Here is a 71,298-nt window from a genome sequence, read left to right as displayed (position 1 = left end):
CAAAGCTTTCAGACTGCCAGAGGACCGCAGCTGTGGTAAGCCCGCTTGCTCATTTGACGTTAGATGTCACCAGCAAGAACTTCACCCGCATCTGGTTTATGCTGCTACCTGTTGTTAGGCGACAACAAGGACACATGTAGCGATATGCTTTTTCCTGACTCATTTTCCTAGGCCACGCTCTTCTGTGGCTCTTTAGTGCTTGCCAAACTCCTATGTGAGTGCTGCTGCTTCCATCTGACAAGGAGCACAGCCTTCTGACAGCAGCTTTCAACTTGTCTAAGAAAGAGCTTGGCCCTTTAGATGTGATGCAAATCTGTGTGTGTCTACGGTGCAGGTGAAAGCTCCTGACAAAGGTGTTCTCCAGGTTCAGTTTCTCCTTGCCAGACACATTGGAAATGTTTTCCTCTATCATTCGCACCAAGAGCCGCAGATTACTTAACTCAGGAGCTCTGAGAATGGAACGGCAAGAGGTGTTCCGCTTACGTCATAAACAGTGCTCCAGAGCGCTTAGCAACGGGCACAACGAAACGTGTGTGTGGGATAGTGAGCATTCCCGCCTAGTGCTGGCAATGCACGAGCACTGCCAAAAGGCAAAGGAAGGCGCTTAGCATCCGGCTTGTGTGCAAAGCTTTCAGACTGCCAGAGAACCGCAGCTGTGGTAAGCCCGCTTGCTCATTTGACGTTAGATGTCGCCTGCAAGAACTTCACCCGCATCTGGTTTATGCTGCTACCTGTTGTTAGGCGACAACAAGGACACATGTAGCGATATGCTTTTTCCTGACTCATTTTCCTAGGCCACGCTCTTCTGTGGCTCTTTAGTTCTTGTCAAACTCTTATGTTCATGCTGCTGCTTCCATCTGACAAGGAGCACAGCCTTCTGACAGCAGCTTTCAACTTGTCTAAGAAAGAGCTTGGCCATTTAGATGTGATGCAAATCTGTGTGTGTGTAAGGTGCAGGTGCAAGCTCCTGACAAAGGTGTTCTCCAGGTTCAGTTTCTATATGCCAGACACATTGGAAATGTTTTCCTCTGGCATTCGCACCAAGAGTCGCAGATTACGTAACTCAGGAGCTCTGAGAATGGAACGGCAAGAGGTGTTCCGCTTACATCATAAACAGTGCTCCAGAGCGCTTAGCAACGGGCACAACGAAACGTGTCTGTGGGATAGTGACCATTCCCGCCTAGTGCTGGCAATGCACGAGCACTGCCAAAAGGCAAAGGAAGGCGCTTAGCATGCGGCTTGTGCGCAAAGCTTTCAGACTGCCAGAGGACTGTAGCTGTGGTAAGCCTGCTTGCTCATTTGACGTTAGATGTCGCCAGCAAGAACTTCACCCGCATCTGGTTTATGCTGCTACCTGTTGTTAGGCGACAACAAGGACACATGTAGCGATATGCTTTTTCCTGCCTCATTTTCCTAGGCCACGCTCTTCTGTGGCTCTTTAGTGCTTGCCAAACTCCTATGTGAGTGCTGCTGCTTCCATCTGACAAGGAGCACAACCTTCTGACAGCAGCTTTCAACTTGTCTAAGAAAGAGCTTGGCCATTTAGATGTGATGCAAATCTGTGTGTGTCTACGGTGCAGGTGAAAGCTCCTGACAAAGGTGTTCTCCAGGTTCAGTTTCTATATGCCAGACACATTGGAAATGTTTTCCTCTGGCATTCGCACCAAGAGTCGCTGATTATGTAACTCAGGAGCTCTGAGAATGGAATGGCAAGAGGTGTTCCGCTTACGTCATAAACAGTGCTCCAGAGCGCTTAGCGACGGGCACAACGAAACGTGTGTGTGGGATAGTGACCATTCCCGCCTAGTGCTGGCAATGCACGAGCACTGCCAAAAGGCAAAGGAAGGCGCTTAGCATGCAGCTTGTGCGCAAAGCTTTCAGACTGCCAGAGGACCGCAGCTGTGGTAAGCTTGCTTGCTCATTTGACGTTAGATGTCGCCTGCAAGAACTTCACCCGCATCTGGTTTATGCTGCTACCTGTTGTTAGGCGACAACAAGGACACATGTAGCGATATGCTTTTTCCTGACTCATTTTCCTAGGCCACGCTCTTCTGTGGCTCTTTAGTGCTTGCCAAACTCCTATGTGAGTGCTGATGCTTCCATTTGACAAGGAGCACAACCTTCTGATAGCAGCTTTCAACTTGTCTAAGAAAGAGCTTGGCCATTTAGATGTGATGCAAATCTGTGTGTGTGTAAGGTGCAGGTGCAAGCTCCTGACAAAGGTGTTCTCCAGGTTCAGTTTCTCCTTGCCAGACACATTGGAAATGTTTTCCTCTGGCATTCGCACCAAGAGTCGCTGATTACGTAACTCAGGAGCTCTGAGAATGGAATGGCAAGAGGTGTTCCGCTTACGTCATAAACAGTGCTCCAGAGCGCTTAGCAACGGGCACAACGAAACGTGTGTGCGGGATAGTGACCATTCCCGCCTAGTGCTGGCAATGCACGAGCACTGCCAAAAGGCAAAGGAAGGAGCTTAGCATGCGGCTTGTGCGCAAAGCTTTCAGACTGCCAGAGGACCGCAGCTGTGGTAAGCCCGTTTGCTCATTTGACGTTAGATGTCGCCAGCAAGAACTTCACCCGCATCTGGTTTATGCTGCTACCTGTTGTTAGGCGACAACAAGGACACATGTAGCGATATGCTTTTTCCTGACTCATTTTCCTAGGCCACGCTCTTCTGTGGCTCTTTAGTTCTTGTCAAACTCTTATGTTCATGCTGCTGCTTCCATCTGACAAGGAGAACAGCCTTCTGACAGCAGCTTTCAACTTGTCTAAGAAAGAGCTTGGCCATTTAGATGTGATGCAAATCTGTGTGTGTCTACGGTGCAGGTGAAAGCTCCTGACAAAGGTGTTCTCCAGGTTCAGTTTCTATATGCCAGACACATTGGAAATGTTTTCCTCTGGCATTCGCACCAAGAGTCTCAGTTTGATTAACTCAGGAGCTCTGAGAATGGAACGGCAAGATGTGTTCCGCTTACATCATAAACAGTGATCCAGAGCGCTTAGCAACGGGCACAACGAAACGTGTTTGCGGGATAGTGACCATTCCCGCCTAGTGCTGGCAATGCACGAGCACTGCCAAAAGGCAAAGGAAGGCGCCTTGCATGCGGCTTGTGCGCAAAGCTTTCAGACTGCCAGAGGACCGCAGCTGTGGTAAGCCCGTTTGCTCATTTGACGTTAGATGTCGCCTGCAAGAACTTCACCCGCATCTGGTTTATGCTGCTACCTGTTGTTAGGCGACAACAAGGACACATGTAGCGATATGCTTTTTCCTGCCTCATTTTTCAAGGCCACGCTCTTCTGTGGCTCTTTAGTGCTTGTCAAACTCCTATGTTCATGCTGCTGCTTCCATCTGACAAGGAGCACAACCTTCTGACAGCAGCTTTCAACTTGTCTAAGAAAGAGCTTGGCCATTTAGATGTGATGCAAATCTGTGTGTGTCTACGGTGCAGGTGAAAGCTCCTGACAAAGGTGTTCTCCAGGTTCAGTTTCTATATGCCAGACACATTGGAAATGTTTTCCTCTGGCATTCGCACCAAGAGTCTCAGTTTGATTAACTCAGGAGCTCTGAGAATGGAACGGCAAGAGGTGTTCCGCTTACGTCATAAACAGTGCTCCAGAGCGCTTAGCAACGGGCACAACGAAACGTGTGTGCGGGATAGTGACCATTCCCGCCTAGTGCTGGCAATGCACGAGCACTGCCAAAAGGCAAAGGAAGGCGCTTAGCATGCGGCTTGTGCGCAAAGCTTTCAGACTGCCAGAGGACCGCAGCTGTGGTAAGCCCGCTTGCTCATTTGACGTTAGATGTCGCCTGCAAGAACTTCACCCGCATCTGGTTTATGCTGCTACCTGTTGTTAGGCGACAACAAGGACACATGTAGCGATATGCTTTTTCCTGCCTCATTTTCCTAGGCCACGCTCTTCTGTGGCTCTTTAGTGCTTGCCAAACTCCTATGTTCATGCTGCTGCTTCCATCTGACAAGGAGCACAGCCTTCTGACAGCAGCTTTCAACTTGTCTAAGAAAGAGCTTGGCCATTTAGATGTGATGCAAATCTGTGTGTGTGTAAGGTGCAGGTGAAAGCTCCTGACAAAGGTGTTCTCCAGGTTCAGTTTCTATATGCCAGACACATTGGAAATGTTTTCCTCTGGCATTCGCACCAAGAGTCTCAGTTTGATTAACTCAGGAGCTCTGAGAATGGAACGGCAAGAGGTGTTCCGCTTACGTCATAAACAGTGCTCCAGAGCGCTTAGCAACGGGCACAACGAAACGTGTGTGCGGGATAGTGACCATTCCCGCCTAGTGCTGGCAATGCACGAGCACTGCCAAAAGGCAAAGGAAGGCGCTTAGCATGCGGCTTGTGCGCAAAGCTTTCAGACTGCCAGAGGACCGCAGCTGTGGTAAGCCCGTTTGCTCATTTGACGTTAGATGTCGCCAGCAAGAACTTCACCCGCATCTGGTTTATGCTGCTACCTGTTGTTAGGCGACAACAAGGACACATGTAGCGATATGCTTTTTCCTGCCTCATTTTCCTAGGCCACGCTCTTCTGTGCCTCTTTAGTGCTTGCCAAACTCCTATGTGAGTGCTGATGCTTCCATCTAACAAGGAGCACAGCCTTCTGACAGCAGCTTTCAACTTGTCTAAGAAAGAGCTTGGCCATTTAGATGTGATGCAAATCTGTGTGTGTCTACGGTGCAGGTGAAAGCTCCTGACAAAGGTGTTCTCCAGGTTCAGTTTCTATATGCCAGACACATTGGAAATGTTTTCCTCTATCATTCGCACCAAGAATCGCAGATTACTTAACTGAGGAGCTCTGAGAATGGAACGGCAAGAGGTGTTCCGCTTACGTCATAAACAGTGCTCCAGAGCGCTTAGCAACGGGCACAACGAAACGTGTGTGCGGGATAGTGACCATTCCCGCCTTGTGCTGGCAATGCACGAGCACTGCCAAAAGGCAAAGGAAGGCGCTTAGCATCCGGCTTGTGCGCAAAGCTTTCAGACTGCCAGAGGACCGCAGCTGTGGTAAGCCCGTTTGCTCATTTGACGTTAGATGTCGCCAGCAAGAACTTCACCCGCATCTGGTTTATGCTGCTACCTGTTGTTAGGCGACAACAAGGACACATGTAGCGATATGCTTTTTCCTCACTCATTTTCCTAGGCCACGCTCTTCTGTGGCTCTTTAGTTCTTGTCAAACTCCTATGTGAGTGCTGCTGCTTCCATCTGACAAGGAGCACAGCCTTCTGACAGCAGCTTTCAACTTGTCTAAGAAAGAGCTTGGCCATTTAGATGTGATGCAAATCTGTGTGTGTGTAAGGTGCAGGTGCAAGCTCCTGACAAAGGTGTTCTCCAGGTTCAGTTTCTCCTTGCCAGACACATTGGAAATGTTTTCCTCTGGCATTCGCACCAAGGGTCGCAGATTACGTAACTCAGGAGCTCTGAGAATGGAACGGCAAGAGGTGTTCCGCTTACGTCATAAACAGTGCTCCAGAGCGCTTAGCAACGGGCACAACGAAACGTGTGTGGGGATAGTGACCATTCCCGCCTAGTGCTGGCAATGCACGAGCACTGCCAAAAGGCAAAGGAAGGCGCTTAGCATCCGGCTTCTGCGCAAAGCTTTCAGACTGCCAGAGGACCGCAGCTGTGGTAAGCCCGTTTGCTCATTTGACGTTAGATGTCGCCTGCAAGAACTTCACCCGCATCTGGTTTATGCTGCTACCTGTTGTTAGGCGACAACAAGGACACATGTAGCGATATGCTTTTTCCTGACTCATTTTCCTAGGCCACGCTCTTCTGTGGCTCTTTAGTTCTTGTCAAACTCCTATGTGAGTGCTGCTGCTTCCATCTGACAAGGAGCACAGCCTTCTGACAGCAGCTTTCAACTTGTCTAAGAAAGAGCTTGGCCATTTAGATGTGATGCAAATCTGTGTGTGTCTACGGTGCAGGTGAAAGCTCCTGACAAAGGTGTTCTCCAGGTTCAGTTTCTATATGCCAGACACATTGGAAATGTTTTCCTCTGGCATTCGCACCAAGAGTCTCAGTTTGATTAACTCAGGAGCTCTGAGAATGGAACGGCAAGAGGTGTTCCGCTTACGTCATAAACAGTGCTCCAGAGCGCTTAGCAACGGGCACAACGAAACGTGTCTGTGGGATAGTGACCATTCCCGCCTAGTGCTGGCAATGCACGAGCACTGCCAAAAGGCAAAGGAAGGCGCTTAGCATCCGGCTTGTGCGCAAAGCTTTCAGACTGCCAGAGGACTGTAGCTGTGGTAAGCCCGCTTGCTCATTTGACGTTAGATGTCGCCTGCAAGAACTACACCCGCATCTGGTTTATGCTGCTACCTGTTGTTAGGCGACAACAAGGACACATGTAGCGATATGCTTTTTCCTGCCTCATTTTCCTAGGCCACGCTCTTCTGTGGCTCTTTAGTGCTTGCCAAACTCCTATGTTCATGCTGCAGCTTCCATTTGACAAGGAGCACAACCTTCTGACAGCAGCTTTCAACTTGTCTAAGAAAGAGCTTGGCTATTTAACTGTGATGCAAATCTGTGTGTGTGTAAGGTGCAGGTGAAAGCTCCTGACAAAGGTGTTCTCCAGGTTCAGTTTCTCCTTGCCAGACACATTGGAAATGTTTTCCTCTGGCATTCGCAACAAGAGTTGCTGATTACGTAACTCAGGAGCTCTGAGAATGGAATGGCAAGAGGTGTTCCGCTTACGTCATAAACAGTGCTCCAGAGCGCTTAGCAACGGGCACAACGAAACGTGTGTGCGGGATAGTGAGCATTCCCGCCTAGTGCTGGCAATGCACGAGCACTGCCAAAAGGCAAAGGAAGGCGCATAACATCCGGCTTGTGTGCAAAGCTTTCAGACTGCCAGAGGACCGCAGCTGTGGTAAGCCCGTTTGCTCATTTGACGTTAGATGTCGCCAGCAAGAACTTCACCCGCATCTGGTTTATGCTGCTACCTGTTGTTAGGCGACAACAAGGACACATGTAGCGATATGCTTTTTCCTCACTCATTTTCCTAGGCCACGCTCTTCTGTGGCTCTTTAGTGCTTGCCAAACTCCTATGTGAGTGCTGCTGCTTCCATCTGACAAGGAGCACAGCCTTCTGACAGCAGCTTTCAACTTGTCTAAGAAAGAGCTTGGCCATTTAGATGTGATGCAAATCTGTGTGTGTCTACGGTGCAGGTGAAAGCTCCTGACAAAGGTGTTCTCCAGGTTCAGTTTCTATATGCCAGACACATTGGAAATGTTTTCCACTGGCATTCGCACCAAGAGTCTCAGTTTGATTAACTCAGGAGCTCTGAGAATGGAACGGCAAGAGGTGTTCCGCTTACGTCATAAACAGTGCTCCAGAGCGCTTAGCAACGGGCACAACGAAACGTGTGTGCGGGATAGTGACCATTCCCGCCTAGTGCTGGCAATGCACGAGCACTGCCAAAAGGCAAAGGAAGGCGCTTAGCATCCGGCTTGTGCGCAAAGCTTTCAGACTGCCAGAGGACCGCAGCTGTGGTAAGCCCGTTTGCTCATTTGACGTTAGATGTCGCCAGCAAGAACTTCACCCGCATCTGGTTTATGCTGCTACCTGTTGTTAGGCGACAACAAGGACACATGTAGCGATATGCTTTTTCCTGACTCATTTTCCTAGGCCACGCTCTTCTGTGGCTCTTTAGTGCTTGCCAAACTCCTATGTGAGTGCTGATGCTTCCATCTGACAAGGAGCACAGCCTTCTGACAGCAGCTTTCAACTTGTTGGAGAAAGAGCTTGGCCATTTAGATGTGATGCAAATCTGTGTGTGTCTACGGTGCAGGTGAAAGCTCCTGACAAAGGTGTTCTCCAGGTTCAGTTTCTCCTTGCCAGACACATTGGAAATGTTTTCCTCTATCATTCGCACCAAGAGCCGCAGATTACTTAACTCAGGAGCTCTGAGAATGGAACGGCAAGAGGTGTTCCGCTTACGTCATAAACAGTGCTCCAGAGCGCTTAGCAACGGGCACAACGAAACGTGTGTGCGGGATAGTGACCATTCCCGCCTAGTGCTGGCAATGCACGAGCACTGCCAAAAGGCAAAGGAAGGCGCTTAGCATCCGGCTTCTGCGCAAAGCTTTCAGACTGCCAGAGGACCGCAGCTGTGGTAAGCCCGTTTGCTCATTTGACGTTAGATGTCGCCAGCAAGAACTTCACCCGCATCTGGTTTATGCTGCTACCTGTTGTTAGGCGACAACAAGGACACATGTAGCGATATGCTTTTTCCTGACTCATTTTCCTAGGCCACGCTCTTCTGTGGCTCTTTAGTGCTTGCCAAACTCCTATGTGAGTGCTGCTGCTTCCATCTGACAAGGAGCACAGCCTTCTGACAGCAGCTTTCAACTTGTCTAAGAAAGAGCTTGGCCATTTAGATGTGATGCAAATCTGTGTGTGTCTACGGTGCAGGTGAAAGCTCCTGACAAAGGTGTTCTCCAGGTTCAGTTTCTCCTTGCCAGACACATTGGAAATGTTTTCCTCTATCATTCGCACCAAGAGCCGCAGATTACTTAACTCAGGAGATCTGAGAATGGAACGGCAAGAGGTGTTCCGCTTACGTCATAAACAGTGCTCCAGAGCGCTTAGCAACGGGCACAACGAAACGTGTGTGCGGGATAGTGAGCATTCCCGCCTAGTGCTGGCAATGCACGAGCACTGCCAAAAGGCAAAGGAAGGCGCTTAGCATCCGGCTTGTGTGCAAAGCTTTCAGACTGCCAGAGGACCGCAGCTGTGGTAAGCCCGCTTCCTCATTTGACGTTAGATGTCGCCTGCAAGAACTTCACCCGCATCTGGTTTATGCTGCTACCTGTTGTTAGGCGACAACAAGGACACATGTAGCGATATGCTTTTTCCTCACTCATTTTCCTAGGCCACGCTCTTCTGTGGCTCTTTAGTTCTTGTCAAACTCCTATGTGAGTGCTGCTGCTTCCATCTGACAAGGAGCACAGCCTTCTGACAGCAGCTTTCAACTTGTCTAAGAAAGAGCTTGGCCATTTAGATGTGATGCAAATCTGTGTGTGTGTAAGGTGCAGGTGCAAGCTCCTGACAAAGGTGTTCTCCAGGTTCAGTTTCTCCTTGCCAGACACATTGGAAATGTTTTCCTCTGGCATTCGCACCAAGAGTCGCAGATTACGTAACTCAGGAGCTCTGAGAATGGAACGGCAAGAGGTGTTCCGCTTACATCATAAACAGTGCTCCAGAGCGCTTAGCAACGGGCACAACGAAACGTGTCTGTGGGATAGTGACCATTCCCGCCTAGTGCTGGCAATGCACGAGCACTGCCAAAAGGCAAAGGAAGGCGCTTAGCATCCGGCTTGTGTGCAAAGCTTTCAGACTGCCAGAGGACCGCAGCTGTGGTAAGCCCGCTTCCTCATTTGACGTTAGATGTCGCCTGCAAGAACTTCACCCGCATCTGGTTTATGCTGCTACCTGTTGTTAGGCGACAACAAGGACACATGTAGCGATATGCTTTTTCCTGACTCATTTTCCTAGGCCACGCTCTTCTGTGGCTCTTTAGTTCTTGTCAAACTCCTATGTGAGTGCTGCTGCTTCCATCTGACAAGGAGCACAGCCTTCTGACAGCAGCTTTCAACTTGTCTAAGAAAGAGCTTGGCCATTTAGATGTGATGCAAATCTGTGTGTGTGTAAGGTGCAGGTGCAAGCTCCTGACAAAGGTGTTCTCCAGGTTCAGTTTCTCCTTGCCAGACACATTGGAAATGTTTTCCTCTGGCATTCGCACCAAGAGTCGCAGATTACGTAACTCAGGAGCTCTGAGAATGGAACGGCAAGAGGTGTTCCGCTTACATCATAAACAGTGCTCCAGAGCGCTTAGCAACGGGCACAACGAAACGTGTCTGTGGGATAGTGACCATTCCCGCCTAGTGCTGGCAATGCACGAGCACTGCCAAAAGGCAAAGGAAGGCGCTTAGCATGCGGCTTGTGCGCAAAGCTTTCAGACTGCCAGAGGACCGTAGCTGTGGTAAGCCCGTTTGCTCATTTGACGTTAGATGTCGCCAGCAAGAACTTCACCCGCATCTGGTTTATGCTGCTACCTGTTGTTAGGCGACAACAAGGACACATGTAGCGATATGCTTTTTCCTCACTCATTTTCCTAGGCCACGCTCTTCTGTGGCTCTTTAGTGCTTGCCAAACTCCTATGTTCATGCTGCTGCTTCCATCTGACAAGGAGCACAGCCTTCTGACAGCAGCTTTCAACTTGTCTAAGAAAGAGCTTGGCCATTTAGATGTGATGCAAATCTGTGTGTGTGTAAGGTGCAGGTGAAAGCTCCTGACAAAGGTGTTCTCCAGGTTCAGTTTCTATATGCCAGACACATTGGAAATGTTTTCCTCTGGCATTCGCACCAAGAGTCTCAGTTTGATTAACTCAGGAGCTCTGAGAATGGAACGGCAAGAGGTGTTCCGCTTACGTCATAAACAGTGCTCCAGAGCGCTTAGCAACGGGCACAACGAAACGTGTGTGCGGGATAGTGACCATTCCCGCCTAGTGCTGGCAATGCACGAGCACTGCCAAAAGGCAAAGGAAGGCGCTTAGCATGCGGCTTGTGCGCAAAGCTTTCAGACTGCCAGAGGACCGCAGCTGTGGTAAGCCCGTTTGCTCATTTGACGTTAGATGTCGCCAGCAAGAACTTCACCCGCATCTGGTTTATGCTGCTACCTGTTGTTAGGCGACAACAAGGACACATGTAGCGATATGCTTTTTCCTGCCTCATTTTCCTAGGCCACGCTCTTCTGTGCCTCTTTAGTGCTTGCCAAACTCCTATGTGAGTGCTGATGCTTCCATCTAACAAGGAGCACAGCCTTCTGACAGCAGCTTTCAACTTGTCTAAGAAAGAGCTTGGCCATTTAGATGTGATGCAAATCTGTGTGTGTCTACGGTGCAGGTGAAAGCTCCTGACAAAGGTGTTCTCCAGGTTCAGTTTCTATATGCCAGACACATTGGAAATGTTTTCCTCTATCATTCGCACCAAGAATCGCAGATTACTTAACTGAGGAGCTCTGAGAATGGAACGGCAAGAGGTGTTCCGCTTACGTCATAAACAGTGCTCCAGAGCGCTTAGCAACGGGCACAACGAAACGTGTGTGCGGGATAGTGACCATTCCCGCCTTGTGCTGGCAATGCACGAGCACTGCCAAAAGGCAAAGGAAGGCGCTTAGCATCCGGCTTGTGCGCAAAGCTTTCAGACTGCCAGAGGACCGCAGCTGTGGTAAGCCCGTTTGCTCATTTGACGTTAGATGTCGCCAGCAAGAACTTCACCCGCATCTGGTTTATGCTGCTACCTGTTGTTAGGCGACAACAAGGACACATGTAGCGATATGCTTTTTCCTCACTCATTTTCCTAGGCCACGCTCTTCTGTGGCTCTTTAGTTCTTGTCAAACTCCTATGTGAGTGCTGCTGCTTCCATCTGACAAGGAGCACAGCCTTCTGACAGCAGCTTTCAACTTGTCTAAGAAAGAGCTTGGCCATTTAGATGTGATGCAAATCTGTGTGTGTGTAAGGTGCAGGTGCAAGCTCCTGACAAAGGTGTTCTCCAGGTTCAGTTTCTCCTTGCCAGACACATTGGAAATGTTTTCCTCTGGCATTCGCACCAAGGGTCGCAGATTACGTAACTCAGGAGCTCTGAGAATGGAACGGCAAGAGGTGTTCCGCTTACGTCATAAACAGTGCTCCAGAGCGCTTAGCAACGGGCACAACGAAACGTGTGTGGGGATAGTGACCATTCCCGCCTAGTGCTGGCAATGCACGAGCACTGCCAAAAGGCAAAGGAAGGCGCTTAGCATGCGGCTTGTGCGCAAAGCTTTCAGACTGCCAGAGGACCGCAGCTGTGGTAAGCCCGTTTGCTCATTTGACGTTAGATGTCGCCTGCAAGAACTTCACCCGCATCTGGTTTATGCTGCTACCTGTTGTTAGGCGACAACAAGGACACATGTAGCGATATGCTTTTTCCTGACTCATTTTCCTAGGCCACGCTCTTCTGTGGCTCTTTAGTTCTTGTCAAACTCCTATGTGAGTGCTGCTGCTTCCATCTGACAAGGAGCACAGCCTTCTGACAGCAGCTTTCAACTTGTCTAAGAAAGAGCTTGGCCATTTAGATGTGATGCAAATCTGTGTGTGTCTACGGTGCAGGTGAAAGCTCCTGACAAAGGTGTTCTCCAGGTTCAGTTTCTATATGCCAGACACATTGGAAATGTTTTCCTCTGGCATTCGCACCAAGAGTCTCAGTTTGATTAACTCAGGAGCTCTGAGAATGGAACGGCAAGAGGTGTTCCGCTTACGTCATAAACAGTGCTCCAGAGCGCTTAGCAACGGGCACAACGAAACGTGTCTGTGGGATAGTGACCATTCCCGCCTAGTGCTGGCAATGCACGAGCACTGCCAAAAGGCAAAGGAAGGCGCTTAGCATCCGGCTTGTGCGCAAAGCTTTCAGACTGCCAGAGGACTGTAGCTGTGGTAAGCCCGCTTGCTCATTTGACGTTAGATGTCGCCTGCAAGAACTACACCCGCATCTGGTTTATGCTGCTACCTGTTGTTAGGCGACAACAAGGACACATGTAGCGATATGCTTTTTCCTGCCTCATTTTCCTAGGCCACGCTCTTCTGTGGCTCTTTAGTGCTTGCCAAACTCCTATGTTCATGCTGCAGCTTCCATTTGACAAGGAGCACAACCTTCTGACAGCAGCTTTCAACTTGTCTAAGAAAGAGCTTGGCTATTTAACTGTGATGCAAATCTGTGTGTGTGTAAGGTGCAGGTGAAAGCTCCTGACAAAGGTGTTCTCCAGGTTCAGTTTCTCCTTGCCAGACACATTGGAAATGTTTTCCTCTGGCATTCGCACCAAGAGTTGCTGATTACGTAACTCAGGAGCTCTGAGAATGGAATGGCAAGAGGTGTTCCGCTTACGTCATAAACAGTGCTCCAGAGCGCTTAGCAACGGGCACAACGAAACGTGTGTGCGGGATAGTGAGCATTCCCGCCTAGTGCTGGCAATGCACGAGCACTGCCAAAAGGCAAAGGAAGGCGCATAACATCCGGCTTGTGTGCAAAGCTTTCAGACTGCCAGAGGACCGCAGCTGTGGTAAGCCCGTTTGCTCATTTGACGTTAGATGTCGCCAGCAAGAACTTCACCCGCATCTGGTTTATGCTGCTACCTGTTGTTAGGCGACAACAAGGACACATGTAGCGATATGCTTTTTCCTCACTCATTTTCCTAGGCCACGCTCTTCTGTGGCTCTTTAGTGCTTGCCAAACTCCTATGTGAGTGCTGCTGCTTCCATCTGACAAGGAGCACAGCCTTCTGACAGCAGCTTTCAACTTGTCTAAGAAAGAGCTTGGCCATTTAGATGTGATGCAAATCTGTGTGTGTCTACGGTGCAGGTGAAAGCTCCTGACAAAGGTGTTCTCCAGGTTCAGTTTCTATATGCCAGACACATTGGAAATGTTTTCCACTGGCATTCGCACCAAGAGTCTCAGTTTGATTAACTCAGGAGCTCTGAGAATGGAACGGCAAGAGGTGTTCCGCTTACGTCATAAACAGTGCTCCAGAGCGCTTAGCAACGGGCACAACGAAACGTGTGTGCGGGATAGTGACCATTCCCGCCTAGTGCTGGCAATGCACGAGCACTGCCAAAAGGCAAAGGAAGGCGCTTAGCATCCGGCTTGTGCGCAAAGCTTTCAGACTGCCAGAGGACCGCAGCTGTGGTAAGCCCGTTTGCTCATTTGACGTTAGATGTCGCCAGCAAGAACTTCACCCGCATCTGGTTTATGCTGCTACCTGTTGTTAGGCGACAACAAGGACACATGTAGCGATATGCTTTTTCCTGACTCATTTTCCTAGGCCACGCTCTTCTGTGGCTCTTTAGTGCTTGCCAAACTCCTATGTGAGTGCTGATGCTTCCATCTGACAAGGAGCACAGCCTTCTGACAGCAGCTTTCAACTTGTTGGAGAAAGAGCTTGGCCATTTAGATGTGATGCAAATCTGTGTGTGTCTACGGTGCAGGTGAAAGCTCCTGACAAAGGTGTTCTCCAGGTTCAGTTTCTCCTTGCCAGACACATTGGAAATGTTTTCCTCTATCATTCGCACCAAGAGCCGCAGATTACTTAACTCAGGAGCTCTGAGAATGGAACGGCAAGAGGTGTTCCGCTTACGTCATAAACAGTGCTCCAGAGCGCTTAGCAACGGGCACAACGAAACGTGTGTGCGGGATAGTGACCATTCCCGCCTAGTGCTGGCAATGCACGAGCACTGCCAAAAGGCAAAGGAAGGCGCTTAGCATCCGGCTTCTGCGCAAAGCTTTCAGACTGCCAGAGGACCGCAGCTGTGGTAAGCCCGTTTGCTCATTTGACGTTAGATGTCGCCAGCAAGAACTTCACCCGCATCTGGTTTATGCTGCTACCTGTTGTTAGGCGACAACAAGGACACATGTAGCGATATGCTTTTTCCTCACTCATTTTCCTAGGCCACGCTCTTCTGTGGCTCTTTAGTGCTTGCCAAACTCCTATGTGAGTGCTGCTGCTTCCATCTGACAAGGAGCACAGCCTTCTGACAGCAGCTTTCAACTTGTCTAAGAAAGAGCTTGGCCATTTAGATGTGATGCAAATCTGTGTGTGTCTACGGTGCAGGTGAAAGCTCCTGACAAAGGTGTTCTCCAGGTTCAGTTTCTCCTTGCCAGACACATTGGAAATGTTTTCCTCTATCATTCGCACCAAGAGCCGCAGATTACTTAACTCAGGAGATCTGAGAATGGAACGGCAAGAGGTGTTCCGCTTACGTCATAAACAGTGCTCCAGAGCGCTTAGCAACGGGCACAACGAAACGTGTGTGCGGGATAGTGACCATTCCCGCCTAGTGCTGGCAATGCACGAGCACTGCCAAAAGGCAAAGGAAGGCGCTTAGCATCCGGCTTGTGTGCAAAGCTTTCAGACTGCCAGAGGACCGCAGCTGTGGTAAGCCCGCTTCCTCATTTGACGTTAGATGTCGCCTGCAAGAACTTCACCCGCATCTGGTTTATGCTGCTACCTGTTGTTAGGCGACAACAAGGACACATGTAGCGATATGCTTTTTCCTCACTCATTTTCCTAGGCCACGCTCTTCTGTGGCTCTTTAGTTCTTGTCAAACTCCTATGTGAGTGCTGCTGCTTCCATCTGACAAGGAGCACAGCCTTCTGACAGCAGCTTTCAACTTGTCTAAGAAAGAGCTTGGCCATTTAGATGTGATGCAAATCTGTGTGTGTGTAAGGTGCAGGTGAAAGCTCCTGACAAAGGTGTTCTCCAGGTTCAGTTTCTCCTTGCCAGACACATTGGAAATGTTTTCCTCTGGCATTCGCACCAAGAGTCGCAGATTACGTAACTCAGGAGCTCTGAGAATGGAACGGCAAGAGGTGTTCCGCTTACATCATAAACAGTGCTCCAGAGCGCTTAGCAACGGGCACAACGAAACGTGTCTGTGGGATAGTGACCATTCCCGCCTAGTGCTGGCAATGCACGAGCACTGCCAAAAGGCAAAGGAAGGCGCTTAGCATCCGGCTTGTGTGCAAAGCTTTCAGACTGCCAGAGGACCGCAGCTGTGGTAAGCCCGCTTCCTCATTTGACGTTAGATGTCGCCTGCAAGAACTTCACCCGCATCTGGTTTATGCTGCTACCTGTTGTTAGGCGACAACAAGGACACATGTAGCGATATGCTTTTTCCTGACTCATTTTCCTAGGCCACGCTCTTCTGTGGCTCTTTAGTTCTTGTCAAACTCCTATGTGAGTGCTGCTGCTTCCATCTGACAAGGAGCACAGCCTTCTGACAGCAGCTTTCAACTTGTCTAAGAAAGAGCTTGGCCATTTAGATGTGATGCAAATCTGTGTGTGTGTAAGGTGCAGGTGCAAGCTCCTGACAAAGGTGTTCTCCAGGTTCAGTTTCTCCTTGCCAGACACATTGGAAATGTTTTCCTCTGGCATTCGCACCAAGAGTCGCAGATTACGTAACTCAGGAGCTCTGAGAATGGAACGGCAAGAGGTGTTCCGCTTACATCATAAACAGTGCTCCAGAGCGCTTAGCAACGGGCACAACGAAACGTGTCTGTGGGATAGTGACCATTCCCGCCTAGTGCTGGCAATGCACGAGCACTGCCAAAAGGCAAAGGAAGGCGCTTAGCATGCGGCTTGTGCGCAAAGCTTTCAGACTGCCAGAGGACTGTAGCTGTGGTAAGCCCGTTTGCTCATTTGACGTTAGATGTCGCCAGCAAGAACTTCACCCGCATCTGGTTTATGCTGCTACCTGTTGTTAGGCGACAACAAGGACACATGTAGCGATATGCTTTTTCCTCACTCATTTTCCTAGGCCACGCTCTTCTGTGGCTCTTTAGTGCTTGCCAAACTCCTATGTGAGTGCTGCTGCTTCCATCTGACAAGGAGCACAACCTTCTGACAGCAGCTTTCAACTTGTCTAAGAAAGAGCTTGGCCATTTAGATGTGATGCAAATCTGTGTGTGTCTACGGTGCAGGTGAAAGCTCCTGACAAAGGTGTTCTCCAGGTTCAGTTTCTATATGCCAGACACATTGGAAATGTTTTCCTCTGGCATTCGCACCAAGAGTCTCAGTTTGATTAACTCAGGAGCTCTGAGAATGGAATGGCAAGAGGTGTTCCGCTTACGTCATAAACAGTGCTCCAGAGCGCTTAGCAACGGGCACAACGAAACGTGTGTGCGGGATAGTGACCATTCCCGCCTAGTGCTGGCAATGCACGAGCACTGCCAAAAGGCAAAGGAAGGCGCCTTGCATGCGGCTTGTGCGCAAAGCTTTCAGACTGCCAGAGGACCGCAGCTGTGGTAAGCCCGTTTGCTCATTTGACGTTAGATGTCGCCAGCAAGAACTTCACCCGCATCTGGTTTATGCTGCTACCTGTTGTTAGGCGACAACAAGGACACATGTAGCGATATGCTTTTTCCTGACTCATTTTCCTAGGCCACGCTCTTCTGTGGCTCTTTAGTGCTTGCCAAACTCCTATGTGAGTGCTGCTGCTTCCATCTGACAAGGGGCACAGCCTTCTGACAGCAGCTTTCAACTTGTCTAAGAAAGAGCTTGGCCATTTAGATGTGATGCAAATCTGTGTGTGTCTACGGTGCAGGTGAAAGCTCCTGACAAAGGTGTTCTCCAGGTTCAGTTTCTCCTTGCCAGACACATTGGAAATGTTTTCCTCTGGCATTCGCACCAAGAGTCTCAGTTTGATTAACTCAGGAGCTCTGAGAATGGAATGGCAAGAGGTGTTCCGCTTACGTCATAAACAGTGCTCCAGAGCGCTTAGCAACGGGCACAACGAAACGTGTGTGCGGGATAGTGACCATTCCCGCCTAGTGCTGGCAATGCACGAGCACTGCCAAAAGGCAAAGGAAGGCGTTTTGCATGCGGCTTGTGCGCAAAGCTTTCAGACTGCCAGAGGACCGCAGCTGTGGTAAGCCCGTTTGCTCATTTGACGTTAGATGTCGCCAGCAAGAACTTCACCCGCATCTGGTTTATGCTGCTACCTGTTGTTAGGCGACAACAAGGACACATGTAGCGATATGCTTTTTCCTGACTCATTTTCCTAGGCCACGCTCTTCTGTGGCTCTTTAGTTCTTGTCAAACTCCTATGTGAGTGCTGCTGCTTCCATCTGACAAGGAGCACAGCCTTCTGACAGCAGCTTTCAACTTGTCTAAGAAAGAGCTTGGCCATTTAGATGTGATGCAAGTCTGTGTGTGTCTACGGTGCAGGTGAAAGCTCCTGACAAAGGTGTTCTCCAGGTTCAGTTTCTATATGCCAGACACATTGGAAATGTTTTCCTCTATCATTCGCACCAAGAATCGCAGATTACTTAACTGAGGAGCTCTGAGAATGGAACGGCAAGAGGTGTTCCGCTTACGTCATAAACAGTGCTCCAGAGCGCTTAGCAACGGGCACAACGAAACGTGTGTGCGGGATAGTGACCATTCCCGCCTAGTGCTGGCAATGCACGAGCACTGCCAAAAGGCAAAGGAAGGCGCTTAGCATCCGGCTTGTGCGCAAAGCTTTCAGACTGCCAGAGGACCGCAGCTGTGGTAAGCCCGTTTGCTCATTTGACGTTAGATGTCGCCAGCAAGAACTTCACCCGCATCTGGTTTATGCTGCTACCTGTTGTTAGGCGACAACAAGGACACATGTAGCGATATGCTTTTTCCTGACTCATTTTCCTAGGCCACGCTCTTCTGTGGCTCTTTAGTGCTTGCCAAACTCCTATGTGAGTGCTGCTGCTTCCATCTGACAAGGAGCACAGCCTTCTGACAGCAGCTTTCAACTTGTCTAAGAAAGAGCTTGGCCATTTAGATGTGATGCAAATCTGTGTGTGTCTACGGTGCAGGTGAAAGCTCCTGACAAAGGTGTTCTCCAGGTTCAGTTTCTATATGCCAGACACATTGGAAATGTTTTCCTCTGGCATTCGCACCAAGAGCCGCAGATTACTTAACTCAGGAGCTCTGAGAATGGAACGGCAAGAGGTGTTCCGCTTACGTCATAAACAGTGCTCCAGAGCGCTTAGCAACGGGCACAACGAAACGTGTGTGCGGGATAGTGACCATTCCCGCCTAGTGCTGGCAATGCACAAGCACTGCCAAAAGGCAAAGGAAGGCGCTTAGCATCCGGCTTGTGCGCAAAGCTTTCAGACTGCCAGAGGACCGCAGCTGTGGTAAGCCCGCTTGCTCATTTGACGTTAGATGTCGCCAGCAAGAACTTCACCCGCATCTGGTTTATGCTGCTACCTGTTGTTAGGCGACAACAAGGACACATGTAGCGATATGCTTTTTCCTGACTCATTTTCCTAGGCCACGCTCTTCTGTGGCTCTTTAGTTCTTGTCAAACTCCTATGTTCATGCTGCTGCTTCCATCTGACAAGGAGCACAGCCTTCTGACAGCAGCTTTCAACTTGTCTAAGAAAGAGCTTGGCCATTTAGATGTGATGCAAATCTGTATGCGTGTAAGGTGCAGGTGCAAGCTCCTGACAAAGGTGTTCTCCAGGTTCAGTTTCTATATGCCAGACACATTGGAAATGTTTTCCTCTGGCATTCGCACCAAGAGTCGCAGATTACGTAACTCAGGAGCTCTGAGAATGGAACGGCAAGAGGTGTTCCGCTTACGTCATAAACAGTGCTCCAGAGCGCTTAGCAACGGGCACAACGAAACGTGTCTGTGGGATAGTGACCATTCCCGCCTTGTGCTGGCAATGCACGAGCACTGCCAAAAGGCAAAGGAAGGCGCTTAGCATCCGGCTTGTGCGCAAAGCTTTCAGACTGCCAGAGGACCGCAGCTGTGGTAAGCCCGCTTGCTCATTTGACGTTAGATGTCGCCTGCAAGAACTTCACCCGCATCTGGTTTATGCTGCTACCTGTTGTTAGGCGACAACAAGGACACATGTAGCGATATGCTTTTTCCTGACTCATTTTCCTAGGCCACGCTCTTCTGTGGCTCTTTAGTGCTTGCCAAACTCCTATGTGAGTGCTGCTGCTTCCATCTGACAAGGAGCACAGCCTTCTGACAGCAGCTTTCAACTTGTCGAAGAAAGAGCTTGGCCCTTTAGATGTGATGCAAATCTGTGTGTGTCTACGGTGCAGGTGAAAGCTCCTGACAAAGGTGTTCTCCAGGTTCAGTTTCTCCTTGCCAGACACATTGGAAATGTTTTCCTCTGGCATTCGCACCAAGAGTCGCTGATTACGTAACTCAGGAGCTCTGAGAATGGAATGGCAAGACGTGTTCCGCTTACGTCATAAACAGTGCTCCAGAGCGCTTAGCAACGGGCACAACGAAACGTGTCTGTGGGATAGTGACCATTCCCGCCTAGTGCTGGCAATGCACGAGCACTGCCAAAAGGCAAAGGAAGGCGCTTAGCATCCGGCTTGTGCGCAAAGCTTTCAGACTGCCAGAGGACCGCAGCTGTGGTAAGCCCGTTTGCTCATTTGACGTTAGATGTCGCCTGCAAGAACTTCACCCGCATCTGGTTTATGCTGCTACCTGTTGTTAGGCGACAACAAGGACACATGTAGCGATATGCTTTTTCCTGACTCATTTTTCTAGGCCACGCTCTTCTGTGGCTCTTTAGTGCTTGCCAAACTCCTATGTGAGTGCTGCTGCTTCCATCTGACAAGGAGCACAGCCTTCTGACAGCAGCTTTCAACTTGTCTAAGAAAGAGCTTGGCCATTTAGATGTGATGCAAATCTGTGTGTGTCTACGGTGCAGGTGAAAGCTCCTGACAAAGGTGTTCTCCAGGTTCAGTTTCTATATGCCAGACACATTGGAAATGTTTTCCTCTGGCATTCGCACCAAGAGTCTCAGTTTGATTAACTCAGGAGCTCTGAGAATGGAACGGCAAGAGGTGTTCCGCTTACGTCATAAACAGTGCTCCAGAGCGCTTAGCAACGGGCACAACGAAACGTGTGTGCGGGATAGTGACCATTCCCGCCTAGTGCTGGCAATGCACGAGCACTGCCAAAAGGCAAAGGAAGGCGCTTAGCATCCGGCTTGTGCGCAAAGCTTTCAGACTGCCAGAGGACCGCAGCTGTGGTAAGCCCGTTTGCTCATTTGACGTTAGATGTCGCCTGCAAGAACTTCACCCGCATCTGGTTTATGCTGCTACCTGTTGTTAGGCGACAACAAGGACACATGTAGCGATATGCTTTTTCCTGCCTCATTTTCCTAGGCCACGCTCTTCTGTGGCTCTTTAGTTCTTGTCAAACTCTTATGTTCATGCTGCTGCTTCCATCTGACAAGGAGAACAGCCTTCTGACAGCAGCTTTCAACTTGTCTAAGAAAGAGCTTGGCCATTTAGATGTGATGCAAATCTGTGTGTGTCTACGGTGCAGGTGAAAGCTCCTGACAAAGGTGTTCTCCAGGTTCAGTTTCTATATGCCAGACACATTGGAAATGTTTTCCTCTGGCATTCGCACCAAGAGTCTCAGTTTGATTAACTCAGGAGCTCTGAGAATGGAACGGCAAGATATGTTCCGCTTACGTCATAAACAGTGCTCCAGAGCGCTTAGCAACGGGCACAACGAAACGTGTGTGCGGGATAGTGACCATTCCCGCCTAGTGCTGGCAATGCACGAGCACTGCCAAAAGGCAAAGGAAGGCGCTTAGCATGCGGCTTGTGCGCAAAGCTTTCAGACTGCCAGAGGACCGCAGCTGTGGTAAGCCCGTTTGCTCATTTGACGTTAGATGTCGCCAGCAAGAACTTCACCCGCATCTGGTTTATGCTGCTACCTGTTGTTAGGCGACAACAAGGACACATGTAGCGATATGCTTTTTCCTCACTCATTTTCCTAGGCCACGCTCTTCTGTGCCTCTTTAGTGCTTGCCAAACTCCTATGTGAGTGCTGATGCTTCCATCTAACAAGGAGCACAGCCTTCTGACAGCAGCTTTCAACTTGTCTAAGAAAGAGCTTGGCCATTTAGATGTGATGCAAATCTGTGTGTGTCTACGGTGCAGGTGAAAGCTCCTGACAAAGGTGTTCTCCAGGTTCAGTTTCTATATGCCAGACACATTGGAAATGTTTTCCTCTGGCATTCGCACCAAGAGTCTCAGTTTGATTAACTCAGGAGCTCTGAGAATGGAACGGCAAGATGTGTTATGCTTACGTCATAAACAGAACTCCAGAGCGCTTAGCAACGGGCACAACGAAACGTGTGTGCGGGATAGTGACCATTCCCGCCTAGTGCTGGCAATGCACGAGCACTGCCAAAAGGCAAAGGAAGGCGCTTAGCATCCGGCTTGTGCGCAAAGCTTTCAGACTGCCAGAGGACCGCAGCTGTGGTAAGCCCGTTTGCTCATTTGACGTTAGATGTCGCCTGCAAGAACTTCACCCGCATCTGGTTTATGCTGCTACCTGTTGTTAGGCGACAACAAGGACACATGTAGCGATATGCTTTTTCCTGACTCATTTTCCTAGGCCACGCTCTTCTGTGCCTCTTTAGTGCTTGCCAAACTCCTATGTGAGTGCTGCTGCTTCCATTTGACAAGGAGCACAACCTTCTGACAGCAGCTTTCAACTTGTCTAAGAAAGAGCTTGGCCATTTAGATGTGATGCAAATCTGTGTGTGTGTAAGGTGCAGGTGCAAGCTCCTGACAAAGGTGTTCTCCAGGTTCAGTTTCTCCTTGCCAGACACATTGGAAATGTTTTCCTCTGGCATTCGCACCAAGAGTCGCTGATTACGTAACTGAGGAGCTCTGAGAATGGAATGGCAAGAGGTGTTCCACTTACGTCATAAACAGTGCTCCAGAGCGCTTAGCAACGGGCACAACGAAACGTGTCTGTGGGATAGTGACCATTCCCGCCTTGTGCTGGCAATGCACGAGCACTGCCAAAAGGCAAAGGAAGGCGCTTAGCATCCGGCTTGTGCGCAAAGCTTTCAGACTGCCAGAGGACCGCAGCTGTGGTAAGCCCGTTTGCTCATTTGACGTTAGATGTCGCCTGCAAGAACTTCACCCGCATCTGGTTTATGCTGCTACCTGTTGTTAGGCGACAACAAGGACACATGTAGCGATATGCTTTTTCCTGACTCATTTTCCTAGGCCATGCTCTTCTGTGGCTCTTTAGTGCTTGCCAAACTCCAATGTGAGTGCTGCTGCTTCCATCTGACAAGGAGCACAACCTTCTGACAGCAGCTTTCAACTTGTCGAAGAAAGAGCTTGGCCCTTTAGATGTGATGCAAATCTGTGTGTGTCTACGGTGCAGGTGAAAGCTCCTGACAAAGGTGTTCTCCAGGTTCAGTTTCTATATGCCAGACACATTGGAAATGTTTTCCTCTGGCATTCGCACCAAGAGTCTCAGTTTGATTAACTCAGGAGCTCTGAGAATGGAACGGCAAGATGTGTTCCGCTTACGTCATAAACAGTGCTCCAGAGCGCTTAGCAACGGGCACAACGAAACGTGTGTGCGGGATAGTGACCATTCCCGCCTAGTGCTGGCAATGCACGAGCACTGCCAAAAGGCAAAGGGAGGCGCTTAGCATCCGGCTTGTGCGCAAAGCTTTCAGACTGCCAGAGGACCGCAGCTGTGGTAAGCCCGTTTGCTCATTTGACGTTAGATGTCGCCTGCAAGAACTTCACCCGCATCTGGTTTATGCTGCTACCTGTTGTTAGGCGACAACAAGGACACATGTAGCGATATGCTTTTTCCTGCCTCATTTTTCTAGGCCACGCTCTTCTGTGGCTCTTTAGTGCTTGTCAAACTCCTATGTTCATGCTGCTGCTTCCATCTGACAAGGAGCACAACCTTCTGACAGCAGCTTTCAACTTGTCTAAGAAAGAGCTTGGCCATTTAGATGTGATGCAAATCTGTGTGTGTCTACGGTGCAGGTGCAAGCTCCTGACAAAGGTGTTCTCCAGGTTCAGTTTCTCCTTGCCAGACACATTGGAAATGTTTTCCTCTGGCATTCGCACCAAGAGTCGCTGATTACGTAACTCAGGAGCTCTGAGAATGGAATGGCAAGACGTGTTCCGCTTACGTCATAAACAGTGCTCCAGAGCGCTTAGCAACGGGCACAACGAAACGTGTCTGTGGGATAGTGACCATTCCCGCCTAGTGCTGGAAATGCACGAGCACTGCCAAAAGGCAAAGGAAGGCGCTTAGCATCCGGCTTGTGCGCAAAGCTTTCAGACTGCCAGAGGACCGCAGCTGTGGTAAGCCCGTTTGCTCATTTGACGTTAGATGTCGCCTGCAAGAACTTCACCCGCATCTGGTTTATGCTGCTACCTGTTGTTAGGCGACAACAAGGACACATGTAGCGATATGCTTTTTCCTGACTCATTTTTCTAGGCCACGCTCTTCTGTGGCTCTTTAGTGCTTGCCAAACTCCTATGTGAGTGCTGCTGCTTCCATCTGACAAGGAGCACAGCCTTCTGACAGCAGCTTTCAACTTGTCTAAGAAAGAGCTTGGCCATTTAGATGTGATGCAAATCTGTGTGTGTCTACGGTGCAGGTGAAAGCTCCTGACAAAGGTGTTCTCCAGGTTCAGTTTCTATATGCCAGACACATTGGAAATGTTTTCCTCTGGCATTCGCACCAAGAGTCTCAGTTTGATTAACTCAGGAGCTCTGAGAATGGAACGGCAAGATATGTTCCGCTTACGTCATAAACAGTGCTCCAGAGCGCTTAGCAACGGGCACAACGAAACGTGTGTGCGGGATAGTGACCATTCCCGCCTAGTGCTGGCAATGCACGAGCACTGCCAAAAGGCAAAGGAAGGCGCTTAGCATCCGGCTTGTGCGCAAAGCTTTCAGACTGCCAGAGGACCGCAGCTGTGGTAAGCCCGTTTGCTCATTTGACGTTAGATGTCGCCTGCAAGAACTTCACCCGCATCTGGTTTATGCTGCTACCTGTTGTTAGGCGACAACAAGGACACATGTAGCGATATGCTTTTTCCTGCCTCATTTTCCTAGGCCACGCTCTTCTGTGGCTCTTTAGTTCTTGTCAAACTCTTATGTTCATGCTGCTGCTTCCATCTGACAAGGAGAACAGCCTTCTGACAGCAGCTTTCAACTTGTCTAAGAAAGAGCTTGGCCATTTAGATGTGATGCAAATCTGTGTGTGTCTACGGTGCAGGTGAAAGCTCCTGACAAAGGTGTTCTCCAGGTTCAGTTTCTATATGCCAGACACATTGGAAATGTTTTCCTCTGGCATTCGCACCAAGAGTCTCAGTTTGATTAACTCAGGAGCTCTGAGAATGGAACGGCAAGATATGTTCCGCTTACGTCATAAACAGTGCTCCAGAGCGCTTAGCAACGGGCACAACGAAACGTGTGTGCGGGATAGTGACCATTCCCGCCTAGTGCTGGCAATGCACGAGCACTGCCAAAAGGCAAAGGAAGGCGCCTTGCATGCGGCTTGTGCGCAAAGCTTTCAGACTGCCAGAGGACCGCAGCTGTGGTAAGCCCGTTTGCTCATTTGACGTTAGATGTCGCCAGCAAGAACTTCACCCGCATCTGGTTTATGCTGCTACCTGTTGTTAGGCGACAACAAGGACACATGTAGCGATATGCTTTTTCCTGCCTCATTTTCCTAGGCCACGCTCTTCTGTGGCTCTTTAGTTCTTGTCAAACTCCTATGTTCATGCTGCTGCTTCCATCTGACAAGGAGCACAGCCTTCTGACAGCAGCTTTCAACTTGTCTAAGAAAGAGCTTGGCCATTTAGATGTGATGCAAATCTGTGTGTGTCTACGGTGCAGGTGAAAGCTCCTGACAAAGGTGTTCTCCAGGTTCAGTTTCTATATGCCAGACACATTGGAAATGTTTTCCTCTATCATTCGCACCAAGAATCGCAGATTACTTAACTGAGGAGCTCTGAGAATGGAACGGCAAGAGGTGTTCCGCTTACGTCATAAACAGTGCTCCAGAGCGCTTAGCAACGGGCACAACGAAATGTGTGTGCGGGATAGTGACCATTCCCGCCTAGTGCTGGCAATGCACGAGCACTGCCAAAAGGCAAAGGAAGGCGCTTAGCATCCGGCTTGTGCGCAAAGCTTTCAGACTGCCAGAGGACCGCAGCTGTGGTAAGCCCGTTTGCTCATTTGACGTTAGATGTCGCCTGCAAGAACTTCACCCGCATCTGGTTTATGCTGCTACCTGTTGTTAGGCGACAACAAGGACACATGTAGCGATATGCTTTTTCCTGACTCATTTTCCTAGGCCACGCTCTTCTGTGGCTCTTTAGTTCTTGTCAAACTCCTATGTGAGTGCTGCTGCTTCCATCTGACAAGGAGCACAGCCTTCTGACAGCAGCTTTCAACTTGTCTAAGAAAGAGCTTGGCCATTTAGATGTGATGCAAATCTGTGTGTGTCTACGGTGCAGGTGAAAGCTCCTGACAAAGGTGTTCTCCAGGTTCAGTTTCTATATGCCAGACACATTGGAAATGTTTTCCTCTGGCATTCGCACCAAGAGTCTCAGTTTGATTAACTCAGGAGCTCTGAGAATGGAACGGCAAGAGGTGTTCCGCTTACGTCATAAACAGTGCTCCAGAGCGCTTAGCAACGGGCACAACGAAACGTGTGTGCGGGATAGTGACCATTCCCGCCTAGTGCTGGCAATGCACGAGCACTGCCAAAAGGCAAAGGAAGGCGCTTAGCATCCGGCTTGTGCGCAAAGCTTTCAGACTGCCAGAGGACCGCAGCTGTGGTAAGCCCGTTTGCTCATTTGACGTTAGATGTCGCCTGCAAGAACTTCACCCGCATCTGGTTTATGCTGCTACCTGTTGTTAGGCGACAACAAGGACACATGTAGCGATATGCTTTTTCCTGCCTCATTTTCCTAGGCCACGCTCTTCTGTGGCTCTTTAGTTCTTGTCAAACTCTTATGTTCATGCTGCTGCTTCCATCTGACAAGGAGAACAGCCTTCTGACAGCAGCTTTCAACTTGTCTAAGAAAGAGCTTGGCCATTTAGATGTGATGCAAATCTGTGTGTGTCTACGGTGCAGGTGAAAGCTCCTGACAAAGGTGTTCTCCAGGTTCAGTTTCTATATGCCAGACACATTGGAAATGTTTTCCTCTGGCATTCGCACCAAGAGTCTCAGTTTGATTAACTCAGGAGCTCTGAGAATGGAACGGCAAGATATGTTCCGCTTACGTCATAAACAGTGCTCCAGAGCGCTTAGCAACGGGCACAACGAAACGTGTGTGCGGGATAGTGACCATTCCCGCCTAGTGCTGGCAATGCACGAGCACTGCCAAAAGGCAAAGGAAGGCGCCTTGCATGCGGCTTGTGCGCAAAGCTTTCAGACTGCCAGAGGACCGCAGCTGTGGTAAGCCCGTTTGCTCATTTGACGTTAGATGTCGCCAGCAAGAACTTCACCCGCATCTGGTTTATGCTGCTACCTGTTGTTAGGCGACAACAAGGACACATGTAGCGATATGCTTTTTCCTCACTCATTTTCCTAGGCCACGCTCTTCTGTGCCTCTTTAGTGCTTGCCAAACTCCTATGTGAGTGCTGCTGCTTCCATTTGACAAGGAGCACAACCTTCTGACAGCAGCTTTCAACTTGTCTAAGAAAGAGCTTGGCCATTTAGATGTGATGCAAATCTGTGTGTGTGTAAGGTGCAGGTGCAAGCTCCTGACAAAGGTGTTCTCCAGGTTCAGTTTCTCCTTGCCAGACACATTGGAAATGTTTTCCTCTGGCATTCGCACCAAGAGTTGCTGATTACGTAACTGAGGAGCTCTGAGAATGGAATGGCAAGAGGTGTTCCACTTACGTCATAAACAGTGCTCCAGAGCGCTTAGCAACGGGCACAACGAAACGTGTCTGTGGGATAGTGACCATTCCCGCCTTGTGCTGGCAATGCACGAGCACTGCCAAAAGGCAAAGGAAGGCGCTTAGCATCCGGCTTGTGCGCAAAGCTTTCAGACTGCCAGAGGACCGCAGCTGTGGTAAGCCCGTTTGCTCATTTGACGTTAGATGTCGCCTGCAAGAACTTCACCCGCATCTGGTTTATGCTGCTACCTGTTGTTAGGCGACAACAAGGACACATGTAGCGATATGCTTTTTCCTGACTCATTTTCCTAGGCCATGCTCTTCTGTGGCTCTTTAGTGCTTGCCAAACTCCTATGTGAGTGCTGCTGCTTCCATCTGACAAGGAGCACAACCTTCTGACAGCAGCTTTCAACTTGTCGAAGAAAGAGCTTGGCCCTTTAGATGTGATGCAAATCTGTGTGTGTCTACGGTGCAGGTGAAAGCTCCTAACAAAGGTGTTCTCCAGGTTCAGTTTCTATATGCCAGACACATTGGAAATGTTTTCCTCTGGCATTCGCACCAAGAGTCTCAGTTTGATTAACTCAGGAGCTCTGAGAATGGAACGGCAAGATGTGTTCCGCTTACGTCATAAACAGTGCTCCAGAGCGCTTAGCAACGGGCACAACGAAACGTGTGTGCGGGATAGTGACCATTCCCGCCTAGTGCTGGCAATGCACGAGCACTGCCAAAAGGCAAAGGAAGGCGCTTAGCATCCGGCTTCTGCGCAAAGCTTTCAGACTGCCAGAGGACCGCAGCTGTGGTAAGCCCGTTTGCTCATTTGACGTTAGATGTCGCCTGCAAGAACTTCACCCGCATCTGGTTTATGCTGCTACCTGTTGTTAGGCGACAACAAGGACACATGTAGCGATATGCTTTTTCCTGACTCATTTTCCTAGGCCACGCTCTTCTGTGGCTCTTTAGTGCTTGCCAAACTCCTATGTGAGTGCTGCTGCTTCCATTTGACAAGGAGCACAACCTTCTGACAGCAGCTTTCAACTTGTCTAAGAAAGAGCTTGGCCATTTAGATGTGATGCAAATCTGTGTGTGTGTAAGGTGCAGGTGCAAGCTCCTGACAAAGGTGTTCTCCAGGTTCAGTTTCTCCTTGCCAGACACATTGGAAATGTTTTCCTCTGGCATTCGCACCAAGAGTCGCTGATTACGTAACTCAGGAGCTCTGAGAATGGAATGGCAAGAGGTGTTCCGCTTACGTCATAAACAGTGCTCCAGAGCGCTTAGCAACGGGCACAACGAAACGTGTCTGTGGGATAGTGACCATTCCCGCCTAGTGCTGGAAATGCACGAGCACTGCCAAAAGGCAAAGGAAGGCGCTTAGCATCCGGCTTGTACGCAAAGCTTTCAGACTGCCAGAGGACCGCAGCTGTGGTAAGCCCGTTTGCTCATTTGACGTTAGATGTCGCCTGCAAGAACTTCACCCGCATCTGGTTTATGCTGCTACCTGTTGTTAGGCGACAACAAGGACACATGTAGCGATATGCTTTTTCCTGACTCATTTTTCTAGGCCACGCTCTTCTGTGGCTCTTTAGTGCTTGCCAAACTCCTATGTGAGTGCTGCTGCTTCCATCTGACAAGGAGCACAGCCTTCTGACAGCAGCTTTCAACTTGTCTAAGAAAGAGCTTGGCCATTTAGATGTGATGCAAATCTGTGTGTGTCTACGGTGCAGGTGAAAGCTCCTGACAAAGGTGTTCTCCAGGTTCAGTTTCTATATGCCAGACACATTGGAAATGTTTTCCTCTGGCATTCGCACCAAGAGTCTCAGTTTGATTAACTCAGGAGCTCTGAGAATGGAACGGCAAGAGGTGTTCCGCTTACGTCATAAACAGTGCTCCAGAGCGCTTAGCAACGGGCACAACGAAACGTGTGTGCGGGATAGTGACCATTCCCGCCTAGTGCTGGCAATGCACGAGCACTGCCAAAAGGCAAAGGAAGGCGCTTAGCATCCGGCTTGTGCGCAAAGCTTTCAGACTGCCAGAGGACCGCAGCTGTGGTAAGCCCGTTTGCTCATTTGACGTTAGATGTCGCCTGCAAGAACTTCACCCGCATCTGGTTTATGCTGCTACCTGTTGTTAGGCGACAACAAGGACACATGTAGCGATATGCTTTTTCCTGCCTCATTTTCCTAGGCCACGCTCTTCTGTGGCTCTTTAGTTCTTGTCAAACTCTTATGTTCATGCTGCTGCTTCCATCTGACAAGGAGAACAGCCTTCTGACAGCAGCTTTCAACTTGTCTAAGAAAGAGCTTGGCCATTTAGATGTGATGCAAATCTGTGTGTGTCTACGGTGCAGGTGAAAGCTCCTGACAAAGGTGTTCTCCAGGTTCAGTTTCTATATGCCAGACACATTGGAAATGTTTTCCTCTGGCATTCGCACCAAGAGTCTCAGTTTGATTAACTCAGGAGCTCTGAGAATGGAACGGCAAGAGGTGTTCCGCTTACGTCATAAACAGTGCTCCAGAGCGCTTAGCAACGGGCACAACGAAACGTGTGTGCGGGATAGTGACCATTCCCGCCTAGTGCTGGCAATGCACGAGCACTGCCAAAAGGCAAAGGAAGGCGCTTAGCATCCGGCTTGTGCGCAAAGCTTTCAGACTGCCAGAGGACCGCAGCTGTGGTAAGCCCGTTTGCTCATTTGACGTTAGATGTCGCCTGCAAGAACTTCACCCGCATCTGGTTTATGCTGCTACCTGTTGTTAGGCGACAACAAGGACACATGTAGCGATATGCTTTTTCCTGCCTCATTTTCCTAGGCCACGCTCTTCTGTGGCTCTTTAGTTCTTGTCAAACTCTTATGTTCATGCTGCTGCTTCCATCTGACAAGGAGAACAGCCTTCTGACAGCAGCTTTCAACTTGTCTAAGAAAGAGCTTGGCCATTTAGATGTGATGCAAATCTGTGTGTGTCTACGGTGCAGGTGAAAGCTCCTGACAAAGGTGTTCTCCAGGTTCAGTTTCTATATGCCAGACACATTGGAAATGTTTTCCTCTGGCATTCGCACCAAGAGTCTCAGTTTGATTAACTCAGGAGCTCTGAGAATGGAACGGCAAGATATGTTCCGCTTACGTCATAAACAGTGCTCCAGAGCGCTTAGCAACGGGCACAACGAAACGTGTGTGCGGGATAGTGACCATTCCCGCCTAGTGCTGGCAATGCACGAGCACTGCCAAAAGGCAAAGGAAGGCGCCTTGCATGCGGCTTGTGCGCAAAGCTTTCAGACTGCCAGAGGACCGCAGCTGTGGTAAGCCCGTTTGCTCATTTGACGTTAGATGTCGCCAGCAAGAACTTCACCCGCATCTGGTTTATGCTGCTACCTGTTGTTAGGCGACAACAAGGACACATGTAGCGATATGCTTTTTCCTCACTCATTTTCCTAGGCCACGCTCTTCTGTGCCTCTTTAGTGCTTGCCAAACTCCTATGTGAGTGCTGCTGCTTCCATTTGACAAGGAGCACAACCTTCTGACAGCAGCTTTCAACTTGTCTAAGAAAGAGCTTGGCCATTTAGATGTGATGCAAATCTGTGTGTGTGTAAGGTGCAGGTGCAAGCTCCTGACAAAGGTGTTCTCCAGGTTCAGTTTCTCCTTGCCAGACACATTGGAAATGTTTTCCTCTGGCATTCGCACCAAGAGTTGCTGATTACGTAACTGAGGAGCTCTGAGAATGGAATGGCAAGAGGTGTTCCACTTACGTCATAAACAGTGCTCCAGAGCGCTTAGCAACGGGCACAACGAAACGTGTCTGTGGGATAGTGACCATTCCCGCCTTGTGCTGGCAATGCACGAGCACTGCCAAAAGGCAAAGGAAGGCGCTTAGCATCCGGCTTGTGCGCAAAGCTTTCAGACTGCCAGAGGACCGCAGCTGTGGTAAGCCCGTTTGCTCATTTGACGTTAGATGTCGCCTGCAAGAACTTCACCCGCATCTGGTTTATGCTGCTACCTGTTGTTAGGCGACAACAAGGACACATGTAGCGATATGCTTTTTCCTGACTCATTTTCCTAGGCCATGCTCTTCTGTGGCTCTTTAGTGCTTGCCAAACTCCTATGTGAGTGCTGCTGCTTCCATCTGACAAGGAGCACAACCTTCTGACAGCAGCTTTCAACTTGTCGAAGAAAGAGCTTGGCCCTTTAGATGTGATGCAAATCTGTGTGTGTCTACGGTGCAGGTGAAAGCTCCTAACAAAGGTGTTCTCCAGGTTCAGTTTCTATATGCCAGACACATTGGAAATGTTTTCCTCTGGCATTCGCACCAAGAGTCTCAGTTTGATTAACTCAGGAGCTCTGAGAATGGAACGGCAAGATGTGTTCCGCTTACGTCATAAACAGTGCTCCAGAGCGCTTAGCAACGGGCACAACGAAACGTGTGTGCGGGATAGTGACCATTCCCGCCTAGTGCTGGCAATGCACGAGCACTGCCAAAAGGCAAAGGAAGGCGCTTAGCATCCGGCTTCTGCGCAAAGCTTTCAGACTGCCAGAGGACCGCAGCTGTGGTAAGCCCGTTTGCTCATTTGACGTTAGATGTCGCCTGCAAGAACTTCACCCGCATCTGGTTTATGCTGCTACCTGTTGTTAGGCGACAACAAGGACACATGTAGCGATATGCTTTTTCCTGACTCATTTTCCTAGGCCACGCTCTTCTGTGGCTCTTTAGTGCTTGCCAAACTCCTATGTGAGTGCTGCTGCTTCCATTTGACAAGGAGCACAACCTTCTGACAGCAGCTTTCAACTTGTCTAAGAAAGAGCTTGGCCATTTAGATGTGATGCAAATCTGTGTGTGTGTAAGGTGCAGGTGCAAGCTCCTGACAAAGGTGTTCTCCAGGTTCAGTTTCTCCTTGCCAGACACATTGGAAATGTTTTCCTCTGGCATTCGCACCAAGAGTCGCTGATTACGTAACTCAGGAGCTCTGAGAATGGAATGGCAAGAGGTGTTCCGCTTACGTCATAAACAGTGCTCCAGAGCGCTTAGCAACGGGCACAACGAAACGTGTCTGTGGGATAGTGACCATTCCCGCCTAGTGCTGGAAATGCACGAGCACTGCCAAAAGGCAAAGGAAGGCGCTTAGCATCCGGCTTGTACGCAAAGCTTTCAGACTGCCAGAGGACCGCAGCTGTGGTAAGCCCGTTTGCTCATTTGACGTTAGATGTCGCCTGCAAGAACTTCACCCGCATCTGGTTTATGCTGCTACCTGTTGTTAGGCGACAACAAGGACACATGTAGCGATATGCTTTTTCCTGACTCATTTTTCTAGGCCACGCTCTTCTGTGGCTCTTTAGTGCTTGCCAAACTCCTATGTGAGTGCTGCTGCTTCCATCTGACAAGGAGCACAGCCTTCTGACAGCAGCTTTCAACTTGTCTAAGAAAGAGCTTGGCCATTTAGATGTGATGCAAATCTGTGTGTGTCTACGGTGCAGGTGAAAGCTCCTGACAAAGGTGTTCTCCAGGTTCAGTTTCTATATGCCAGACACATTGGAAATGTTTTCCTCTGGCATTCGCACCAAGAGTCTCAGTTTGATTAACTCAGGAGCTCTGAGAATGGAACGGCAAGAGGTGTTCCGCTTACGTCATAAACAGTGCTCCAGAGCGCTTAGCAACGGGCACAACGAAACGTGTGTGCGGGATAGTGACCATTCCCGCCTAGTGCTGGCAATGCACGAGCACTGCCAAAAGGCAAAGGAAGGCGCTTAGCATCCGGCTTGTGCGCAAAGCTTTCAGACTGCCAGAGGACCGCAGCTGTGGTAAGCCCGTTTGCTCATTTGACGTTAGATGTCGCCTGCAAGAACTTCACCCGCATCTGGTTTATGCTGCTACCTGTTGTTAGGCGACAACAAGGACACATGTAGCGATATGCTTTTTCCTGCCTCATTTTCCTAGGCCACGCTCTTCTGTGGCTCTTTAGTTCTTGTCAAACTCTTATGTTCATGCTGCTGCTTCCATCTGACAAGGAGAACAGCCTTCTGACAGCAGCTTTCAACTTGTCTAAGAAAGAGCTTGGCCATTTAGATGTGATGCAAATCTGTGTGTGTCTACGGTGCAGGTGAAAGCTCCTGACAAAGGTGTTCTCCAGGTTCAGTTTCTATATGCCAGACACATTGGAAATGTTTTCCTCTGGCATTCGCACCAAGAGTCTCAGTTTGATTAACTCAGGAGCTCTGAGAATGGAACGGCAAGAGGTGTTCCGCTTACGTCATAAACAGTGCTCCAGAGCGCTTAGCAACGGGCACAACGAAACGTGTGTGCGGGATAGTGACCATTCCCGCCTAGTGCTGGCAATGCACGAGCACTGCCAAAAGGCAAAGGAAGGCGCTTAGCATCCGGCTTGTGCGCAAAGCTTTCAGACTGCCAGAGGACCGCAGCTGTGGTAAGCCCGTTTGCTCATTTGACGTTAGATGTCGCCTGCAAGAACTTCACCCGCATCTGGTTTATGCTGCTACCTGTTGTTAGGCGACAACAAGGACACATGTAGCGATATGCTTTTTCCTGCCTCATTTTCCTAGGCCACGCTCTTCTGTGGCTCTTTAGTTCTTGTCAAACTCTTATGTTCATGCTGCTGCTTCCATCTGACAAGGAGACCAGCCTTCTGACAGCAGCTTTCAACTTGTCTAAGAAAGAGCTTGGCCATTTAGATGTGATGCAAATCTGTGTGTGTCTACTGTGCAGGTGAAAGCTCCTGACAAAGGTGTTCTCCAGGTTCAGTTTCTATATGCCAGACACATTGGAAATGTTTTCCTCTGGCATTCGCACCAAGAGTCTCAGTTTGATTAACTCAGGAGCTCTGAGAATGGAACGGCAAGATATGTTCCGCTTACGTCATAAACAGTGCTCCAGAGCGCTTAGCAACGGGCACAACGAAACGTGTGTGCGGGATAGTGACCATTCCCGCCTAGTGCTGGCAATGCACGAGCACTGCCAAAAGGCAAAGGAAGGCGCCTTGCATGCGGCTTGTGCGCAAAGCTTTCAGACTGCCAGAGGACCGCAGCTGTGGTAAGCCCGTTTGCTCATTTGACGTTAGATGTCGCCAGCAAGAACTTCACCCGCATCTGGTTTATGCTGCTACCTGTTGTTAGGCGACAACAAGGACACATGTAGCGATATGCTTTTTCCTGCCTCATTTTCCTAGGCCATGCTCTTCTGTGGCTCTTTAGTGCTTGCCAAACTCCTATGTGAGTGCTGCTGCTTCCATCTGACAAGGAGCACAACCTTCTAACAGCAGCTTTCAACTTGTCGAAGAAAGAGCTTGGCCCTTTAGATGTGATGCAAATCTGTGTGTGTCTACGGTGCAGGTGAAAGCTCCTAACAAAGGTGTTCTCCAGGTTCAGTTTCTATATGCCAGACACATTGGAAATGTTTTCCTCTGGCATTCGCACCAAGAGTCTCAGTTTGATTAACTCAGGAGCTCTGAGAATGGAACGGCAAGATGTGTTCCGCTTACGTCATAAACAGTGCTCCAGAGCGCTTAGCAACGGGCACAACGAAACGTGTGTGCGGGATAGTGACCATTCCCGCCTAGTGCTGGCAATGCACGAGCACTGCCAAAAGGCAAAGGAAGGCGCTTAGCATCCGGCTTCTGCGCAAAGCTTTCAGACTGCCAGAGGACCGCAGCTGTGGTAAGCCCGTTTGCTCATTTGACGTTAGATGTCGCCTGCAAGAACTTCACCCGCATCTGGTTTATGCTGCTACCTGTTGTTAGGCGACAACAAGGACACATGTAGCGATATGCTTTTTCCTGACTCATTTTCCTAGGCCACGCTCTTCTGTGGCTCTTTAGTGCTTGCCAAACTCCTATGTGAGTGCTGCTGCTTCCATTTGACAAGGAGCACAACCTTCTGACAGCAGCTTTCAACTTGTCTAAGAAAGAGCTTGGCCATTTAGATGTGATGCAAATCTGTGTGTGTGTAAGGTGCAGGTGCAAGCTCCTGACAAAGGTGTTCTCCAGGTTCAGTTTCTCCTTGCCAGACACATTGGAAATGTTTTCCTCTGGCATTCGCACCAAGAGTCGCTGATTACGTAACTCAGGAGCTCTGAGAATGGAATGGCAAGAGGTGTTCCGCTTACGTCATAAACAGTGCTCCAGAGCGCTTAGCAACGGGCACAACGAAACGTGTCTGTGGGATAGTGACCATTCCCGCCTAGTGCTGGAAATGCACGAGCACTGCCAAAAGGCAAAGGAAGGCGCTTAGCATCCGGCTTGTACGCAAAGCTTTCAGACTGCCAGAGGACCGCAGCTGTGGTAAGCCCGTTTGCTCATTTGACGTTAGATGTCGCCTGCAAGAACTTCACCCGCATCTGGTTTATGCTGCTACCTGTTGTTAGGCGACAACAAGGACACATGTAGCGATATGCTTTTTCCTGACTCATTTTTCTAGGCCACGCTCTTCTGTGGCTCTTTAGTGCTTGCCAAACTCCTATGTGAGTGCTGCTGCTTCCATCTGACAAGGAGCACAGCCTTCTGACAGCAGCTTTCAACTTGTCTAAGAAAGAGCTTGGCCATTTAGATGTGATGCAAATCTGTGTGTGTCTACGGTGCAGGTGAAAGCTCCTGACAAAGGTGTTCTCCAGGTTCAGTTTCTATATGCCAGACACATTGGAAATGTTTTCCTCTGGCATTCGCACCAAGAGTCTCAGTTTGATTAACTCAGGAGCTCTGAGAATGGAACGGCAAGAGGTGTTCCGCTTACGTCATAAACAGTGCTCCAGAGCGCTTAGCAACGGGCACAACGAAACGTGTGTGCGGGATAGTGACCATTCCCGCCTAGTGCTGGCAATGCACGAGCACTGCCAAAAGGCAAAGGAAGGCGCTTAGCATCCGGCTTGTGCGCAAAGCTTTCAGACTGCCAGAGGACCGCAGCTGTGGTAAGCCCGTTTGCTCATTTGACGTTAGATGTCGCCTGCAAGAACTTCACCCGCATCTGGTTTATGCTGCTACCTGTTGTTAGGCGACAACAAGGACACATGTAGCGATATGCTTTTTCCTGCCTCATTTTCCTAGGCCACGCTCTTCTGTGGCTCTTTAGTTCTTGTCAAACTCTTATGTTCATGCTGCTGCTTCCATCTGACAAGGAGAACAGCCTTCTGACAGCAGCTTTCAACTTGTCTAAGAAAGAGCTTGGCCATTTAGATGTGATGCAAATCTGTGTGTGTCTACGGTGCAGGTGAAAGCTCCTGACAAAGGTGTTCTCCAGGTTCAGTTTCTATATGCCAGACACATTGGAAATGTTTTCCTCTGGCATTCGCACCAAGAGTCTCAGTTTGATTAACTCAGGAGCTCTGAGAATGGAACGGCAAGATATGTTCCGCTTACGTCATAAACAGTGCTCCAGAGCGCTTAGCAACGGGCACAACGAAACGTGTGTGCGGGATAGTGACCATTCCCGCCTAGTGCTGGCAATGCACGAGCACTGCCAAAAGGCAAAGGAAGGCGCCTTGCATGCGGCTTGTGCGCAAAGCTTTCAGACTGCCAGAGGACCGCAGCTGTGGTAAGCCCGTTTGCTCATTTGACGTTAGATGTCGCCTGCAAGAACTTCACCCGCATCTGGTTTATGCTGCTACCTGTTGTTAGGCGACAACAAGGACACATGTAGCGATATGCTTTTTCCTGCCTCATTTTCCTAGGCCACGCTCTTCTGTGGCTCTTTAGTTCTTGTCAAACTCTTATGTTCATGCTGCTGCTTCCATCTGACAAGGAGAACAGCCTTCTGACAGCAGCTTTCAACTTGTCTAAGAAAGAGCTTGGCCATTTAGATGTGATGCAAATCTGTGTGTGTCTACGGTGCAGGTGAAAGCTCCTGACAAAGGTGTTCTCCAGGTTCAGTTTCTATATGCCAGACACATTGGAAATGTTTTCCTCTGGCATTCGCACCAAGAGTCTCAGTTTGATTAACTCAGGAGCTCTGAGAATGGAACGGCAAGATATGTTCCGCTTACGTCATAAACAGTGCTCCAGAGCGCTTAGCAACGGGCACAACGAAACGTGTGTGCGGGATAGTGACCATTCCCGCCTAGTGCTGGCAATGCACGAGCACTGCCAAAAGGCAAAGGAAGGCGCCTTGCATGCGGCTTGTGCGCAAAGCTTTTAGACTGCCAGAGGACCGCAGCTGTGGTAAGCCCGTTTGCTCATTTGACGTTAGATGTCGCCAGCAAGAACTTCACCCGCATCTGGTTTATGCTGCTACCTGTTGTTAGGCGACAACAAGGACACATGTAGCGATATGCTTTTTCCTGCCTCATTTTCCTAGGCCACGCTCTTCTGTGGCTCTTTAGTTCTTGTCAAACTCCTATGTTCATGCTGCTGCTTCCATCTGACAAGGAGCACAGCCTTCTGACAGCAGCTTTCAACTTGTCTAAGAAAGAGCTTGGCCATTTAGATGTGATGCAAATCTGTGTGTGTCTACGGTGCAGGTGAAAGCTCCTGACAAAGGTGTTCTCCAGGTTCAGTTTCTATATGCCAGACACATTGGAAATGTTTTCCTCTATCATTCGCACCAAGAATCGCAGATTACTTAACTGAGGAGCTCTGAGAATGGAACGGCAAGAGGTGTTCCGCTTACGTCATAAACAGTGCTCCAGAGCGCTTAGCAACGGGCACAACGAAACGTGTCTGTGGGATAGTGACCATTCCCGCCTAGTGCTGGCAATGCACGAGCACTGCCAAAAGGCAAAGGAAGGCGCTTAGCATCCGGCTTGTGCGCAAAGCTTTCAGACTGCCAGAGGACCGCAGCTGTGGTAAGCCCGTTTGCTCATTTGACGTTAGATGTCGCCTGCAAGAACTTCACCCGCATCTGGTTTATGCTGCTACCTGTTGTTAGGCGACAACAAGGACACATGTAGCGATATGCTTTTTCCTGACTCATTTTCCTAGGCCACGCTCTTCTGTGGCTCTTTAGTTCTTGTCAAACTCCTATGTGAGTGCTGCTGGTTCCATCTGACAAGGAGAACAGCCTTCTGACAGCAGCTTTCAACTTGTCTAAGAAAGAGCTTGGCCATTTAGATGTGATGCAAATCTGTGTGTGTCTACGGTGCAGGTGAAAGCTCCTGACAAAGGTGTTCTCCAGGTTCAGTTTCTATATGCCAGACACATTGGAAATGTTTTCCTCTGGCATTCGCACCAAGAGTCTCAGTTTGATTAACTCAGGAGCTCTGAGAATGGAACGGCAAGAGGTGTTCCGCTTACGTCATAAACAGTGCTCCAGAGCGCTTAGCAACGGGCACAACGAAACGTGTGTGCGGGATAGTGACCATTCCCGCCTAGTGCTGGCAATGCACGAGCACTGCCAAAAGGCAAAGGAAGGCGCTTAGCATCCGGCTTGTGCGCAAAGCTTTCAGACTGCCAGAGGACCGCAGCTGTGGTAAGCCCGTTTGCTCATTTGACGTTAGATGTCGCCTGCAAGAACTTCACCCGCATCTGGTTTATGCTGCTACCTGTTGTTAGGCGACAACAAGGACACATGTAGCGATATGCTTTTTCCTGCCTCATTTTCCTAGGCCACGCTCTTCTGTGGCTCTTTAGTTCTTGTCAAACTCTTATGTTCATGCTGCTGCTTCCATCTGACAAGGAGAACAGCCTTCTGACAGCAGCTTTCAACTTGTCTAAGAAAGAGCTTGGCCATTTAGATGTGATGCAAATCTGTGTGTGTCTACGGTGCAGGTGAAAGCTCCTGACAAAGGTGTTCTCCAGGTTCAGTTTCTATATGCCAGACACATTGGAAATGTTTTCCTCTGGCATTCGCACCAAGAGTCTCAGTTTGATTAACTCAGGAGCTCTGAGAATGGAACGGCAAGATATGTTCCGCTTACGTCATAAACAGTGCTCCAGAGCGCTTAGCAACGGGCACAACGAAACGTGTGTGCGGGATAGTGACCATTCCCGCCTAGTGCTGGCAATGCACGAGCACTGCCAAAAGGCAAAGGAAGGCGCCTTGCATGCGGCTTGTGCGCAAAGCTTTCAGACTGCCAGAGGACCGCAGCTGTGGTAAGCCCGTTTGCTCATTTGACGTTAGATGTCGCCAGCAAGAACTTCACCCGCATCTGGTTTATGCTGCTACCTGTTGTTAGGCGACAACAAGGACACATGTAGCGATATGCTTTTTCCTGACTCATTTTCCTAGGCCACGCTCTTCTGTGCCTCTTTAGTGCTTGCCAAACTCCTATGTGAGTGCTGCTGCTTCCATTTGACAAGGAGCACAACCTTCTGACAGCAGCTTTCAACTTGTCTAAGAAAGAGCTTGGCCATTTAGATGTGATGCAAATCTGTGTGTGTGTAAGGTGCAGGTGCAAGCTCCTGACAAAGGTGTTCTCCAGGTTCAGTTTCTCCTTGCCAGACACATTGGAAATGTTTTCCTCTGGCATTCGCACCAAGAGTTGCTGATTACGTAACTGAGGAGCTCTGAGAATGGAATGGCAAGAGGTGTTCCACTTACGTCATAAACAGTGCTCCAGAGCGCTTAGCAACGGGCACAACGAAACGTGTCTGTGGGATAGTGACCATTCCCGCCTTGTGCTGGCAATGCACGAGCACTGCCAAAAGGCAAAGGAAGGCGCTTAGCATCCGGCTTGTGCGCAAAGCTTTCAGACTGCCAGAGGACCGCAGCTGTGGTAAGCCCGTTTGCTCATTTGACGTTAGATGTCGCCTGCAAGAACTTCACCCGCATCTGGTTTATGCTGCTACCTGTTGTTAGGCGACAACAAGGACACATGTAGCGATATGCTTTTTCCTGACTCATTTTCCTAGGCCATGCTCTTCTGTGGCTCTTTAGTGCTTGCCAAACTCCTATGTGAGTGCTGCTGCTTCCATCTGACAAGGAGCACAACCTTCTGACAGCAGCTTTCAACTTGTCGAAGAAAGAGCTTGGCCCTTTAGATGTGATGCAAATCTGTGTGTGTCTACGGTGCAGGTGAAAGCTCCTGACAAAGGTGTTCTCCAGGTTCAGTTTCTATATGCCAGACACATTGGAAATGTTTTCCTCTGGCATTCGCACCAAGAGTCTCAGTTTGATTAACTCAGGAGCTCTGAGAATGGAACGGCAAGATGTGTTCCGCTTACGTCATAAACAGTGCTCCAGAGCGCTTAGCAACGGGCACAACGAAACGTGTGTGCGGGATAGTGACCATTCCCGCCTAGTGCTGGCAATGCACGAGCACTGCCAAAAGGCAAAGGAAGGCGCTTAGCATCCGGCTTGTGCGCAAAGCTTTCAGACTGCCAGAGGACCGCAGCTGTGGTAAGCCCGTTTGCTCATTTGACGTTAGATGTCGCCTGCAAGAACTTCACCCGCATCTGGTTTATGCTGCTACCTGTTGTTAGGCGACAACAAGGACACATGTAGCGATATGCTTTTTCCTGCCTCATTTTCCTAGGCCACGCTCTTCTGTGGCTCTTTAGTGCTTGCCAAACTCCTATGTGTGTGCTGCTGCTTCCATTTGACAAGGAGCACAACCTTCTGACAGCAGCTTTCAACTTGTCTAAGAAAGAGCTTGGCCATTTAGATGTGATGCAAATCTGTGTGTGTGTAAGGTGCAGGTGCAAGCTCCTGACAAAGGTGTTCTCCAGGTTCAGTTTCTCCTTGCCAGACACATTGGAAATGTTTTCCTCTGGCATTCGCACCAAGAGTCGCTGATTACGTAACTCAGGAGCTCTGAGAATGGAATGGCAAGAGGTGTTCCGCTTACGTCATAAACAGTGCTCCAGAGCGCTTAGCAACGGGCACAACGAAACGTGTCTGTGGGATAGTGACCATTCCCGCCTAGTGCTGGAAATGCACGAGCACTGCCAAAAGGCAAAGGAAGGCGCTTAGCATCCGGCTTGTGCGCAAAGCTTTCAGACTGCCAGAGGACCGCAGCTGTGGTAAGCCCGTTTGCTCATTTGACGTTAGATGTCGCCTGCAAGAACTTCACCCGCATCTGGTTTATGCTGCTACCTGTTGTTAGGCGACAACAAGGACACATGTAGCGATATGCTTTTTCCTGACTCATTTTTCTAGGCCACGCTCTTCTGTGGCTCTTTAGTGCTTGCCAAACTCCTATGTGAGTGCTGCTGCTTCCATCTGACAAGGAGCACAGCCTTCTGACAGCAGCTTTCAACTTGTCTAAGAAAGAGCTTGGCCATTTAGATGTGATGCAAATCTGTGTGTGTCTACGGTGCAGGTGAAAGCTCCTGACAAAGGTGTTCTCCAGGTTCAGTTTCTATATGCCAGACACATTGGAAATGTTTTCCTCTGGCATTCGCACCAAGAGTCTCAGTTTGATTAACTCAGGAGCTCTGAGAATGGAACGGCAAGAGGTGTTCCGCTTACGTCATAAACAGTGCTCCAGAGCGCTTAGCAACGGGCACAACGAAACGTGTGTGCGGGATAGTGACCATTCCCGCCTAGTGCTGGCAATGCACGAGCACTGCCAAAAGGCAAAGGAAGGCGCTTAGCATCCGGCTTGTGCGCAAAGCTTTCAGACTGCCAGAGGACCGCAGCTGTGGTAAGCCCGTTTGCTCATTTGACGTTAGATGTCGCCTGCAAGAACTTCACCCGCATCTGGTTTATGCTGCTACCTGTTGTTAGGCGACAACAAGGACACATGTAGCGATATGCTTTTTCCTGCCTCATTTTCCTAGGCCACGCTCTTCTGTGGCTCTTTAGTTCTTGTCAAACTCTTATGTTCATGCTGCTGCTTCCATCTGACAAGGAGAACAGCCTTCTGACAGCAGCTTTCAACTTGTCTAAGAAAGAGCTTGGCCATTTAGATGTGATGCAAATCTGTGTGTGTCTACGGTGCAGGTGAAAGCTCCTGACAAAGGTGTTCTCCAGGTTCAGTTTCTATATGCCAGACACATTGGAAATGTTTTCCTCTGGCATTCGCACCAAGAGTCTCAGTTTGATTAACTCAGGAGCTCTGAGAATGGAACGGCAAGATATGTTCCGCTTACGTCATAAACAGTGCTCCAGAGCGCTTAGCAACGGGCACAACGAAACGTGTGTGCGGGATAGTGACCATTCCCGCCTAGTGCTGGCAATGCACGAGCACTGCCAAAAGGCAAAGGAAGGCGCCTTGCATGCGGCTTGTGCGCAAAGCTTTCAGACTGCCAGAGGACCGCAGCTGTGGTAAGCCCGTTTGCTCATTTGACGTTAGATGTCGCCAGCAAGAACTTCACCCGCATCTGGTTTATGCTGCTACCTGTTGTTAGGCGACAACAAGGACACATGTAGCGATATGCTTTTTCCTGCCTCATTTTCCTAGGCCACGCTCTTCTGTGGCTCTTTAGTTCTTGTCAAACTCCTATGTTCATGCTGCTGCTTCCATCTGACAAGGAGCACAGCCTTCTGACAGCAGCTTTCAACTTGTCTAAGAAAGAGCTTGGCCATTTAGATGTGATGCAAATCTGTGTGTGTCTACGGTGCAGGTGAAAGCTCCTGACAAAGGTGTTCTCCAGGTTCAGTTTCTATATGCCAGACACATTGGAAATGTTTTCCTCTGGCATTCGCACCAAGAGTCTCAGTTTGATTAACTCAGGAGCTCTGAGAATGGAACGGCAAGAGGTGTTCCGCTTACGTCATAAACAGTGCTCCAGAGCGCTTAGCAACGGGCACAACGAAACGTGTGTGCGGGATAGTGACCATTCCCGCCTAGTGCTGGCAATGCACGAGCACTGCCAAAAGGCAAAGGAAGGCGCTTAGCATCCGGCTTGTGCGCAAAGCTTTCAGACTGCCAGAGGACCGCAGCTGTGGTAAGCCCGTTTGCTCATTTGACGTTAGATGTCGCCTGCAAGAACTTCACCCGCATCTGGTTTATGCTGCTACCTGTTGTTAGGCGACAACAAGGACACATGTAGCGATATGCTTTTTCCTGCCTCATTTTCCTAGGCCACGCTCTTCTGTGGCTCTTTAGTTCTTGTCAAACTCTTATGTTCATGCTGCTGCTTCCATCTGACAAGGAGAACAGCCTTCTGACAGCAGCTTTCAACTTGTCTAAGAAAGAGCTTGGCCATTTAGATGTGATGCAAATCTGTGTGTGTCTACGGTGCAGGTGAAAGCTCCTGACAAAGGTGTTCTCCAGGTTCAGTTTCTATATGCCAGACACATTGGAAATGTTTTCCTCTGGCATTCGCACCAAGAGTCTCAGTTTGATTAACTCAGGAGCTCTGAGAATGGAACGGCAAGATATGTTCCGCTTACGTCATAAACAGTGCTCCAGAGCGCTTAGCAACGGGCACAACGAAACGTGTGTGCGGGATAGTGACCATTCCCGCCTAGTGCTGGCAATGCACGAGCACTGCCAAAAGGCAAAGGAAGGCGCCTTGCATGCGGCTTGTGCGCAAAGCTTTTAGACTGCCAGAGGACCGCAGCTGTGGTAAGCCCGTTTGCTCATTTGACGTTAGATGTCGCCAGCAAGAACTTCACCCGCATCTGGTTTATGCTGCTACCTGTTGTTAGGCGACAACAAGGACACATGTAGCGATATGCTTTTTCCTGCCTCATTTTCCTAGGCCACGCTCTTCTGTGGCTCTTTAGTTCTTGTCAAACTCCTATGTTCATGCTGCTGCTTCCATCTGACAAGGAGCACAGCCTTCTGACAGCAGCTTTCAACTTGTCTAAGAAAGAGCTTGGCCATTTAGATGTGATGCAAATCTGTGTGTGTCTACGGTGCAGGTGAAAGCTCCTGACAAAGGTGTTCTCCAGGTTCAGTTTCTATATGCCAGACACATTGGAAATGTTTTCCTCTATCATTCGCACCAAGAATCGCAGATTACTTAACTGAGGAGCTCTGAGAATGGAACTGCAAGAGGTGTTCCGCTTACGTCATAAACAGTGCTCCAGAGCGCTTAACAACGGGCACAACGAAATGTGTGTGCGGGATAGTGACCATTCCCGCCTAGTGCTGGCAATGCACGAGCACTGCCAAAAGGCAAAGGAAGGCGCTTAGCATCCGGCTTGTGCGCAAAGCTTTCAGACTGCCAGAGGACCGCAGCTGTGGTAAGCCCGTTTGCTCATTTGACGTTAGATGTCGCCTGCAAGAACTTCACCCGCATCTGGTTTATGCTGCTACCTGTTGTTAGGCGACAACAAGGACACATGTAGCGATATGCTTTTTCCTGACTCATTTTCCTAGGCCACGCTCTTCTGTGGCTCTTTAGTTCTTGTCAAACTCCTATGTTCATGCTGCTGCTTCCATCTGACAAGGAGCACAGCCTTCTGACAGCAGCTTTCAACTTGTCTAAGAAAGAGCTTGGCCATTTAGATGTGATGCAAATCTGTGTGTGTCTACGGTGCAGGTGAAAGCTCCTGACAAAGGTTTTCTCCAGGTTCAGTTTCTATATGCCAGACACATTGGAAATGTTTTCCTCTATCATTCGCACCAAGAATCGCAGATTACTTAACTGAGGAGCTCTGAGAATGGAACGGCAAGAGGTGTTCCGCTTACGTCATAAACAGTGCTCCAGAGCGCTTAGCAACGGGCACAACGAAACGTGTGTGCGGGATAGTGACCATTCCCGCCTAGTGCTGGCAATGCGCGAGCACTGCCAAAAGGCAAAGGAAGGCGCTTAGCATCCGGCTTCTGCGCAAAGCTTTCAGACTGCCAGAGGACCGCAGCTGTGGTAAGCCCGCTTGCTCATTTGACGTTAGATGTCGCCAGCAAGAACTTCACCCGCATCTGGTTTATGCTGCTACCTGTTGTTAGGCGACAACAAGGACACATGTAGCGATATGCTTTTTCCTGACTCATTTTCCTAGGCCACGCTCTTCTGTGGCTCTTTAGTGCTTGCCAAACTCCTATGTGAGTGCTGCTGCTTCCATTTGACAAGGAGCACAACCTTCTGACAGCAGCTTTCAACTTGTCTAAGAAAGAGCTTGGCCATTTAGATGTGATGCAAATCTGTGTGTGTGTAAGGTGCAGGTGCAAGCTCCTGACAAAGGTGTTCTCCAGGTTCAGTTTCTCCTTGCCAGACACATTGGAAATGTTTTCCTCTGGCATTCGCACCAAGAGTCTCAGTTTGATTAACTCAGGAGCTCTGAGAATGGAACGGCAAGAGGTGTTCCGCTTACGTCATAAACAGTGCTCCAGAGCGCTTAACAACGGGCACAACGAAACGTGTGTGCGGGATAGTGACCATTCCCGCCTAGTGCTGGCAATGCACGAGCACTGCCAAAAGGCAAAGGAAGGCGCTTAGCATGCGGCTTGTGCGCAAAGCTTTCAGACTGCCAGAGGACCGCAGCTGTGGTAAGCCCGTTTGCTCATTTGACGTTAGATGTCGCCAGCAAGAACTTCACCCGCATCTGGTTTATGCTGCTACCTGTTGTTAGGCGACAACAAGGACACATGTAGCGATATGCTTTTTCCTGACTCATTTTCCTAGGCCACGCTCTTCTGTGGCTCTTTAGTGCTTGCCAAACTCCTATGTGAGTGCTGCTGCTTCCATTTGACAAGGAGCACAACCTTCTGACAGCAGCTTTCAACTTGTCTAAGAAAGAGCTTGGCCATTTAGATGTGATGCAAATCTGTGTGTGTGTAAGGTGCAGGTGCAAGCTCCTGACAAAGGTGTTCTCCAGGTTCAGTTTCTCCTTGCCAGACACATTGGAAATGTTTTCCTCTGGCATTCGCACCAAGAGTCGCTGATTACGTAACTCAGGAGCTCTGAGAATGGAATGGCAAGACGTGTTCCGCTTACGTCATAAACAGTGCTCCAGAGCGCTTAGCAACGGGCACAACGAAACGTGTCTGTGGGATAGTGACCATTCCCGCCTAGTGCTGGCAATGCACGAGCACTGCCAAAAGGCAAAGGAAGGCGCTTAGCATCCGGCTTGTGCGCAAAGCTTTCAGACTGCCAGAGGACCGCAGCTGTGGTAAGCCCGTTTGCTCATTTGACGTTAGATGTCGCCTGCAAGAACTTCACCCGCATCTGGTTTATGCTGCTACCTGTTGTTAGGCGACAACAAGGACACATGTAGCGATATGCTTTTTCCTGACTCATTTTCCTAGGCCACGCTCTTCTGTGGCTCTTTAGTGCTTGCCAAACTCCTATGTGAGTGCTGCTGCTTCCATCTGACAAGGAGCACAGCCTTCTGACAGCAGCTTTCAACTTGTCTAAGAAAGAGCTTGGCCATTTAGATGTGATGCAAATCTGTGTGTGTCTACGGTGCAGGTGAAAGCTCCTGACAAAGGTGTTCTCCAGGTTCAGTTTCTATATGCCAGACACATTGGAAATGTTTTCCTCTGGCATTCGCACCAAGAGTCTCAGTTTGATTAACTCAGGAGCTCTGAGAATGGAACGGCAAGAGGTGTTCCGCTTACGTCATAAACAGTGCTCCAGAGCGCTTAGCAACGGGCACAACGAAACGTGTGTGCGGGATAGTGACCATTCCCGCCTAGTGCTGGCAATGCACGAGCACTGCCAAAAGGCAAAGGAAGGCGCTTAGCATCCGGCTTGTGCGCAAAGCTTTCAGACTGCCAGAGGACCGCAGCTGTGGTAAGCCCGTTTGCTCATTTGACGTTAGATGTCGCCTGCAAGAACTTCACCCGCATCTGGTTTATGCTGCTACCTGTTGTTAGGCGACAACAAGGACACATGTAGCGATATGCTTTTTCCTGACTCATTTTCCTAGGCCACGCTCTTCTGTGGCTCTTTAGTTCTTGTCAAACTCCTATGTTCATGCTGCTGCTTCCATCTGACAAGGAGAACAGCCTTCTGACAGCAGCTTTCAACTTGTCTAAGAAAGAGCTTGGCCATTTAGATGTGATGCAAATCTGTGTGTGTCTACGGTGCAGGTGAAAGCTCCTGACAAAGGTGTTCTCCAGGTTCAGTTTCTATATGCCAGACACATTGGAAATGTTTTCCTCTGGCATTCGCACCAAGAGTCTCAGTTTGATTAACTCAGGAGCTCTGAGAATGCAACGGCAAGATATGTTCCGCTTACGTCATAAACAGTGCTCCAGAGCGCTTAGCAACGGGCACAACGAAACGTGTGTGCGGGATAGTGACCATTCCCGCCTAGTGCTGGCAATGCACGAGCACTGCCAAAAGGCAAAGGAAGGCGCCTTGCATGCGCCTTGTGCGCAAAGCTTTCAGACTGCCAGAGGACCGCAGCTGTGGTAAGCCCGTTTGCTCATTTGACGTTAGATGTCGCCAGCAAGAACTTCACCCGCATCTGGTTTATGCTGCTACCTGTTGTTAGGCGACAACAAGGACACATGTAGCGATATGCTTTTTCCTCACTCATTTTCCTAGGCCACGCTCTTCTGTGCCTCTTTAGTGCTTGCCAAACTCCTATGTGAGTGCTGATGCTTCCATCTAACAAGGAGCACAGCCTTCTGACAGCAGCTTTCAACTTGTCTAAGAAAGAGCTTGGCCATTTAGATGTGATGCAAATCTGTGTGTGTCTACGGTGCAGGTGAAAGCTCCTGACAAAGGTGTTCTCCAGGTTCAGTTTCTATATGCCAGACACATTGGAAATGTTTTCCTCTGGCATTCGCACCAAGAGTCTCAGTTTGATTAACTCAGGAGCTCTGAGAATGGAACGGCAAGATGTGTTCCGCTTACGTCATAAACAGTGCTCCAGAGCGCTTAGCAACGGGCACAACGAAACGTGTGTGCGGGATAGTGACCATTCCCGCCTAGTGCTGGCAATGCACGAGCACTGCCAAAAGGCAAAGGAAGGCGCTTAGCATGCGGCTTGTGCGCAAAGCTTTCAGACTGCCAGAGGACCGCAGCTGTGGTAAGCCCGTTTGCTCATTTGACGTTAGATGTCGCCTGCAAGAACTTCACCCGCATCTGGTTTATGCTGCTACCTGTTGTTAGGCGACAACAAGGACACATGTAGCGATATGCTTTTTCCTGACTCATTTTCCTAGGCCACGCTCTTCTGTGGCTCTTTAGTGCTTGCCAAACTCCTATGTGAGTGCTGCTGCTTCCATTTGACAAGGAGCACAACCTTCTGACAGCAGCTTTCAACTTGTCTAAGAAAGAGCTTGGCCATTTAGATGTGATGCAAATCTGTGTGTGTGTAAGGTGCAGGTGCAAGCTCCTGACAAAGGTGTTCTCCAGGTTCAGTTTCTCCTTGCCAGACACATTGGAAATGTTTTCCTCTGGCATTCGCACCAAGAGTCGCTGATTACGTAACTCAGGAGCTCTGAGAATGGAATGGCAAGAGGTGTTCCGCTTACGTCATAAACAGTGCTCCAGAGCGCTTAGCAACGGGCACAACGAAACGTGTGTGTGGGATAGTGACCATTCCCGCCTTGTGCTGGCAATGCACGAGCACTGCCAAAAGGCAAAGGAAGGCGCTTAGCATCCGGCTTGTGCGCAAAGCTTTCAGACTGCCAGAGGACCGCAGCTGTGGTAAGCCCGTTTGCTCATTTGACGTTAGATGTCGCCTGCAAGAACTTCACCCGCATCTGGTTTATGCTGCTACCTGTTGTTAGGCGACAACAAGGACACATGTAGCGATATGCTTTTTCCTGACTCATTTTCCTAGGCCATGCTCTTCTGTGGCTCTTTAGTGCTTGCCAAACTCCTATGTGAGTGCTGCTGCTTCCATCTGACAAGGAGCACAACCTTCTGACAGCAGCTTTCAACTTGTCGAAGAAAGAGCTTGGCCCTTTAGATGTGATGCAAATCTGTGTGTGTCTACGGTGCAGGTGAAAGCTCCTGACAAAGGTGTTCTCCAGGTTCAGTTTCTATATGCCAGACACATTGGAAATGTTTTCCTCTGGCATTCGCACCAAGAGTCTCAGTTTGATTAACTCAGGAGCTCTGAGAATGGAACGGCAAGATGTGTTCCGCTTACGTCATAAACAGTGCTCCAGAGCGCTTAGCAACGGGCACAACGAAACGTGTGTGCGGGATAGTGACCATTCCCGCCTAGTGCTGGCAATGCACGAGCACTGCCAAAAGGCAAAGGAAGGCGCTTAGCATCCGGCTTGTGCGCAAAGCTTTCAGACTGCCAGAGGACCGCAGCTGTGGTAAGCCCGTTTGCTCATTTGACGTTAGATGTCGCCTGCAAGAACTTCACCCGCATCTGGTTTATGCTGCTACCTGTTGTTAGGCGACAACAAGGACACATGTAGCGATATGCTTTTTCCTGACTCATTTTCCTAGGCCACGCTCTTCTGTGGCTCTTTAGTGCTTGCCAAACTCCTATGTGAGTGCTGCTGCTTCCATTTGACAAGGAGCACAACCTTCTGACAGCAGCTTTCAACTTGTCTAAGAAAGAGCTTGGCCATTTAGATGTGATGCAAATCTGTGTGTGTGTAAGGTGCAGGTGCAAGCTCCTGACAAAGGTGTTCTCCAGGTTCAGTTTCTCCTTGCCAGACACATTGGAAATGTTTTCCTCTGGCATTCGCACCAAGAGTCGCTGATTACGTAACTCAGGAGCTCTGAGAATGGAATGGCAAGACGTGTTCCGCTTACGTCATAAACAGTGCTCCAGAGCGCTTAGCAACGGGCACAACGAAACGTGTCTGTGGGATAGTGACCATTCCCGCCTAGTGCTGGCAATGCACGAGCACTGCCAAAAGGCAAAGGAAGGCGCTTAGCATCCGGCTTGTGCGCAAAGCTTTCAGACTGCCAGAGGACCGCAGCTGTGGTAAGCCCGTTTGCTCATTTGACGTTAGATGTCGCCTGCAAGAACTTCACCCGCATCTGGTTTATGCTGCTACCTGTTGTTAGGCGACAACAAGGACACATGTAGCGATATGCTTTTTCCTGACTCATTTTTCTAGGCCACGCTCTTCTGTGGCTCTTTAGTGCTTGCCAAACTCCTATGTGAGTGCTGCTGCTTCCATCTGACAAGGAGCACAGCCTTCTGACAGCAGCTTTCAACTTGTCTAAGAAAGAGCTTGGCCATTTAGATGTGATGCAAATCTGTGTGTGTCTACGGTGCAGGTGAAAGCTCCTGACAAAGGTGTTCTCCAGGTTCAGTTTCTATATGCCAGACACATTGGAAATGTTTTCCTCTGGCATTCGCACCAAGAGTCTCAGTTTGATTAACTCAGGAGCTCTGAGAATGGAACGGCAAGAGGTGTTCCGCTTACGTCATAAACAGTGCTCCAGAGCGCTTAGCAACGGGCACAACGAAACGTGTGTGCGGGATAGTGACCATTCCCGCCTAGTGCTGGCAATGCACGAGCACTGCCAAAAGGCAAAGGAAGGCGCTTAGCATCCGGCTTGTGCGCAAAGCTTTCAGACTGCCAGAGGACCGCAGCTGTGGTAAGCCCGTTTGCTCATTTGACGTTAGATGTCGCCTGCAAGAACTTCACCCGCATCTGGTTTATGCTGCTACCTGTTGTTAGGCGACAACAAGGACACATGTAGCGATATGCTTTTTCCTGCCTCATTTTCCTAGGCCACGCTCTTCTGTGGCTCTTTAGTTCTTGTCAAACTCTTATGTTCATGCTGCTGCTTCCATCTGACAAGGAGAACAGCCTTCTGACAGCAGCTTTCAACTTGTCTAAGAAAGAGCTTGGCCATTTAGATGTGATGCAAATCTGTGTGTGTCTACGGTGCAGGTGAAAGCTCCTGACAAAGGTGTTCTCCAGGTTCAGTTTCTATATGCCAGACACATTGGAAATGTTTTCCTCTGGCATTCGCACCAAGAGTCTCAGTTTGATTAACTCAGGAGCTCTGAGAATGGAACGGCAAGAGGTGTTCCGCTTACGTCATAAACAGTGCTCCAGAGCGCTTAGCAACGGGCACAACGAAACGTGTGTGCGGGATAGTGACCATTCCCGCCTAGTGCTGGCAATGCACGAGCACTGCCAAAAGGCAAAGGAAGGCGCTTAGCATCCGGCTTGTGCGCAAAGCTTTCAGACTGCCAGAGGACCGCAGCTGTGGTAAGCCCGTTTGCTCATTTGACGTTAGATGTCGCCTGCAAGAACTTCACCCGCATCTGGTTTATGCTGCTACCTGTTGTTAGGCGACAACAAGGACACATGTAGCGATATGCTTTTTCCTGCCTCATTTTCCTAGGCCACGCTCTTCTGTGGCTCTTTAGTTCTTGTCAAACTCTTATGTTCATGCTGCTGCTTCCATCTGACAAGGAGAACAGCCTTCTGACAGCAGCTTTCAACTTGTCTAAGAAAGAGCTTGGCCATTTAGATGTGATGCAAATCTGTGTGTGTCTACGGTGCAGGTGAAAGCTCCTGACAAAGGTGTTCTCCAGGTTCAGTTTCTATATGCCAGACACATTGGAAATGTTTTCCTCTGGCATTCGCACCAAGAGTCTCAGTTTGATTAACTCAGGAGCTCTGAGAATGGAACGGCAAGATATGTTCCGCTTACGTCATAAACAGTGCTCCAGAGCGCTTAGCAACGGGCACAACGAAACGTGTGTGCGGGATAGTGACCATTCCCGCCTAGTGCTGGCAATGCACGAGCACTGCCAAAAGGCAAAGGAAGGCGCCTTGCATGCGGCTTGTGCGCAAAGCTTTCAGACTGCCAGAGGACCGCAGCTGTGGTAAGCCCGTTTGCTCATTTGACGTTAGATGTCGCCAGCAAGAACTTCACCCGCATCTGGTTTATGCTGCTACCTGTTGTTAGGCGACAACAAGGACACATGTAGCGATATGCTTTTTCCTGCCTCATTTTCCTAGGCCACGCTCTTCTGTGGCTCTTTAGTTCTTGTCAAACTCCTATGTTCATGCTGCTGCTTCCATCTGACAAGGAGCACAGCCTTCTGACAGCAGCTTTCAACTTGTCTAAGAAAGAGCTTGGCCATTTAGATGTGATGCAAATCTGTGTGTGTCTACGGTGCAGGTGAAAGCTCCTGACAAAGGTGTTCTCCAGGTTCAGTTTCTATATGCCAGACACATTGGAAATGTTTTCCTCTATCATTCGCACCAAGAATCGCAGATTACTTAACTGAGGAGCTCTGAGAATGGAACGGCAAGAGGTGTTCCGCTTACGTCATAAACAGTGCTCCAGAGCGCTTAGCAACGGGCACAACGAAATGTGTGTGCGGGATAGTGACCATTCCCGCCTAGTGCTGGCAATGCACGAGCACTGCCAAAAGGCAAAGGAAGGCGCTTAGCATCCGGCTTGTGCGCAAAGCTTTCAGACTGCCAGAGGACCGCAGCTGTGGTAAGCCCGTTTGCTCATTTGACGTTAGATGTCGCCTGCAAGAACTTCACCCGCATCTGGTTTATGCTGCTACCTGTTGTTAGGCGACAACAAGGACACATGTAGCGATATGCTTTTTCCTGACTCATTTTCCTAGGCCACGCTCTTCTGTGGCTCTTTAGTTCTTGTCAAACTCCTATGTGAGTGCTGCTGCTTCCATCTGACAAGGAGCACAGCCTTCTGACAGCAGCTTTCAACTTGTCTAAGAAAGAGCTTGGCCATTTAGATGTGATGCAAATCTGTGTGTGTCTACGGTGCAGGTGAAAGCTCCTGACAAAGGTTTTCTCCAGGTTCAGTTTCTATATGCCAGACACATTGGAAATGTTTTCCTCTATCATTCGCACCAAGAATCGCAGATTACTTAACTGAGGAGCTCTGAGAATGGAACGGCAAGAGGTGTTCCGCTTACGTCATAAACAGTGCTCCAGAGCGCTTAGCAACGGGCACAACGAAACGTGTGTGCGGGATAGTGACCATTCCCGCCTAGTGCTGGCAATGCGCGAGCACTGCCAAAAGGCAAAGGAAGGCGCTTAGCATCCGGCTTCTGCGCAAAGCTTTCAGACTGCCAGAGGACCGCAGCTGTGGTAAGCCCGCTTGCTCATTTGACGTTAGATGTCGCCAGCAAGAACTTCACCCGCATCTGGTTTATGCTGCTACCTGTTGTTAGGCGACAACAAGGACACATGTAGCGATATGCTTTTTCCTGACTCATTTTCCTAGGCCACGCTCTTCTGTGGCTCTTTAGTGCTTGCCAAACTCCTATGTGAGTGCTGCTGCTTCCATTTGACAAGGAGCACAACCTTCTGACAGCAGCTTTCAACTTGTCTAAGAAAGAGCTTGGCCATTTAGATGTGATGCAAATCTGTGTGTGTGTAAGGTGCAGGTGCAAGCTCCTGACAAAGGTGTTCTCCAGGTTCAGTTTCTCCTTGCCAGACACATTGGAAATGTTTTCCTCTGGCATTCGCACCAAGAGTCTCAGTTTGATTAACTCAGGAGCTCTGAGAATGGAACGGCAAGAGGTGTTCCGCTTACGTCATAAACAGTGCTCCAGAGCGCTTAACAACGGGCACAACGAAACGTGTGTGCGGGATAGTGACCATTCCCGCCTAGTGCTGGCAATGCACGAGCACTGCCAAAAGGCAAAGGAAGGCGCTTAGCATGCGGCTTGTGCGCAAAGCTTTCAGACTGCCAGAGGACCGCAGCTGTGGTAAGCCCGTTTGCTCATTTGACGTTAGATGTCGCCAGCAAGAACTTCACCCGCATCTGGTTTATGCTGCTACCTGTTGTTAGGCGACAACAAGGACACATGTAGCGATATGCTTTTTCCTGACTCATTTTCCTAGGCCACGCTCTTCTGTGGCTCTTTAGTGCTTGCCAAACTCCTATGTGAGTGCTGCTGCTTCCATTTGACAAGGAGCACAACCTTCTGACAGCAGCTTTCAACTTGTCTAAGAAAGAGCTTGGCCATTTAGATGTGATGCAAATCTGTGTGTGTGTAAGGTGCAGGTGCAAGCTCCTGACAAAGGTGTTCTCCAGGTTCAGTTTCTCCTTGCCAGACACATTGGAAATGTTTTCCTCTGGCATTCGCACCAAGAGTCGCTGATTACGTAACTCAGGAGCTCTGAGAATGGAATGGCAAGACGTGTTCCGCTTACGTCATAAACAGTGCTCCAGAGCGCTTAGCAACGGGCACAACGAAACGTGTCTGTGGGATAGTGACCATTCCCGCCTAGTGCTGGCAATGCACGAGCACTGCCAAAAGGCAAAGGAAGGCGCTTAGCATCCGGCTTGTGCGCAAAGCTTTCAGACTGCCAGAGGACCGCAGCTGTGGTAAGCCCGTTTGCTCATTTGACGTTAGATGTCGCCTGCAAGAACTTCACCCGCATCTGGTTTATGCTGCTACCTGTTGTTAGGCGACAACAAGGACACATGTAGCGATATGCTTTTTCCTGACTCATTTTTCTAGGCCACGCTCTTCTGTGGCTCTTTAGTGCTTGCCAAACTCCTATGTGAGTGCTGCTGCTTCCATCTGACAAGGAGCACAGCCTTCTGACAGCAGCTTTCAACTTGTCTAAGAAAGAGCTTGGCCATTTAGATGTGATGCAAATCTGTGTGTGTCTACGGTGCAGGTGAAAGCTCCTGACAAAGGTGTTCTCCAGGTTCAGTTTCTATATGCCAGACACATTGGAAATGTTTTCCTCTGGCATTCGCACCAAGAGTCTCAGTTTGATTAACTCAGGAGCTCTGAGAATGGAACGGCAAGAGGTGTTCCGCTTACGTCATAAACAGTGCTCCAGAGCGCTTAGCAACGGGCACAACGAAACGTGTGTGCGGGATAGTGACCATTCCCGCCTAGTGCTGGCAATGCACGAGCACTGCCAAAAGGCAAAGGAAGGCGCTTAGCATCCGGCTTGTGCGCAAAGCTTTCAGACTGCCAGAGGACCGCAGCTGTGGTAAGCCCGTTTGCTCATTTGACGTTAGATGTCGCCTGCAAGAACTTCACCCGCATCTGGTTTATGCTGCTACCTGTTGTTAGGCGACAACAAGGACACATGTAGCGATATGCTTTTTCCTGCCTCATTTTCCTAGGCCACGCTCTTCTGTGGCTCTTTAGTTCTTGTCAAACTCTTATGTTCATGCTGCTGCTTCCATCTGACAAGGAGAACAGCCTTCTGACAGCAGCTTTCAACTTGTCTAAGAAAGAGCTTGGCCATTTAGATGTGATGCAAATCTGTGTGTGTCTACGGTGCAGGTGAAAGCTCCTGACAAAGGTGTTCTCCAGGTTCAGTTTCTATATGCCAGACACATTGGAAATGTTTTCCTCTGGCATTCGCACCAAGAGTCTCAGTTTGATTAACTCAGGAGCTCTGAGAATGGAACGGCAAGATATGTTCCGCTTACGTCATAAACAGTGCTCCAGAGCGCTTAGCAACGGGCACAACGAAACGTGTGTGCGGGATAGTGACCATTCCCGCCTAGTGCTGGCAATGCACGAGCACTGCCAAAAGGCAAAGGAAGGCGCTTAGCATGCGGCTTGTGCGCAAAGCTTTCAGACTGCCAGAGGACCGCAGCTGTGGTAAGCCCGTTTGCTCATTTGACGTTAGATGTCGCCTGCAAGAACTTCACCCGCATCTGGTTTATGCTGCTACCTGTTGTTAGGCGACAACAAGGACACATGTAGCGATATGCTTTTTCCTGACTCATTTTCCTAGGCCACGCTCTTCTGTGGCTCTTTAGTGCTTGCCAAACTCTTATGTTCATGCTGCTGCTTCCATCTGACAAGGAGAACAGCCTTCTGACAGCAGCTTTCAACTTGTCTAAGAAAGAGCTTGGCCATTTAGATGTGATGCAAATCTGTGTGTGTCTACGGTGCAGGTGCAAGCTCCTGACAAAGGTGTTCTCCAGGTTCAGTTTCTCCCTGCCAGACACATTGGAAATGTTTTCCTCTGGCATTCGCACCAAGAGTCTCAGTTTGATTAACTCAGGAGCTCTGAGAATGGAACGGCAAGATGTGTTCCGCTTACGTCATAAACAGTGCTCCAGAGCGCTTAGCAACGGGCACAACGAAACGTGTGTGTGGGATAGTGATCATTCCCGCCTAGTGCTGGCAATGCACGAGCACTGCCAAAAGGCAAAGGAAGGCGCTTAGCATCCGGCTTGTGCGCAAAGCTTTCAGACTGCCAGAGGACCGCAGCTGTGGTAAGCCCGCTTGCTCATTTGACGTTAGATGTCGCCAGCAAGAACTTCACCCGCATCTGGTTTATGCTGCTACCTGTTGTTAGGCGACAACAAGGACACATGTAGCGATATGCTTTTTCCTGACTCATTTTCCTAGGCCACGCTCTTCTGTGGCTCTTTAGTGCTTGCCAAACTCCTATGTTCATGCTGCTGCTTCCATCTGACAAGGAGCACAACCTTCTGACAGCAGCTTTCAACTTGTCTAAGAAAGAGCTTGGCCATTTAGATGTGATGCAAATCTGTGTGTGTCTACGGTGCAGGTGCAAGCTCCTGACAAAGGTGTTCTCCAGGTTCAGTTTCTATATGCCAGACACATTGGAAATGTTTTCCTCTGGCATTCGCACCAAGAGTCTCAGTTTGATTAAGTCAGGAGCTCTGAGAATGGAACGGCAAGAGGTGTTCCGCTTACGTCATAAACAGTGCTCCAGAGCGCTTAGCAACGGGCACAACGAAACGTGTGTGCGGGATAGTGACCATTCCCGCCTAGTGCTGGCAATGCACGAGCACTGCCAAAAGGCAAAGGAAGGCGCTTAGCATCCGGCTTGTGCGCAAAGCTTTCAGACTGCCAGAGGACCGCAGCTGTGGTAAGCCCGTTTGCTCATTTGACGTTAGATGTCGCCTGCAAGAACTTCACCCGCATCTGGTTTATGCTGCTACCTGTTGTTAGGCGACAACAAGGACACATGTAGCGATATGCTTTTTCCTGCCTCATTTTTCTAGGCCACGCTCTTCTGTGGCTCTTTAGTGCTTGCCAAACTCCTATGTGAGTGCTGCTGCTTCCATCTGACAAGGAGCACAACCTTCTGACAGCAGCTTTCAACTTGTCTAAGAAAGAGCTTGGCCATTTAGATGTGATGCAAATCTGTGTGTGTCTACGGTGCAGGTGAAAGCTCCTGACAAAGGTGTTCTCCAGGTTCAGTTTCTCCCTGCCAGACACATTGGAAATGTTTTCCTCTGGCATTCGCACCAAGAGTCTCAGTTTGATTAACTCAGGAGCTCTGAGAATGGAACGGCAAGAGGTGTTCCGCTTACGTCATAAACAGTGCTCCAGAGCGCTTAGCAACGGGCACAACGAAACGTGTGTGCGGGATAGTGACCATTCCCGCCTAGTGCTGGCAATGCACGAGCACTGCCAAAAGGCAATGGAAGGCGCTTAGCATCCAGCTTGTGCGCAAAGCTTTCAGACTGCCAGAGGACCACAGCTTTGGTAAGCCCGTTTGCTCATTTGACGTTAGATGTCGCCAGCAAGAACTTCACCCGCATCTGGTTTATGCTGCTACCTGTTGTTAGGCGACAACAAGGACACATGTAGCGATATGCTTTTTCCTGACTCATTTTCCTAGGCCACGCTCTTCTGTGCCTCTTTAGTGCTTGCCAAACTCTTATGTTCATGCTGCTGCTTCCATCTGACAAGGAGAACAGCCTTCTGACAGCAGCTTTCAACTTGTCTAAGAAAGAGCTTGGCCATTTAGATGTGATGCAAATCTGTGTGTGTCTACGGTGCAGGTGAAAGCTCCTGACAAAGGTGTTCTCCAGGTTCAGTTTCTCCCTGCCAGACACATTGGAAATGTTTTCCTCTGGCATTCGCACCAAGAGTCTCAGTTTGATTAACTCAGGAGCTCTGAGAATGGAACGGCAAGATGTGTTCCGCTTACGTCATAAACAGTGCTCCAGAGCGCTTAGCAACGGGCACAACGAAACGTGTGTGCGGGATAGTGACCATTCCCGCCTAGTGCTGGCAATGCACGAGCACTGCCAAAAGGCAAAGGAAGGCGCTTAGCATCCGGATTGTGCGCAAAGCTTTCAGACTGCCAGAGGACCGCAGCTGTGGTAAGCCCGCTTGCTCATTTGACGTTAGATGTCGCCAGCAAGAACTTCACCCGCATCTGGTTTATGCTGCTACCTGTTGTTAGGTGACAACAAGGACACATGTAGCGATATGCTTTTTCCTGTCTCATTTTCCTAGGCCACGCTCTTCTGTGGCTCTTTAGTGCTTGCCAAACTCCTATGTGAGTGCTGCTGCTTCCATCTGACAAGGAGCACAACCTTCTGACAGCAGCTTTCAACTTGTCTAAGAAAGAGCTTGGCCATTTAGATGTGATGCAAATCTGTGTGTGTCTACGGTGCAGGTGAAAGCTCCTGACAAAGGTGTTCTCCAGGTTCAGTTTCTATATGCCAGACACATTGGAAATGTTTTCCTCTGGCATTCGCACCAAGAGTCTCAGTTTGATTAACTCAGGAGCTCTGAGAATGGAACGGCAAGAGGTGTTCCGCTTACGTCATAAACAGTGCTCCAGAGCGCTTAGCAACGGGCACAACGAAACGTGTGTGCGGGATAGTGACCATTCCCGCCTAGTGCTGGCAATGCACGAGCACTGCCAAAAGGCAAAGGAAGGCGCTTAGCATGCGGCTTGTGCGCAAAGCTTTCAGACTGCCAGAGGACCGCAGCTGTGGTAAGCCCGTTTGCTCATTTGACGTTAGATGTCGCCTGCAAGAACTTCACCCGCATCTGGTTTATGCTGCTACCTGTTGTTAGGCGACAACAAGGACACATGTAGCGATATGCTTTTTCCTGACTCATTTTCCTAGGCCACGCTCTTCTGTGCCTCTTTAGTGCTTGCCAAACTCCTATGTGAGTGCTGATGCTTCCATCTAACAAGGAGCACAGCCTTCTGACAGCAGCTTTCAACTTGTCTAAGAAAGAGCTTGGCCATTTAGATGTGATGCAAATCTGTGTGTGTGTAAGGTGCAGGTGCAAGCTCCTGACAAAGGTGTTCTCCAGGTTCAGTTTCTCCTTGCCAGACACATTGGAAATGTTTTCCTCTGGCATTCGCACCAAGAGTCGCTGATTATGTAACTCAGGAGCTCTGAGAATGGAATGGCAAGAGGTGTTCCGCTTACGTCATAAACAGTGCTCCAGAGCGCTTAGCAACGGGCACAACGAAACGTGTGTGCGGGATAGTGACCATTCCCGCCTAGTGCTGGCAATGCACGAGCACTGCCAAAAGGCAAAGGAAGGCGCTTAGCATCCGGCTTGTGCGCAAAGCTTTCAGACTGCCAGAGGACCGCAGCTGTGGTAAGCCCGTTTGCTCATTTGACGTTAGATGTCGCCAGCAAGAACTTCACCCGCATCTGGTTTATGCTGCTACCTGTTGTTAGGCGACAACAAGGACACATGTAGCGATATGCTTTTTCCTGCCTCATTTTCCTAGGCCACGCTCTTCTGTGGCTCTTTAGTTCTTGTCAAACTCTTATGTTCATGCTGCTGCTTCCATCTGACAAGGAGAACAGCCTTCTGACAGCAGCTTTCAACTTGTCTAAGAAAGAGCTTGGCCATTTAGATGTGATGCAAATCTGTGTGTGTCTACGGTGCAGGTGCAAGCTCCTGACAAAGGTGTTCTCCAGGTTCAGTTTCTACATGCCAGACACATTGGAAATGTTTTCCTCTGGCATTCGCACCAAGAGTCTCAGTTTGATTAACTCAGGAGCTCTGAGAATGGAACGGCAAGAGGTGTTCCGCTTACGTCATAAACAGTGCTCCAGAGCGCTTAGCAACGGGCACAACGAAACGTGTGTGCGGGATAGTGACCATTCCCGCCTAGTGCTGGCAATGCACGAGCACTGCCAAAAGGCAAAGGAAGGCGCTTAGCATGCGGCTTGTGCGCAAAGCTTTCAGACTGCCAGAGGACCGCAGCTGTGGTAAGCCCGTTTGTTCATTTGACGTTAGATGTCGCCAGCAAGAACTTCACCCGCATCTGGTTTATGCTGCTACCTGTTGTTAGGCGACAACAAGGACACATGTAGCGATATGCTTTTTCCTGACTCATTTTCCTAGGCCACGCTCTTCTGTGGCTCTTTAGTGCTTGCCAAACTCTTATGTTCATGCTGCTGCTTCCATCTGACAAGGAGAACAGCCTTCTGACAGCAGCTTTCAACTTGTCTAAGAAAGAGCTTGGCCATTTAGATGTGATGCAAATCTGTGTGTGTCTACGGTGCAGGTGCAAGCTCCTGACAAAGGTGTTCTCCAGGTTCAGTTTCTCCCTGCCAGACACATTGGAAATGTTTTCCTCTGGCATTCGCACCAAGAGTCTCAGTTTGATTAACTCAGGAGCTCTGAGAATGGAACGGCAAGATGTGTTCCGCTTACGTCATAAACAGTGCTCCAGAGCGCTTAGCAACGGGCACAACGAAACGTGTGTGTGGGATAGTGATCATTCCCGCCTAGTGCTGGCAATGCACGAGCACTGCCAAAAGGCAAAGGAAGGCGCTTAGCATCCGGCTTGTGCGCAAAGCTTTCAGACTGCCAGAGGACCGCAGCTGTGGTAAGCCCGCTTGCTCATTTGACGTTAGATGTCGCCAGCAAGAACTTCACCCGCATCTGGTTTATGCTGCTACCTGTTGTTAGGCGACAACAAGGACACATGTAGCGATATGCTTTTTCCTGACTCATTTTCCTAGGCCACGCTCTTCTGTGGCTCTTTAGTGCTTGCCAAACTCCTATGTTCATGCTGCTGCTTCCATCTGACAAGGAGCACAACCTTCTGACAGCAGCTTTCAACTTGTCTAAGAAAGAGCTTGGCCATTTAGATGTGATGCAAATCTGTGTGTGTCTACGGTGCAGGTGCAAGCTCCTGACAAAGGTGTTCTCCAGGTTCAGTTTCTATATGCCAGACACATTGGAAATGTTTTCCTCTGGCATTCGCACCAAGAGTCTCAGTTTGATTAAGTCAGGAGCTCTGAGAATGGAACGGCAAGAGGTGTTCCGCTTACGTCATAAACAGTGCTCCAGAGCGCTTAGCAACGGGCACAACGAAACGTGTGTGCGGGATAGTGACCATTCCCGCCTAGTGCTGGCAATGCACGAGCACTGCCAAAAGGCAAAGGAAGGCGCTTAGCATCCGGCTTGTGCGCAAAGCTTTCAGACTGCCAGAGGACCGCAGCTGTGGTAAGCCCGTTTGCTCATTTGACGTTAGATGTCGCCTGCAAGAACTTCACCCGCATCTGGTTTATGCTGCTACCTGTTGTTAGGCGACAACAAGGACACATGTAGCGATATGCTTTTTCCTGCCTCATTTTTCTAGGCCACGCTCTTCTGTGGCTCTTTAGTGCTTGCCAAACTCCTATGTGAGTGCTGCTGCTTCCATCTGACAAGGAGCACAACCTTCTGACAGCAGCTTTCAACTTGTCTAAGAAAGAGCTTGGCCATTTAGATGTGATGCAAATCTGTGTGTGTCTACGGTGCAGGTGAAAGCTCCTGACAAAGGTGTTCTCCAGGTTCAGTTTCTCCCTGCCAGACACATTGGAAATGTTTTCCTCTGGCATTCGCACCAAGAGTCTCAGTTTGATTAACTCAGGAGCTCTGAGAATGGAACGGCAAGAGGTGTTCCGCTTACGTCATAAACAGTGCTCCAGAGCGCTTAGCAACGGGCACAACGAAACGTGTGTGCGGGATAGTGACCATTCCCGCCTAGTGCTGGCAATGCACGAGCACTGCCAAAAGGCAATGGAAGGCGCTTAGCATCCAGCTTGTGCGCAAAGCTTTCAGACTGCCAGAGGACCACAGCTTTGGTAAGCCCGTTTGCTCATTTGACGTTAGATGTCGCCAGCAAGAACTTCACCCGCATCTGGTTTATGCTGCTACCTGTTGTTAGGCGACAACAAGGACACATGTAGCGATATGCTTTTTCCTGACTCATTTTCCTAGGCCACGCTCTTCTGTGCCTCTTTAGTGCTTGCCAAACTCTTATGTTCATGCTGCTGCTTCCATCTGACAAGGAGAACAGCCTTCTGACAGCAGCTTTCAACTTGTCTAAGAAAGAGCTTGGCCATTTAGATGTGATGCAAATCTGTGTGTGTCTACGGTGCAGGTGAAAGCTCCTGACAAAGGTGTTCTCCAGGTTCAGTTTCTCCCTGCCAGACACATTGGAAATGTTTTCCTCTGGCATTCGCACCAAGAGTCTCAGTTTGATTAACTCAGGAGCTCTGAGAATGGAACGGCAAGATGTGTTCCGCTTACGTCATAAACAGTGCTCCAGAGCGCTTAGCAACGGGCACAACGAAACGTGTGTGCGGGATAGTGACCATTCCCGCCTAGTGCTGGCAATGCACGAGCACTGCCAAAAGGCAAAGGAAGGCGCTTAGCATCCGGATTGTGCGCAAAGCTTTCAGACTGCCAGAGGACCGCAGCTGTGGTAAGCCCGCTTGCTCATTTGACGTTAGATGTCGCCAGCAAGAACTTCACCCGCATCTGGTTTATGCTGCTACCTGTTGTTAGGTGACAACAAGGACACATGTAGCGATATGCTTTTTCCTGTCTCATTTTCCTAGGCCACGCTCTTCTGTGGCTCTTTAGTGCTTGCCAAACTCCTATGTGAGTGCTGCTGCTTCCATCTGACAAGGAGCACAACCTTCTGACAGCAGCTTTCAACTTGTCTAAGAAAGAGCTTGGCCATTTAGATGTGATGCAAATCTGTGTGTGTCTACGGTGCAGGTGAAAGCTCCTGACAAAGGTGTTCTCCAGGTTCAGTTTCTATATGCCAGACACATTGGAAATGTTTTCCTCTGGCATTCGCACCAAGAGTCTCAGTTTGATTAACTCAGGAGCTCTGAGAATGGAACGGCAAGAGGTGTTCCGCTTACGTCATAAACAGTGCTCCAGAGCGCTTAGCAACGGGCACAACGAAACGTGTGTGCGGGATAGTGACCATTCCCGCCTAGTGCTGGCAATGCACGAGCACTGCCAAAAGGCAAAGGAAGGCGCTTAGCATGCGGCTTGTGCGCAAAGCTTTCAGACTGCCAGAGGACCGCAGCTGTGGTAAGCCCGTTTGCTCATTTGACGTTAGATGTCGCCTGCAAGAACTTCACCCGCATCTGGTTTATGCTGCTACCTGTTGTTAGGCGACAACAAGGACACATGTAGCGATATGCTTTTTCCTGACTCATTTTCCTAGGCCACGCTCTTCTGTGCCTCTTTAGTGCTTGCCAAACTCCTATGTGAGTGCTGATGCTTCCATCTAACAAGGAGCACAGCCTTCTGACAGCAGCTTTCAACTTGTCTAAGAAAGAGCTTGGCCATTTAGATGTGATGCAAATCTGTGTGTGTGTAAGGTGCAGGTGCAAGCTCCTGACAAAGGTGTTCTCCAGGTTCAGTTTCTCCTTGCCAGACACATTGGAAATGTTTTCCTCTGGCATTCGCACCAAGAGTCGCTGATTATGTAACTCAGGAGCTCTGAGAATGGAATGGCAAGAGGTGTTCCGCTTACGTCATAAACAGTGCTCCAGAGCGCTTAGCAACGGGCACAACGAAACGTGTGTGCGGGATAGTGACCATTCCCGCCTAGTGCTGGCAATGCACGAGCACTGCCAAAAGGCAAAGGAAGGCGCTTAGCATCCGGCTTGTGCGCAAAGCTTTCAGACTGCCAGAGGACCGCAGCTGTGGTAAGCCCGTTTGCTCATTTGACGTTAGATGTCGCCAGCAAGAACTTCACCCGCATCTGGTTTATGCTGCTACCTGTTGTTAGGCGACAACAAGGACACATGTAGCGATATGCTTTTTCCTGCCTCATTTTCCTAGGCCACGCTCTTCTGTGGCTCTTTAGTTCTTGTCAAACTCTTATGTTCATGCTGCTGCTTCCATCTGACAAGGAGAACAGCCTTCTGACAGCAGCTTTCAACTTGTCTAAGAAAGAGCTTGGCCATTTAGATGTGATGCAAATCTGTGTGTGTCTACGGTGCAGGTGCAAGCTCCTGACAAAGGTGTTCTCCAGGTTCAGTTTCTACATGCCAGACACATTGGAAATGTTTTCCTCTGGCATTCGCACCAAGAGTCTCAGTTTGATTAACTCAGGAGCTCTGAGAATGGAACGGCAAGAGGTGTTCCGCTTACGTCATAAACAGTGCTCCAGAGCGCTTAGCAACGGGCACAACGAAACGTGTGTGCGGGATAGTGACCATTCCCGCCTAGTGCTGGCAATGCACGAGCACTGCCAAAAGGCAAAGGAAGGCGCTTAGCATGCGGCTTGTGCGCAAAGCTTTCAGACTGCCAGAGGACCGCAGCTGTGGTAAGCCCGTTTGTTCATTTGACGTTAGATGTCGCCAGCAAGAACTTCACCCGCATCTGGTTTATGCTGCTACCTGTTGTTAGGCGACAACAAGGACACATGTAGCGATATGCTTTTTCCTGACTCATTTTCCTAGGCCACGCTCTTCTGTGGCTCTTTAGTTCTTGTCAAACTCTTATGTTCATGCTGCTGCTTCCATCTGACAAGGAGCACAGCCTTCTGACAGCAGCTTTCAACTTGTCTAAGAAAGAGCTTGGCCATTTAGATGTGATGCAAATCTGTGTGTGTCTATGGTGCAGGTGAAAGCTCCTGACAAAGGTTTTCTCCAGGTTCAGTTTCTATATGCCAGACACATTGGAAATGTTTTCCTCTGGCATTCGCACCAAGAATCGCAGATTACATAACTGAGGAGCTCTGAGAATGGAACGGCAAGAGGTGTTCCGCTTACGTCATAAACAGTGCTCCAGAGCGCTTAGCAACGGGCACAACGAAACGTGTGTGCGGGATAGTGACCATTCCCGCCTAGTGCTGGCAATGCACGAGCACTGCCAAAAGGCAATGGAAGGCGCTTAGCATCCGGCTTCTGCGCAAAGCTTTCAGACTGCCAGAGGACCGCAGCTGTGGTAAGCCCGTTTGCTCATTTGACGTTAGATGTCGCCTGCAAGAACTTCACCCGTATCTGGTTTATGCTGCTACCTGTTGTTAGGCGACAACAAGGACACATGTAGCGATATGCTTTTTCCTGCCTCATTTTCCTAGGCCACGCTCTTCTGTGGCTCTTTAGTGCTTGCCAAACTCCTATGTGAGTGCTGCTGCTTCCATCTGACAAGGAGCACAGCCTTCTGACAGCAGCTTTCAACTTGTCTAAGAAAGAGCTTGGCCATTTAGATGTGATGCAAATCTGTGTGTGTCTACGGTGCAGGTGAAAGCTCCTGACAAAGGTGTTCTCCAGGTTCAGTTTCTCCTTGCCAGACACATTGGAAATGTTTTCCTCTATCATTCGCACCAAGAGCCGCAGATTACTTAACTCAGGAGCTCTGAGAATGGAACGGCAAGAGGTGTTCCGCTTACGTCATAAACAGTGCTCCAGAGCGCTTAGCAACGGGCACAACGAAACGTGTCTGTGGGATAGTGACCATTCCCGCCTAGTGCTGGCAATGCACGAGCACTGCCAAAAGGCAAAGGAAGGCGCTTAGCATGCGGCTTCTGCGCAAAACTTTCAGACTGCCAGAGGACCGCAGCTGTGGTAAGCCCGTTTGCTCATTTGACGTTAGATGTCGCCAGCAAGAACTTCACCCGCATCTGGTTTATGCTGCTACCTGTTGTTAGGCGACAACAAGGACACATGTAGCGATATGCTTTTTCCTGACTCATTTTCCTAGGCCACGCTCTTCTGTGGCTCTTTAGTGCTTGCCAAACTCCTATGTGAGTGCTGCTGCTTCCATCTGACAAGGAGCACAGCCTTCTGAAAGCAGCTTTCAGCTTGTCTAAGAAAGAGCTTGGCCATTTAGATGTGATGCAAATCTGTGTGTGTCTACGGTGCTGGTGAAAGCTCCTGACAAAGGTGTTCTCCAGGTTCAGTTTCTATATGCCAGACACATTGGAAATGTTTTCCTCTATCATTCGCACCAAGAGTCTCAGTTTGATTAACTCAGGAGCTCTGAGAATGGAACGGCAAGAGGTGTTCCGCTTACGTCATAAACAGTGCTCCAGAGCGCTTAGCAACGGGCACAACGAAACGTGTGTGCGGGATAGTGACCATTCCCTCCTAATGTTGGCAATGCACGAGCACTGCCAAAAGGCAAAGGAAGGCGCTTAGCATCCGGCTTGTGCGCAAAGCTTTCAGACTGCCAGAGGACCGCAGCTGTGGTAAGCCCGTTTGCTCATTTGACGTTAGATGTCGCCTGCAAGAACTTCACCCGCATCTGGTTTATGCTGCTACCTGTTGTTAGGCGACAACAAGGACACATGTAGCGATATGCTTTTTCCTGACTCATTTTCCTAGGCCACGCTCTTCTGTGGCTCTTTAGTGCTTGTCAAACTCTTATGTGCGTGCTGCTGCTTCCATCTGACAAGGAGCACAGCCTTCTGACAGCAGCTTTCCACTTGTCTAAGAAAGAGCTTGGCTATTTAACTGTGATGCAAATCTGTGTGTGACTACGGTACAGGTGCAAGCTCCTGACAAAGGTGTTCTCCAGGTTCAGTTTCTCCTTGCCAGACACATTGGAAATGTTTTCCTCTGGCATTCGCACCAAGAGTCGCTGATTATGTAACTCAGGAGCTCTGAGAATGGAACGGCAAGAGGTGTTCCGCTTACGTCATAAACAGTGCTCCAGAGCGCTTAGCGACGGGCACAACGAAACGTGTGTGTGGGATAGTGACCATTCCCGCCTAGTGCTGGCAATGCACGAGCACTGCCAAAAGGCAAAGGAAGGCGCTTAGCATCCAGCTTGTGCGCAAAGCTTTCAGACTGCCAGAGGACCGCAGCTGTGGTAAGCCCGCTTGCTCATTTGACGTTAGATGTCGCCAGCAAGAACTTCACCCGCATCTGGTTTATGCTGCTACCTGTTGTTAGGCGACAACAAGGACACATGTAGCGATATGCTTTTTCCTCACTCATTTTCCTAGGCCACGCTCTTCTGTGGCTCTTTAGTTCTTGTCAAACTCCTATGTTCATGCTGCTGCTTCCATCTGACAAGGAGCACAGCCTTCTGACAGCAGCTTTCAACTTGTCTAAGAAAGAGCTTGGCCATTTAGATGTGATGCAAATCTGTGTGTGTGTAAGGTGCAGGTGAAAGCTTCTGACAAAGGTGTTCTCCAGGTTCAGTTTCTCCTTGCCAGACACATTGGAAATGTTTTCCTCTGGCATTCGCACCAAGAGTCGCAGATTACGTAACTCAGGAGCTCTGAGAATGGAATGGCAAGTGGTGTTCCGCTTACGTCATAAACAGTGCTCCAGAGCGCTTAGCGACGGGCACAACGAAATGTGTGTGCGGGATAGTGAGCATTCCTGCCTAGTGCTGGCAATGCACGAGCACTGCCAAAAGGCAAAGGAAGGCGCTTAGCATGCGGCTTGTGCGCAAAGCTTTCAGACTGCCAGAGGACCGCAGCTGTGGTAAGCCCGTTTGCTCATTTGACGTTAGATGTCGCCAGCAAGAACTTCACCCGCATCTGGTTTATGCTGCTATCTGTTGTTAGGCGACAACAAGGACACATGTAGCGATATGCTTTTTCCTGCCTCATTTTCCTAGGCCACGCTCTTCTGTGGCTCTTTAGTTCTTGTCAAACTCCTATGTTCATGCTGCTGCTTCCATCTGACAAGGAGCACAGCCTTCTGAAAGCAGCTTTGAACTTGTCTAAGAAAGAGCTTGGCCATTTAGATGTGATGCAAATCTGTGTGTGTCTACGGTGCAGGTGCAAGCTCCTGACAAAGGTGTTCTCCAGGTTCAGTTTCTATATGCCAGACACATTGGAAATGTTTTCCTCTAGCATTCGCACCAAGAGTCGCAGATTACGTAACTCAGGAGCTCTGAGAATGGAATGGCAAGAGGTGTTCCGCTTATGTCATAAACAGTGCTCCAGAGCGCTTAGCAACGGGCACAACGAAACGTGTCTGTGGGATAGTGACCATTCCCGCCTAGTGCTGGCAATGCACGAGGACTGCCAAAAGGCAAAGGAAGGCGCTTAGCATCCAGCTTGTGCGCAAAGCTTTCAGACTGCCAGAGGACTGTAGCTGTGGTAAGCCCGCTTGCTCATTTGACGTTAGATGTCGCCAGCAAGAACTTCACCCGCATCTGGTTTATGCTGCTACCTGTTGTTAGGCGACAACAAGGACACATGTAGCGATATGCTTTTTCCTGTCTCATTTTCCTAGGCCACGCTCTTCTGTGGCTCTTTAGTGCTTGCCAAACTCCTATGTTCATGCTGCTGCTTCCATCTGACAAGGAGCACAACCTTCTGACAGCAGCTTTCAACTTGTCTAAGAAAGAGCTTGGCCATTTAGATGTGATGCAAATCTGTGTGTGTCTACGGTGCAGGTGAAAGCTCCTGACAAAGGTGTTCTCCAGGTTCAGTTTCTATATGCCAGACACATTGGAAATGTTTTCCTCTGGCATTCGCACCAAGAGTCTCAGTTTGATTAACTCAGGAGCTCTGAGAATGGAACGGCAAGAGGTGTTCCGCTTACGTCATAAACAGTGCTCCAGAGCGCTTAGCAACGGGCACAACGAAACGTGTGTGCGGGATAGTGACCATTCCCGCCTAGTGCTGGCAATGCACGAGCACTGCCAAAAGGCAAAGGAAGGCGCTTAGCATGCGGCTTGTGCGCAAAGCTTTCAGACTGCCAGAGGACCGCAGCTGTGGTAAGCCCGTTTGCTCATTTGACGTTAGATGTCGCCTGCAAGAACTTCACCCGCATCTGGTTTATGCTGCTACCTGTTGTTAGGCGACAACAAGGACACATGTAGCGATATGCTTTTTCCTGCCTCATTTTTCTAGGCCATGCTCTTCTGTGGCTCTTTAGTGCTTGCCAAACTCCTATGTGAGTGCTGCTGCTTCCATCTGACAAGGAGCACAACCTTCTGACAGCAGCTTTCAACTTGTCTAAGAAAGAGCTTGGCCATTTAGATGTGATGCAAATCTGTGTGTGTCTACGGTGCAGGTGAAAGCTCCTGACAAAGGTGTTCTCCAGGTTCAGTTTCTATATGCCAGACACATTGGAAATGTTTTCCTCTGGCATTCGCACCAAGAGTCTCAGTTTGATTAACTCAGGAGCTCTGAGAATGGAACGGCAAGAGGTGTTCCGCTTACGTCATAAACAGTGCTCCTGAGCGCTTAGTAACGGGCACAACGAAACGTGTGTGCGGGATAGTGACCATTCCCGCCTAGTGCTGGCAATGCACGAGCACTGCCAAAAGGCAATGGAAGGCGCTTAGCATCCAGCTTGTGCGCAAAGCTTTCAGACTGCCAGAGGACCACAGCTTTGGTAAGCCCGTTTGCTCATTTGACGTTAGATGTCGCCTGCAAGAACTTCTCCCGCATCTGGTTTATGCTGCTACCTGTTGTTAGGCGACAACAAGGACACATGTAGCGATATGCTTTTTCCTGACTCATTTTCCTAGGCCACGCTCTTCTGTGGCTCTTTAGTGCTTGCCAAACTCTTATGTTCATGCTGCTGCTTCCATCTGACAAGGAGAACAGCCTTCTGACAGCAGCTTTCAACTTGTCTAAGAAAGAGCTTGGCCATTTAGATGTGATGCAAATCTGTGTGTGTCTACGGTGCAGGTGAAAGCTCCTGACAAAGGTGTTCTCCAGGTTCAGTTTCTCCCTGCCAGACACATTGGAAATGTTTTCCTCTGGCACTCGCACCAAGAGTCTCAGTTTGATTAACTCAGGAGCTCTGAGAATGGAACGGCAAGATGTGTTCCGCTTACGTCATAAACAGTGCTCCAGAGCGCTTAGCAACGGGCACAACGAAACGTGTGTGCGGGATAGTGACCATTCCCGCCTAGTGCTGGCAATGCACGAGCACTGCCAAAAGGCAAAGGAAGGCGCTTAGCATGCGGCTTGTGCGCAAAGCTTTCAGACTGCCAGAGGACCGCAGCTGTGGTAAGCCCGTTTGCTCATTTGACGTTAGATGTCGCCAGCAAGAACTTCACCCGCATCTGGTTTATGCTGCTACCTGTTGTTAGGCGACAACAAGGACACATGTAGCGATATGCTTTTTCCTGCCTCATTTTCCTAGGCCACGCTCTTCTGTGGCTCTTTAGTTCTTGTCAAACTCTTATGTTCATGCTGCTGCTTCCATCTGACAAGGAGAACAGCCTTCTGACAGCAGCTTTCAACTTGTCTAAGAAAGAGCTTGGCCATTTAGATGTGATGCAAATCTGTGTGTGTCTACGGTGCAGGTGCAAGCTCCTGACAAAGGTGTTCTCCAGGTTCAGTTTCTATATGCCAGACACATTGGAAATGTTTTCCTCTGGCATTCGCACCAAGAGTCTCAGTTTGATTAACTCAGGAGCTCTGAGAATGGAACGGCAAGAGGTGTTCCGCTTACGTCATAAACAATGCTCCAGAGCGCTTAGCAACGGGCACAACGAAACGTGTGTGCGGGATAGTGACCATTCCCGCCTAGTGCTGGCAATGCACGAGCACTGCCAAAAGGCAAAGGAAGGCGCTTAGCATCCGGCTTGTGCGCAAAGCTTTCAGACTGCCAGAGGACCGCAGCTGTGGTAAGCCCGTTTGCTCATTTGACGTTAGATGTCGCCAGCAAGAACTTCACCCGTATCTGGTTTATGCTGCTACCTGTTGTTAGGCGACAACAAGGACACATGTAGCGATATGCTTTTTCCTGCCTCATTTTCCTAGGCCACGCTCTTCTGTGGCTCTTTAGTGCTTGCCAAACTCCTATGTGAGTGCTGCTGCTTCCATCTGACAAGGAGCACAACCTTCTGACAGCAGCTTTCAACTTGTCTAAGAAAGAGCTTGGCCATTTAGATGTGATGCAAATCTGTGTGTGTCTACGGTGCAGGTGAAAGCTCCTGACAAAGGTGTTCTCCAGGTTCAGTTTCTCCCTGCCAGACACATTGGAAATGTTTTCCTCTGGCATTCGCACCAAGAGTCTCAGTTTGATTAACTCAGGAGCTCTGAGAATGGAACGGCAAGATGTGTTCCGCTTACGTCATAAACAGTGCTCCAGAGCGCTTAGCAACGGGCACAACGAAACGTGTGTGCGGGATAGTGACCATTCCCGCCTAGTGCTGGCAATGCACGAGCACTGCCAAAAGGCAAAGGAAGGCGCTTAGCATGCGGCTTGTGCGCAAAGCTTTCAGACTGCCAGAGGACCGCAGCTGTGGTAAGCCCGTTTGCTCATTTGACGTTAGATGTCGCCAGCAAGAACTTCACCCGCATCTGGTTTATGCTGCTACCTGTTGTTAGGCGACAACAAGGACACATGTAGCGATATGCTTTTTCCTGCCTCATTTTCCTAGGCCACGCTCTTCTGTGGCTCTTTAGTTCTTGTCAAACTCTTATGTTCATGCTGCTGCTTCCATCTGACAAGGAGAACAGCCTTCTGACAGCAGCTTTCAACTTGTCT

This window comes from Poecile atricapillus, chromosome 4 (genome assembly GCF_030490865.1).
Source record: "Poecile atricapillus isolate bPoeAtr1 chromosome 4, bPoeAtr1.hap1, whole genome shotgun sequence".
Taxonomy (NCBI): domain Eukaryota; kingdom Metazoa; phylum Chordata; class Aves; order Passeriformes; family Paridae; genus Poecile; species Poecile atricapillus.
This window is presented reverse-complemented; position numbering follows the sequence as displayed.